Source organism: Aulonocara stuartgranti, assembly GCF_965226115.1.
Source record: "Aulonocara stuartgranti genome assembly, chromosome: 19".
Lineage (NCBI taxonomy): Eukaryota > Metazoa > Chordata > Actinopteri > Cichliformes > Cichlidae > Aulonocara > Aulonocara stuartgranti.
This window is the reverse complement of record NC_138955.1, coordinates 4,478,266-4,550,354: the sequence shown is the minus strand read 5'-3', so window position 1 is coordinate 4,550,354 and position 72,089 is coordinate 4,478,266. Positions and strand designations below refer to the sequence as shown.

General features: G+C 40.9%; 1 long non-coding RNA gene across 1 annotated transcript; it reads right to left on the bottom strand.

Moving 5' to 3' along the window:
• Positions 1-30,558: 30,558 nt before the first annotated feature.
• On the bottom strand, positions 30,559-59,403 carry LOC309694964. The gene is made up of 3 exons (XR_014273003.1): positions 58,996-59,403; positions 57,367-57,430; positions 30,559-31,039 (listed from the first exon to the last, which is right to left on the bottom strand). It is a non-coding gene; the product is annotated as an uncharacterized lncRNA (long non-coding RNA).
• Positions 59,404-72,089: the final 12,686 nt, after the last annotated feature.

Here is a 72,089-nt window from a genome sequence, read left to right as displayed (position 1 = left end):
AAGCATCCCCCGAGAAATTTCTCTGTGCATTCACAGATAATCTACCTTCGCAGAGAACAAGGCGACAGGGTTTTGCCGCTTTGTGTATTTGTCCATGTAAGAATTTATGTGAACGTGTTGCCTGGTTGTAGAAAGCTCAAGAAGATTAAACTAAAGTAAATACCTTTGTGCCTAAGTGCTAGCATAGTGATGGAAAAGTAAGTAGTGGTTTCCTGAAAATACCACTTTGATATAGATATCGTACAATTAAGTTTCCTAGCAGAAAAAAAAAAACATTAAATGTTAAATCAGCACCGGTCTGTTTATTTCCAAACAGCAATCATACAACTTATATTATGATGTGTGTAGGTTAATGAAACTCAGCTCATGTCCATAAAAGTTGTGGTGTTGATTTGTAAACTATTTCCATTCAGTTTATTTGCATAGTGTTAACGTGCAACAACAGTCGCCTCAAGGCACTTTACATTGGAAGATAAAGACTGTACAATATTAGTAAGAAATCCTACCAATCAGTTAACCTGGTGTAATTTAGCAGTTGGAGAGAGTGGGAAGGAAAAACTCCCTTTTAACAGGAAAAAGCCTCTGGCAGAAACAGGCTGCTGTGACCAGTTGTGGGTGAGGGGAGGGAAAAATCCATTTGAATGTCAGTTGGCCGTCGCTCCATTCCAACTTTACATATTGCTGGCTTCAAATTCAAAATTTTGGGTATATTTTCTCAAAAAAAGTCAAATTTGATTAGGGTTTAAACGATATGCAAATCACTGAATTTAGATACACATTACATGTACATTTTACCCATAATTCCACCTTTTTTTTTGAACTAGCTTTGTATATTTCTACTGGGGGTGCTTAAAATTTACAATCACTGATTATAGGTGATGGCTATGATTGGATGTCATAAACAAGGGCATTTTATGGCCCATATGCCTTTTTATACATTGAGATCTGATCATTTCCCTAGTACACAGTCTAGGGTGCACTATCTCACCACAGCACATTTGTAGGTCACAGGAGTGTACAACACAATAAAAACTACCAGTGGTTAACAGAAAAAAAAGAGAAATGAGTCATAGTGAAGGTGCATTTTAGTTGATGCAGAAGTGACATTTTGCTAATTGCAGTGCACCGTTGCTTACAGTTTGAAGCCCCAGCCGCAAAGCCCACTTTGGAGAAGGAGAGGAGGCTGTACTGTTGCAGAGCAATGCAAATAACAAACTTGAAACCCCACTCTGCAGTTGCTTTTAAAGTCAGTTTCAATGGCAGCCTGAGGGCCAGAAAAATGGACTATACTTAATTATATCTTACATCTGGCAATTTCAGAATGATAAATTTACCCAGCCATAGAAATGTGTGATTCCTTATTTCATCATATTTACCTTTTTACATAATTTTATTGTTTCTATAGCACCTACTGTCTACCTTTATAAGATAAAGAACTTCGGGGACACTACATTACCCCACTTATCTACCAGACAATGGCACACATGGTGGGCCTCTCTTTAAAAGGCAGTCGTTGAAATAAGAATAACATTCTCCCAAAAGCAAATCTGTCACTTTATATACGAAAAACCGAAGACGCGCATACATATCAACGACTCAGCGGGAGTTTGGTAAATATCTGCTTTGCAGTGAATTTGTAAAACTTTTGATTGTTTAAACGGTGCAGAAGATCCGCTCTCATCATGGGGATTAATTCGAGCCCAACTTCCAAACCTGCCAAGTCCTTACTCACTGATATCTTGTTAGACAGACTGAGAGAAGAAACTTGGAAACATATGATGCAACATGAGTGAAATGCAGTCAATGCAGTCAGAATATAAGCAGAGAAGTCCTTCCCTCTACAAGACTGAAAGCTGTCAGCACCGCAACAATTTACTCCCACCTCCACACGGAGCCTGAAAAGTAGAAAGGAAGCTTTTGAAATTAAAATCCTATTAGCAGCTAATAAAAGGCAAATATGTATAGGCAGGTATTCCTGCATCATCTGTATGCATGATGTTTAGTTATCTCAAATTTAGCAGCCACTTATAAAGCCTTTGTCAAACTGCAAGAGTGGCAGTACTCGATATAACCTCTGATCATATTTAAAAGTGGTCAAATGAGACTCAAGATATCACACCTTTGTGTTGTACAGATGCAGTTCAACAGAATGGCATCAGTCTGCCTCCCTTTTTTCTTTCTTCTTTTTGTCTTGAGCTGACAAAGCTGGCCCCTCATTTCCATTCTGCCCATTATGTAAATGAGGGCGGATCACATATTGGTTCTGATGAGTAAAGCAAGTGCAGAGGCCAGGTCTCCTTTAGGACCAAGTGGAAATTTGCACTTAAAAGCCATTTTGTGTGATAAAACAATGGCCCAGGTGCTGTGCCCTTGACCAAGGGCTTTATCGTCTCCTGTGAGGCAGAAAGTTGGTGTCACACCTGTTTCAGCTCCTTTCTGTGAGCGCCTGGCCCGGCTCATTCTGTCTGGCTGACAATTGAGTACAGATGATGCTGTCAAAATGAATTAAAGGTTTCACTGCTTTCTAACCCCTCCACTTCACTGACTCACAGCAAATTTGTTGCTTGTTCAAAATAAGTGTTATGTGTACATACTGGGCATTGCTGTGACAGGTGTGAAAAAATCACGGGCTGTCTTTTTCTGTGGACGACTGTTTCTGTGGATACCACATTCCCATTTGTTTTATATTCTCAGTTTATACTTCTGCAAAACAAAAGGCCAACAAAGCTGATCAACACTGTTAAATATTCTATATTTTCATAAACTGTTTATTGTTGTCAGGGGACCGTCACATTTGATAGATTAACAACAAAGGCCGTATGTTATTCGTCGCCTGGTAAGATTTTCGCTCCTTTGTCCTGTTGGTAGTCAACAAACAAAGCTAGATCATAGAGATTAGCATCCATCACCCAATTCATTTATACAACAAATCACCTCAAACCATATCAAACAACACTGACGTTTGGCATCCAACCAAAGACAAAATCAGCCCTCTGAGGAATTCCCCACATAATCTCGTAGGATTTGAGAGCAAACAACAGAGCTTGCGGTTTTGCCACTTATTTTGCATATACTTACTATGCTATAGTAAGCACAGATTACATTGGATTCATATTCCACATGCTTTGTGCTCATGCTAGATAACATCTAAAATTTAGGATTGCAGAGATAAAGTTTGTGTAGGAAGGCTGGAAATATATTTATGAAGCCACAAATGAGAAAAACCTGAGATGAACAATTATGGTCGGGGGGACTAAATGGTTACTCCTGTTGCCCTGTGGGCGAGCACTAGGTTTTAAATTGATGAGTTGAATTTTGTAGACTGAAAACCAGGTGGGAAACAGTAATGTGGATTTGCTACGAAGGCCCAGTGGTCACAAAATCAGTGACTGTAGTGAAGTGCTAGGCTATTAGCTAATGTTAGCAAACATGGTTAGCAAGCCTGGTTAGCATTGCCAATTCACGAACTGACACACATATTTGCTGAAAATACTAGAATTTCAATCAAGAACACTGGCCTTAGCTTGCATGTGACTGATAAATCAGTGTTGAGTAATTGTTAATGTCATATCATAATAATAAGGCAGTAGCTAAATGACTAGCTTAAATTCACAAACAGAGCATGATTTTGGAACACTTATCCTACTAATGGAACAGGTTTGAACTTCAAACCCAAACTTACATAACTTTAGCGTTATTTCTATGGCTAACACTGAATGCCGTTGTAAGCTAAAGAACACTGTGGACACGGCAGTACCCAAAAAATCTACCAGACAGTGGCACAAATTGCTGACCTTTCTGTAAAAAGGGTTCAAACACAAACATCTTGGATTGGCACGTAGCAGGACAGATTATTTGATAGATACTCCAAAAAAGCATCAATTTAGCATTGTAGAGATAAAGTTTTTAGTAACATACTTACTAAAATCTGGGGAGCTGCGGCCTAGCAGACAGCTGCAAGTCCAACAGCATAAGCCATGCAAGAATGTCACCCTTACCTACAGATGTTATTAAGGGGAATATTTTTAGTGTGATATTAAAATATATATCATTGTCTGCAGTTTGTTATATTTGAAATGCACAGATGGACTAGACAGACTACTTTCAGTCACCAATATGCTAAGCTGCGCTAACTACTCTTTTGGACTTTTTTTTTTATGATGCCTTAAAAATGGCTTCTAATGTTAAAAAAAAAGTCATATTATCAGAATATATTTTGGTTTGACTTAGTTTCTACTGACACTTTCATCAGGTCTAAGTATGTAAAGAGAAGTTAAATAATTTCAGTATATACAGTAAATACAGCTACAAGTTCCCCTTCGGGGTTTGTGCATAATTACGATTTTGTACAAGTTTCATAAGATAAGGAGAAACAATGTTGGTAAAAGAAATAGTTTCAAAATAATCTTTTCTCTAATTGCAAGGGCCAATTATTTTCTTATGATGAAAGTATCCCTTTATCAAGCGGGATCATACTAAGCAATTAACACTGGGTGCAGATAATGAATAAAGCATCTAGAGTTTAAAAAGGAAAAGCTGTTCTGCAGCGCTATGCACATTTGCATTACATTCACATAAATTCCACTTCATTCCAAATATCACATGCACTCCATTTTGCAATCTGCGCTGCACTTAGGGCCCGCTGCTTTCACAACACGTCCTGAAGAGAGAGGGAGTGAGGAACTGTCTGCAAAGGAGGCACTGAGCAAATCGGGAAAAGAAGTACGGAGTAGTTTAGAGCGGGTGTGTTTGAGTGAGAGAAAGTAAGAGTTGGGTGACCTTGTTACCAGTTGGGTTGAGTTGGACAGGCTGGTAGGAGGTTGCTGTCTACGGGGAGGGACAGACAGATGCTCGCTCTTCTCCCTGGGCAAAACATCTCGCCTGGTGCAGGCAGCACACAATCTGGCCCGGGCAGCTGTAACCCTAATGATCACTGGTGGCACTGCACCTGACCAACCGACCAGCTCAATACTCATTCAGCCCTCCCTTTCCTTTCCCTCCACTCCCCAGCCCTCCATCTCCTCTTTGACCTCCAATGCCTCCAAACTCTGAGTAGAAACTAGCTGTGCTCTCAAAGCATAGAGAAAGGAGGGAGGTGGGGCTCAAATACAAGGGTGGTTTAAAGCAGACAGGAGGATAGTTAAGAGAAGGGGATGATATGCAAGTGATGGGGAAGAAAGATGCTTATAAGAAGAGAAATAAGTGACTGAGACATGCTTAGTATGTAAGAATGTAAATAATAACACAGGAAACAGAATACAGAGTGATCCATAAAAAATAAACGAAGTTGAATGGATGCAGGGATGGTGGATATTTAGACAGGAGAGCAATGAGAAGCTCTCATGCTTCTCTACTGCAACGACTGATCAAGTCTGAGCTGCTTATCGGATCTCACGCACACTGCTCTCTGGTGAGGGCTTGAATTCACTGGGTTTTGATTAGATGCCCGAAAATGTGAACTGAATGTATATGTGTGTGTATATTGATGGAGGATTTAGATTAATATCAGTACATTCACCAATGTTCAATACATTTTTGTAAAAAATAGAAACACAACAGACTTTATCAAGAGTAAAATAGTATATGGAGGGCATATTTCCACCATTGCCCTAGTGTCTATAAAGTTTACCAACAATTAATAAAAAAATAAAAAGTAAAGCCAACTAATAACTTATTAGCAAACTAATGCCGTAGTATAGAAAACTTTGGATAATCAATTACATTTAAAAAGGAAATCAGGAAATTGCATCATAAAAGGCACCCAGATTACACTCTCTGGGTATCTTCTTCCTTACTGAGACTATTTATTTTTAAAAACAATATTTTGCTCATCTAAAGTGATCATAGTGATTTTCTTACCTAAATGAAAAAAGCACTTTGTAATTTCCCTTTCATTCACCCATTTTTCTTTAGCAATTTTTTTTCATATTTGAGAGGAATTAGGGTTTTACCAAACATGTTTTTGTTCCGTGTGTGAATTATGAGTTGTAAGACTCCTAATCCATATTAATCAAAGCTGAGCCATTGTTTTCTCTAGCACACGCGATGCACGCGCGCACACAGGCGCACAGAGACACGCAGACATTACATAAAAAGGTCATTCATAAAAACCTCCCGTGGTAAACATTTTAATCCCAATTAATCGCTAATTCAGCTCATCACTCCATCCGTTCACTTCCGTGAGACGGGCCGATCTGGATCCGCGCGGGTGACAGAAAGCTCATCTGCTTCTCGAGCATCAAACATGATGAAAAGAGAAAGAGATTTTTTTTTTCTGGTCAAGTGTTAACTTTCAAAAGGGGGTGCTAGTTAGCTTCATTTGGCTCCTCTGCCTGTTGTGCTCTGAAAGAGTTAGAGCCCTTGTTAGACTAAATTAAAGAGGATAATGTGCCACAATAGAGAAAGCAAACTATTCAGGAGTAAAAATCTAAAAACAATCACTTGAAGTAAAATAATCTTAATTTAATCTTCAATCAGCATAATAAATATTTCTTGAAATCTGCCTTTTTTTCGATGTTGTTGCTTAGTCCGTCTTAATGTTTTGCTCTTGACTGTTCTGTCCGGTGACACGGCACATTAAAGTATATGCGTGCATGTTTCTGTTAACAGAGATCGAAAAAGCAAGATCTAGATGTCAGAGAAGGAGAGAATAGAGAGCGAGCATCTGTGAGTGAGAGAGGAAATGGAGTGAGAGCTCGAAAGTGCAAGGAGAGGATTGTGGTAGTGTGTTTGGAGATCGGCCTGGGCCAAGAATGTGTCCGTGACTGCTGCTCTGTGTATCTGCCTTGCCTGGGTGACACCGGTGACACAGACATTTCCCAGCAGCCTCCTCGCAGTCCTGAGCCACCGCTGATCTTCCGGGAGCCAATCAGCACACACACACACACACACATGCACACACCATCAAACACTATCTCTATGTCTTTCCCCTCTCTAGGCCGGGCAACAGGCTCTGTGTTAGCCTAAGCAGACCAGGACTGTCAGAACCATATGACCCCGGCAGGGCTGCTCAAACTGTGCTGCTGCTCTTTAATTATACTACATCAGTCACAAGATTCCTCGTGATAACAGTGCGTTTCAGCTGCCTCACTAGGAACTATTATCTACACATGAGCTTGATTTGATGATTTTTGGGGTGTGTGCCGCTCTTGTGCAGTTGGACAGATGAATGGACAGAAAGACAGACAGGCTCTGAACCACTTTAAAACCCAACAGCCAGCATCTGGAGAGTTCACATCCTCCTCCAGCAGCCCAGCTGTCTATCTGCCATGTTTTCTTTATCAGCCCTCATCATCCGGCAGCCCTACACATGACCAAATTAGTCCCAGTATCAGCCGTTATCTGGCCGTGGATGGCCAGCCTGCCTGACCAGAATCACTCTTTTTCCAGCCTTCTGCTACACTTGCTGATCCAGACTGAGGAAATCCAGGCTACAAATCCTGGGTTTGAGCCTCAACAGACTCCACAGTGCTCCGGCACAAAGAAAAGGGCCTTGCTTCCTTTTAAGGTGGGCTGGCCTTGCTTTGGTTTATAAATATGTGAGATATAAATTATATATTTATATACCAAGCACAGGTCCGTCGGTTCCCTGAGGTAACATGAAAAGCACTGGGAAGGTGGAAGAAAAATAATAAATGAGATTGCTAGGCTATAGACCTGCAGATCTTTGCTTACTTTAGTTTCTGCTGGCAGCAGATGTATGTCGACCTTGTAACTTTGAATTTCTGCAATGGCTGTGCTCAGTGGACGCCCTGGCAGAGTGCTCTCTCCTGCATAAGCATAGCTGAGGGAAGATTAGAGTTTGCACTTGGCTGGTATAACCACATGAGTCACTCATGCCCTGCATGTGACGTCTTAAGTAAGTTTCAAGTAGCAAACTCAAAGTAGAAGATTAGCCAATGTCATATGTATTCATCTTAATTCATGTAGTATTTTTCTTCTTGGAACGTTGAGTATTGCAGTCCCATGACCTTAGGTGCACTGGAGATTAGTTTCCATTTCAAAACCACTTTCTGAAAAACTTCTCATGCTTAATTAGAGGAGCTGGTAGTCATTTCTGGGGGAAAAAGTACAGATAAAAGAGTCAATGAAAAATTCATATAAAGCATTCCTGCTGTTTCTTTTACATGATATTTGGGGTAGAAAAAAAATCTTAACTGTAGTTCAAAGAACATGTAAACACGAGTACACAGCATTTCATGCATAGTTCCAAACACATGCAAATGCATACGTACACACAAGATGCTACAGAGGCCCAATGGAGATAGGGAGAGTGTATGTCAGGGGGACAGGATGGATGCAAAGAGGTGCCAAAGACCACAGCACACTGTCTGTGCCAAGCAGAACTGAGCGCCCACTGCCATCCAAACATAAATAAAGTGCTTTTGGCTCCCTGCAGCCACCAGTGTGTGCCGTGCATCCGCCAAGCATGTTTTTTCTAACAAAGTTAAAAACAGGACAAATTTGATGCAATCACTTGCTGGAAATAAATATGTGGCATGTCTTGGACAGATAGGGTGTGAATCAGATGGTTGGTCAGTTATTAAGTTTCATAACATAACTTCAGGATAGATTTCCTCTTCAGACTTTTAGAGCATCGAAGGGAAAAAGACACAAATTGGGCACGCGGCACAAGTTTCTTCCCTGTTTACTTTCTTTGCAGCTATGCAAGATGCCAAGCGGAGTTGCACATATTGAACCATATGAAGTTACTGATCCTCTTCACTGCTGCTATCTACTCTTTTAATTATCTCAGTATTAGGTAAGAATGGCCTTTTTCATGCAAGATATAAAATGCAAATTGTTGTTAGATGATTTCATTTGTGCATCAGATAAGAATGTGTGGGTGCATGTGTGTGTGTGTGTGTGCGCATCCGTACTGATGTTCCTGTTCCAAATAGCCTCAGGCTCAATTCCCACTCTTCACCCTGGTAGCAGTGCTGACTGATTAAGGCCCTGATCTCCACTGCTTCTTGAACAACAGTCACACCAATGATACTGCCCTGGCCCGTGACTCTTGGGTGGTTAAAAAGGCATTTTGCCATAGCAACACAGCACTTCTTCTGCCAAGAATTTGACCTGCTGGTAACATGACCCGCCAAATTGTCTCTATCTATGTTTTCTCTCTCTCTCACTCTTTTCTTTTTTACTCCTGACGTCTCTCTGCCACATTGTCTCCTCACCTAACTTTGGTCTCACACAGTTCCCCGCATATAGACTAGGGTAAAAAGCCTATAAGCCCCAGCTTTACTACATACCCTGCTGGGTTACTATTGACTTTAATACCTTATGATCAAAGTTTTAAATCCGAGAGTGGGGGGAATAAGCTGGAGAAATCCATAGTGGCAAATCACCTCCACTAACACTCACATGCCAAATTGCAATAACTTTCAGTCCATATCCGTGAGCCTGTGCCATATATGGAGTGTACATTACGATTTGAAAAGTGCCAATTAGCATATGCTAAGAATGTCTGAATCAAACACTTCTTGGCTCATATTTTCAAACTGGGAAAGATGCAGACTCGTGTAAAGTCTGTGCAATCGTATTAAATCCTCTGTGTGATATATCCCAGCTTTAACCGGACCACCAAGGCCTATAGACTGGGTTTTAGGTGACACATACTGCTTTAGTGAAATGTATCTCCTCCATCACCGGCACTGGAAGGCGCTGATTGGCTGACTGGCTGGCTAGCTGGCTGGCTGGCTGACCAGCTAAGTGAAACCCTGGCCTGTGATCGCTCTGATGTGGGGATTTTCTTCCGGCACCAGTCACTCAGCTCCATTCCAGAGAAGTGACTCCAACAGGAAGTAACACATTAACAGAACAATCAGTTTCCTTGTTAGGGAGCTTTATGCCGCTAAAGCCTGCTATTAACACCACTGGGAGATCTGGTCAATTGATAAGATGCCAGATGAAAGAAACAGAAGGCTGTGCAGGTTACATGGCTGCATTTATTTGTGTCCTTTGGGTAGAATATGTTTAAAAAAGTGCTTTTGAATGTTCTGAAAGGAGATATTGTCAAAACAGCACCTTCATGCGACTGCACACTATGCCACACTTGTTCAAAATGTTTGCTTTTACAACGTAAGCCTTCTTTCTTATTGTTACTTAACAAAGATTTCTCAATGCGTTTATCATATCTGTATTAGCCCGGATTCAAAATTCAAGTCATAAAGCTGAACGGATAAAGTCATAATAAGAATCAATTCAATTAATTTAAGACAAAAATATATGGAGAAACCTGACCTCATATAACTACCTGCTGAATCTGTCTCTTGATGATGTTATGTGATCGGCATTACATTCAAACTATATAAATTCTATGCGGAAAGCTGTTATGGCTAAAATGAATGCATGCAATCGCTAATCAAACCACAAACTCAAAAAGAAACAATGAGATGCAAATCTTCCCAAGCTGCTAACTGAGAGCTATAGAAGGCTGATTCAGTGTTGGGCAGACTGGTAATGGCTCTTTTGAGATAACATTGTTCATATCAGATAACATTCATACAGATTTGCAGAACTCCCACAACTCTTTGAAATTCCAATCTAATGTGCTGTTGATTTGTTAAATATTTATTGTTGAGACAACTATTCAAAATATTCAGCCTGGTATCAGCTGTGAGGGTGCTGTATGTGTTGGGAATTTATGGGACTTTTTTACCGCAGGAGGACACAACACAAGATTAAAGTTAATAATTCTAATAATTATTGTTGCTATTGTTATCGCACAGTTTCTCTCCTGCCCTCTTCCCATCGCCTCTCTTTTCTCTCCAGACTCTCCGCCCTTTGGGAGGCAGGGGAAACACAGTCGTATGTGTGGCAGGTGGACTTCCTGTCTTTGTAATTAGAACCAAATTAGGTTAAACTGCAGTTCTTCCCTCAGCCCACACTCCATGGAGAGCCTCTGCCCCTGCACCTCCAGGCACACAGAATTAGCTGGGCCACATACTGGGAGCCTAATGGACAACCGTGTACACCATGGCTGCTGCTCATGAGCTAGATAACACCTCACACCTGCACATATCACACATCTCATGCTCTCTCATCATTAAACATCGCATTATATAGCTCCTGATTGTTTACACGGTAGGGCTGCTGCTGCTGCTGTTGTGCTTTTTGCAGGTGGGGTTGGGATGTGAATAAAGCTGGGGTCCTATTGGTGTGAGATGGAGTCTTTATTTTGGGTGTGAGCAGAGCTCTAATTGAAGACTGATGGATTTACATTAATTTCCTCCCCACACCTGCCTCCTTTATCTGCTCTCAGATAGCACGGGAGCGATGGGTCTGCTGGCCAGCCTGCCAGCCTTTCTATTATGAATAATGGGCAGAGCTGAGCGCATGCCTCTCTTCAACGTACACAACCACACAGAACACTATTATTCAGTGCAGTTGGTAGCACAGTAGCAAATGTACCTGAGAAACTGTGAAATCCAGCCTGTTTGAGCTGCCAATAATAAAAAAAAAAACAGCAAAACAGGGAAGAGGACAGGTGCAGCTCCTCTCCTGCTGTTGTCTGTGTACATTCCACACAGCTCTGACTGGTCAACAAAATGAGCAGCTTTTTCAAGCGACAACAAATCAAATAAAATCAAATCACTTTTTATTGTCACATCACATGTGCAGGCACACTGGCACAGCACATGCGAATGAAATTCTTGTGTGCGAGCCCCACAAGCAACAGAGATGTGCAAACACAACAACACAAACGAGCAAAATACAAGAATGGCCAACCTGAAACTAATAAATATATGTACAATATATAATAGTGTATGCATTTCTGGATGTGTATACTAAATATTTTCCTACGTGTGTGTGTGTGTGTGTGTGTGTGTGTGTGTGTGTATACACATTTTTACAAATTAAATAGTAAAAAAATAAAATAAAATAATAATAATAATAATAATAATAATAAAATATATAAAATATACAGAGTTGAATATGTGCAAAACAAGTGGCATTTATATACAGTGTGGAGTGCATAATGTTGAAGTTCCAGTAGTGAAGCTGAGGTGTCTATGACGTGTTCAGCAGTCTGATGGCCTGATGGAAAAAGCTGTCTCTCAGTCAACATGGAAGACAATAGCAACCACAATAAGTTTGTCCATGTTTGGCAGTAATCCATATTTTAAAAATGGAATAATAAACCACAACAGTCTTTTAGAGCTCTAGTTTCAGCAGAAGTTTTAACATTCACCTGAGGCGAATAATAAATAGCATCCCTTATCTGTTTTTTTAGTGTTGGAGGGGATATCTGACCTAACATGGAATCTGAAGGCTGGGAGGCCAGGGGCTAATGGCGAAGGGCTGTGAGCTGTCATATGTGACTGACAGAGCTAACTGCTCCACAGAGATGACAGAAAAGAAGCGAAGGAGGAGCTGGGAAGACAAAGCTTCATATGGGAAGTCAGAAAAGGGAGGGTGAGGGTGAGGGCGAAGCAGGAGGTTAAGGGGTGGAGGCGGTAGGAAAAAGAAATGATGGAAAAAAGAGGAGCATAATGTCTCCACCAATGGTTCAGGGCAGATCCAGCCAGCTGGAGAATAACTGCTGAGCTGGGGAAGTGAGAGGAGAACAGACTCACATGATTGACTTGTCATTGATCATAATCTTAACTGCATGCATCCAAATCCTCTGGGTGTAATTTGTCCACTTGACACGTGTGTGTGTGTGTCTGAGAGAGAGTGTGCCCATGTATGCACGTGTGCCTTTTGTGTACATGTATAGTATTCATGTATATTACAAAATGTTAAAGCAAACTTTAAGACAAATGGCAGAAGAGTTTGAGCTTAGCGGTAAAGCCATGTCTGCTTCCTTAAAGGCCTTACTTATGATGAACCTATGTGTAAACGGAGGATACTTTCATAACAATGGTATAAATGCAGCCAAATCAATTATTTCAATTGTTTGGTATATCAGATATTCTGGGAATGTCTGAGAAATTTTCACAGTTCTCCTGTGGATTCAGGCTGCTTTCTATAGCTTCTGTCTGTTTCATGTAATCCCAGAAGGACAATAATGTTGCCCCACATCTGTGGTTTGGCTCATCATTCCTCTTGTTGAAGAGGATCATTCTTTATGACTCTGGCTGTATATTTGAGGTCACTGTCATGTATCAGAATAAAAATGGGACAGATGAGATGCCTCTCTGATGGTATTAGATTACTGACATGAATGTAATCTAAAATTCCTAAGCAATACTGTCTAAACATTAAAAGGTTTTGAATGGTAGCTTAGCATATTTTGTGCTCCTCAACTAAACAACAAAGTACACCAACCATGTTTTTGACAATATCTTCATAAGTGCTGTAAACACATAGTGGACATAAAGGAGTGCTGAAAGACAAAAAATCATGAATCACATAGCCTGAAAGACTAGCAATTGCCTAGCAACCACTCCCCAACCACTTGTTGCTAGGGAAAAATGTGTATTTCCCCACCAGTTGGTGAATGGTTTGGGGAATTTGCTTGCTGTTGCTAGGTAAAATCAGCTGTAATTGGAAAGCAGTACCAAAAGGTACTCCACCAAAAACCCCAGAGGATCACTGACCAGTCTCTAGACCTGTGTGAATGTGGACCTAGAGGCTTCTGTTATCACACTTTGCACTCATTAGGTTAACATTAACATTTTTGTCAGTTTACTGCCTGCCTTGGAAAACTGTTCAAAAATTTGAAACTAATCTATCAACAGGATCAGAAAATATGACGACATGATTGTCATGAAGCGATTATTTCAACTCGACTACAAACATTGGATCTGTTTTGTAGCAAACTTGAAACCATAGCTGACTCACTGTTTCCCCACAGATAAGCACTGCTAAACAGATGCCACTGTATATGTGGAAACTCATTATTATTATTTTTTTTATTGGTGAAGGTGACAAGACCAGCTGTGATCAATTATAGGCAATTTCTCCTCCTAACCTGCCCATCAAAAAATCCTGAAAAGCTATTAAAGATGACTTTCCCAAATGTTTACTGACTATCACACATGTCCAGCAAAGGAACACATAGAGAAAGATATTCTTTGAAGTGAATCATGCTGGTTATGCGGTATCATATGAAGGTCACATCACTAGCTGTAGTCCATGACGATAGTGTCGGAGCCCATGCCTCGCCAACACCAAGCCCAGTGTTTGTGTGATTCACACGAGAGGCAGCTGAATATATTGTTCAGTTATTTAATTATTATTAGAAATCATTTAAAGGAAGGGCAAGTGGATTTTTCGCATGCCTGCATAATCAGATTTAAAATGGAAAAATTGACAGATATCTTGAAACAAAAATATCTGAAAACCAATTACTCTTTAGATACCAAGACCAAAAAATAAAAACAAAATAAAGGATCAGTGGGTGCATCAGTGGAAATTACAGGGAATTCTGGGCATTTCCACTGGATAATGGGTTTTATGAGTAAGGGAACCCACTGATTTAGTCTTGTTCCGAATTACTGTATGTTTATATTAACTGACCGAAAGTGACCAGAAAAATGATCTCACTCCCTCACTCAAACACACACACACACAGGGTATCCAGTCATTCCCATGTGTCTTCTTCTATTATGGAGGGATTGATGTGTTGTTAAACAGCAATCTGACAGTGAGAAACTGACCTTTCTTTTATGCTTTCCTTTAGCATTTGCACAAATGGTATTTTCATGTTCATGGCCCTAGTGAGCATTAACACAAAGGCCAACAACTGGAGGAAAATCGTCGATGCCAATGGAACCCTGTGTTACGAGAAGGAAAAAAATATGCACCGTGATCTATTGTACACACTTGGATTGCTGCCATTAAATCATCAATAAAAACAGAGGACACCATCTGTAGCTTTTCAAAAATATGTAGATAGCATTTAGTTTGTTAAAGAAGGTCTGTCTTCTGTGTGTATGTGTCTGTACATCTGGATGTGAAGTCATGTGTGCTGTGGTCATAGTGGGTGATGTTTCTGTGTTTTAGTAACCCTAGGGAGCTCGGCTGTAGGACAGCAGGAGGGTCTAAAAACCACTGGCCAGTCATGAGACCTTTGACACTCAACAACCGTAGATTCTGGACAACAGAAGGAAAAATAAGGAAAAGTTGTGCGTATAAATGATGGCACAGTGTTACGAATAGCTCTGAAAACTAAAATCATAGTAATTTTGCTTTTTTCATCCAGTCATTTTAATATTGTAACAATAAACACCTTTATTTTACTAGACTGGAAGAAGAAAGAGACACATAACCGGGCCAAATTCAATCAAGAATGATAAGTTGTAGTGTGGGTCAACTGACCTCACAGGCGCATAAACTGGCTGAGAGTGAGTTCAATGGAGAGTAGCGTTGTGTGAAGAAAGACATGCATGCACACATGTAGGTAAGTCACTGGGGGGTAGAGCGGTAAAAAGGGAGAATAGGAGAGAGAGAGAGTTCATATGCGTCAGCTGCCCGAGAGAAGCAGGAAACAGGACAAGGTTAATGTTCTATGACAGACAGAAGCCAGCAACTCTCTTTAATGTTGCTCCCATTAGGGCGCTCTCAGTGCTTGCATCCCACTCTAGCATCCTTTAGAAGACGCCTCTGCCAACAACTGGTGGGAGAGCAGCAGCGTGCCAGCTGCCAAACATGACATTTGCTGGCTAGGCCACTGAACCCCAGCGGGTGACATCTGCAGAGCAGCCTTTCATCCCCACACCGGGTACCTGTGTGGCCCCCGGCCCCTGAGAGCCAGGATGAATGCGCTCACTCTTTCTCCCAGCTGGGTTCCTCATAGCCACAGGGCCACAGCTTTGACACACATTCACACAGACAGAAATACAGCGCACGCGCGCACACACGCACTGTTGTGTAAGTACATGTTCATACACCCACACACAATCAAACACACACTCATAAACTTACACAAAAGCACGCCACCTCTACCTCACAAACACCTCCACACAACAAACAGCTTCCAGCGTCAACATCTGCAGCTCTGGGGGTTGCTTTTGTTTCCCCATGTCGTTTCATCATCAGGGGCTGGCAGTCAAGTTGTGCTGCTATTGTTGTTATTTCAACCGCAGACCCTGCTGCAACTGGCAACTAGGGATGCCATCTAATCCTCACTAGACGTTGATCAAATATGCAAACGCAAGCTGGGGCTGGAGTGGGTGAACAACAAAAAAAAAAAAATACAAACAAAGTGAAGAAGAGACACAAATGCAGAGGAAGAGCTGATAAAGAGGTTATGTAGGAAAATGGCACAAGTCTGATGATGGAGGGAGACACTAACCGGAGTAACACAGGCTCCCATTAAATAAATAAATAAGCTGGAAATATAAATCTGGCTTGTACAAATGTGAGATACAGACTACAGATGTACTTTACCTTGTGGCTCATCTTAATGATGTATAAATCTGCTGTTTTGCAACTCAACAAGGTTTGAGTTATGGACATATAAAGCTGATACATTTAACACGCTCGTGCAAAAACATCTGCAATCTGTTGGTCATTAAAATACAATGCTACTGTTGTTTTTCCCACATCCTAATCGTGCATCTAACAAAACAGTAATACCCTACTTTTCGTGTACCCATTCCTGCACGGTGCGATGATACAGCTGATGGTCAGGACTCGTAACTCACTAAAGTGTCTACTTCTTCATCACCAGTGCCAAAGTGTTTTTCCTTCTCCTCTCTATCTCTTTAATCAGCCTTGATCTTTGACCACTTGTTGTTATGAGTGGTTCTGTGTAGGGGTTCTGCTCCCGGCTGACATCCCATTAGCCCCACATTAGGAAATTCTAATCACTGTGCCACCGGGACACTGGGACTCACAGCTCCTATTTCACTTAACCTCCAGCAGGAGAGATCAGACTCAGCGTCTCAATGTTTGTCCCTAATTACCTCCCTACAGTGAGCTGCCACACACAATTTAATCCAATTTTCATCCCCTCTCATCTTTAACATCTCGCAAAGCAGTCACACACCCATGCAGTGGTTTATATCTACAATCCATATGCTTCCCACTGGTATTGTAATCACATGTTGGATCTGCTTAATTCTATCAATCCATGTCTTGACACCTGTCACTTTTGCTTTTGTTTTGGGTATTAGGTTGCTCGCATTTTAGTTTGCAAATGGACCACAGTTCTAAAAAAAAAAAAAAAGACTGCACTGCAGCAGCCAGCTCTGCAAATGTCAATAATACCTGATTTATATTTTGAGTGCAGCTTTCCTACTGATTCCTGACCCCAACTGCACTGTTCAAAGCTTGCTGTGAACTACTACAGTCAGGAACCACTGACTAATTCTTAATCAGAATATGTCTTTTAACTAAAATAAGTATGTTGGACATTTTTATCCTATCAAAATTAGTAAAATCCCGTCTAAATGTAGGGGATAAAAACAATTTACCCAATTCGTTACTCCTAAGATGAAATGCTATAATTCCTTACTAGCTGGATGTCTCAAAAATACTCTAAAAAGCCTTCAACTGAGCTAAATGCTATTCAATTAAATCAGTTTTATTTATATAGTGCCAAATCACATCAACATTCGCCTCAAAGTGCTTTACATTAAAGGTAAAGACCCTACAATAATGCAGTAGAAGTACAGGAAATAGACAGAAATGTTACCCAGATTAATTTTTCTTCTTTGACCCACGTAAAATCCAGAATACGATTAAAATAGTTTGCACACCCAAAAAAAGCATTTATAACCACACATTTAAGGCATTGCATAACCCCAAAAGCATGATTTGCTCTCAAAATCCACGTTCACTTGTTTGTGTTTGAGAGGCAGACGGCCTCGCTGCTTCTAAGAACGTGCTTTTTGATAAAGCTTATAGTTAACGTTGGGTATATACCCAACGTTAACTATAAGCTGAACCACCCTTGATTCTGCAGCTATAGCTTTGGGCTTCTGGGGTAATTCTCACAGTGTGCACTGCTCCTCTACTTCCTCTCTTTCAGTCCACACACATTTATATAAGCCAGCATTGCATCTTATTCATTTTGTGTCTTCTCTTTCCTGCAGTTTTTGCTTCATAATAATAATAATAATAATAATACATTTTATTTAAATAGCGCCTTTCAAAGCACCCAAGGACACTGTACAACAGATAAAAACTGGAAATGTACACAATGATAAAAATAGAAGATAAAAGTTAAAACATACAGAAATTTAAGAATAGGCAATTTTAAACAGATGAGTTTTGAGGGTGGACTTAAAAAGAGAGAATGAACTAATATTTCTGAGGTCCGGGGGTAGGGAATTCCAAAGTCGAGGGGCAGAGCAGCTAAAGGCCCTCCCTCCCATTGTGATCAGACGAGCAGAGGGAACAGAGAGAGAAAGAGAAGATGAAGATCTGAGGCAGCGGGATGGGAGCTTCATCTGTAATAAGTCAGAGAGGTACGGTGGAGAGAGAGAATGAATAGCCTTGAATGTATACAGAATTATTTTAAAATGGATGCGAAATTTGACCGGGAGCCAGTGAAGTTGCTTCAGGATTGGGGAGATGTGGTGGGTAGAAGAAGTCCTAGTAATAATACGGGCAGCAGAGTTCTGGACACGTTGGAGCTTGTTGATAGATTTTTGTGTAAGGCCAAATAATAATGAGTTGCAGTAGTCAATTCTAGAGATAACAAGATTATGGATGAGAATGGCAGTGGCGTGAGGTGTGAGGAAGGGGCGGAGGCGATTAATGTTACGGAGTTGGAAATATGCTGCACGTGTAATATTATTGATATGTAAGTTAAAGGATAATGTGCTATCGAGAATGACACCCAAGCTTTTCACAGAGGGAGAGATAGGGACCAGCGAGTTATTGATGGTGAGAGAGAAATTGTTAATTCTGGATAGCAGTCGTTTAGTGCCAACCAGAAGAAGTTCCGATTTATTGCTGTTGAGTTTAAGAAAGTTGGAGGAGAACCAAGAATTAAGTTCAGCTAGACAGAGGATGAGGGAGGGTGGAGGAAGAGTAGAGTCAGGTTTGGTAGAGAGATAGAGCTGGGTGTCATCGGCGTAGCAGTGGAACTGAATATTATATTTACAAAAAATATGTCCGAGTGGAAGAAGGTAGATGATGAAAAGAAGGGGCCCGAGGACAGATCCCTGGGGCACCCCAGTGGATAAAGGAGAAAGCTGAGAAGTGAAGGATTTTAATTGAATGAACTGAGTGCGGTCAGCTAGGTATGATTTAAACCAGGCTAGTGGAGTGTGAGAGAGACCAATAGAATCTGCTAAGGAGAATGGGATGAGAGATGGTGTCAAAAGCTGCACTCAGATCAAGAAGGATAAGGATGGAGAGGAGACCAGAATCAGCTGCTATAAGAAGGTCGTTTGTTATTTTTATAAGAGCAGTTTCAGTGCTATGTAGAGGACGAAAGCCAGACTGGAACTGTTCGTAAAGGTTATTATCAGTTAGGTGAAGATGGACTTGTGAAGCAACTATTTTTTCAAGGATTTTTGAGAGAAATGGTAGATTGGAGATAGGACGAAAATTATTAAAGTTGTTGGGATCTAGACCAGTTTTTTTCAGAATTGGGGTAATAGCAGGAACTTTGAAGGAAGCAGGAACAGTTCCATTCTTTTCATTCATTCCATTTCATCCATTCTGTCCTCTTTTTTTTTTTTTACCATATATCCTTTGTGCAGGCACTTGTGGTTCAAGACTTTGTCTATTATATTGCCCACTTCTTGTTTTTATTCTGTGCTCCTCTCTTCAGTCTTTACTCTCCTCTAACCCCAACTGGCTGAGGCAGATGGCTGCCCTCACTGAGGCTGGTTCTGCCAGAGGTTTGTCTCATGGTAAAGGGGAGTTTTTCCTCCCCACTGTCAGCAAGTGATTGCTTAAAGGGAATTGTTGTGTTTCTGTATATATTATAAGTTCTTAACCTTAATGAGTAAAATGCCCCTGAGACGACTTGCATTGTGATTTGAATTGGATTGAATAAAATTAATTCTTCAGTTTTGGGCATCCACAAATCGAAAGAATAAACATATAGTCTGGTTCCTGGCTCACACATACAAGCCTTCTCATAATGGCTGACATACTCAGACTGCAATGTTTCTAATGCATCTTCGAATGAGAACCCATTCTTACTTTTCAATCTTACTACTTCATACAGATAAGATGCAACAAAATAAACCAGCACTTGGCAAGTGGAACACCTGGACACTCAACATCCCACCCACACAGCTAAAGGTGACTCTGCACTTTTTCATGAATTTCTCATTTGATATCAAATAAGCTGCACGGGTACAATGGAGCATGCTTATAAAATTAGTTTGCATCAAGACCATTCTTGCACAGTTTCTCAAAAAAACAACAACAATAACAACAAAAAACCCAGATGCAACTAAAGGTTTTTAAGTACAATTTGACTTTTGCATCTCTTTGTTATATTTCTTGGACCCTGTGTCATTTCCTTAGAATCACCCTCTAAATCTGTTCACTGTTCACCTCTCTGGCATTGTGACATAAAACAGAGGTTCTCTGATTAAAAAACACTCCAATGAGCAGCGCAGAAGGATTAATAATTAGCCAATCGTTCTGTTCTGCTTTTAAAACCCTTGACGAACCAATATATTGGCATGGCTAGAGATCAGTGTTGGCTTAATATGACATTGGAGTGTTTTTTTCAAAAAGGTCTCAAAGACTTTAGAGTCAGACCTGTTGCAGATCGTCAACTTTTCTTTATTATCAGGTGTGTTTCCAGAATCACTAAAAACTGCTGTAATCAAACCTATACTGAAAAAGGACAATCTTGACAAGACACAAATGAACAACTACAGGCCGATCTCAAATCTCCCGTTTTTAAGTAAGATCACTGAAAAAGCAGTTTCTCAACAGCTCAGTTACTTCTTAAAACAGAATAATTGCTACGATGCCTTCCAGTCAGGTTTTAGACAGAACCACAGCACTGAAACCGCTCTGACCAAAGTGTTTAATGACATATGTCTGAATACAGACAGTGGAAAAATGTCAGTCCTAGTTTTACTGGATCTCAGTGCAGCATTTGATACAGTTGACCACAACATATTACTCAAACGACTGGAGAACTGGACAGGTCTTTCAGGAACTGTACTAAACTGGTTCAAAACATACGTAGAAAACAGGAAATACTTTGTATCAATAGGTAACTTCACATCTGAGCAGACAAGTATCACATGTGGAGTTCCCCAAGGTTCCATCTTGGGACCCCTTCTGTTTAACATCTACATGCTCCCACTGGCACAGATTATAAACAACAACAAAATAAACTATCACAGCTATGCAGATGACACACAAATATATATCACAATGTCACCAGGAGACCGAGGCCCTGTACAGGCTCTTGGTAAATGCATTGAGGAAATCAATGACTGGTTGTGCCACAATTTTCTCCAGCTAAACAAAAACAAAACTGAGGTAATAGTCTTTGGCGCCAAAGAAAAACGATTACAGGTCACCAGAGAACTTCAATCTATACATCTAAAAACCACAAACCAGGCGAGAAATTTGGGTGTAGTGATGGATGCAGACCTAAACTTAGAAAAACACCTTAAGACAATAACAAAGTCAGCTTACTATCACCTCAAGAATATTTCAAGGATAAAAGATCTGATGTCTCAACAGGACCTGGAAAAACTAGTCCATGCATTCATCTTTAGTAGGCTTGATTACTGTAACAGCATCTTTACAGGTCTACCTAAAAAATCAGTCAGACAACTACAGCTCATTCAGAACTCTGCTGCTCGAGTCCTCACTAAGACCAAAAAAGTGGACCACATCAGTCCAGCTCTGAGGTCCTTACACTGGCTGCCTGTCCGTCAGAGGATAGACTTTAAAGTTCTGATGCTGGCCTATAAAGCTCTGAATGGTTTAGGACTAAAATACATCAATGACCTCCTGACCCAGTATGAACCATCCAGATCCCTCAGGTCATCTGGATCCGGTCTTTTATCAGTTCCCAGAGTCAGAACCAGACACGGAGAAGCTGCATTCAGCTTTTATGCTCCTTATATCTGGAACAAACTCCCAGAAAGCCTCAGATCAGCTGAAACACTCAGTTTATTTAAATCCAGGTTGAAGACTCACCTGTTCTCAGCTGCATTTGAATAAAGCACCAAATCCACACTTTAAGCTTAAATTTCAAAACTTACATTTAACTACTGATTTTATCTACTGTTCTGATTTTATCTGTTTTGATTTTATATACTGTTGTTTGTTTGTTTGTTTGTTAATTAGTTAGTTAGTTTATTTGCTTGTTTTAATCAATTTTAAATCATGCTTTTTATTTGTTCTTGTTTCTAATGTCTCTGTAAAGCACTTTGAATCACCTTGTTGTTGAATTGTGCTATACAAATAAACTTGCCTTGCCTTAATATAAGTGGGAACGTTGGTCTCTCCTGATTTATTAGGAAAAATTGAATCCCCTTCAGTAATTGATTAGAGTGGATGCAACATGAAAACTGAGGAGTTGACATATTCAGTAAGTCTGATATCAAGCTAGGTAATATGTAATCAAAGCTAAGTCTCACATGCAGGAGAAAACAGGGACCAGTGATCAGCTTGAAATCAAATGACTTTATTTATTTAAGGGTAAACCTCTCCAGATTGAGGCAGTTGATTTTGTAAAATAAAGACAAGGGTCTACATGAGGGAGGCGCTCTGAAAACATTAGTCAAACATCCCCAATGTGACTAGGAATCAAGCATTTGTTTATCTGCATAATTATGGATAAATTATGCAGATAAACAACGTGGAACGATTCTCTTGCTATTGGCTAAACCTGCCACTTTAAGGAACCTGCATATGGTGTAGTTCCCTTGTTGTGGGAAGTTTGCAAAGAGAGTGCGTGTAAGCAGCGATCGCCAGTTGAAAGTCCATCTCTCAGCTACTGTAATCATACAGTGTCTGTTATACATAGGAGATAAATAACTGAATTGTGTTCCCTGCTCTGTAAGAATGCAGCATTACATCGGTCTCCCTGGTTTCCTCCCCACTCACCGCTGCAAAGTTGTTCCAAACAGTAGGTTACCAATTAATGAGCCAGGTGACAGGAAAGTAACACCAGCATTTTTACGTTTCGAAGAATCATTAAAAAGTTAAATTTTACCTCTGTGTGAAAGAACTAACAGCCAAGGCAAACTATTCATAGTGATCAATGAATTTCATTTGATGTTCTTTCCAGTGAGTCAAAATGAGCCTAAAATAGCTTAACTTGAAAAGATAAACATGTGTGTTATGTGGCTCATTATTCAGCTAAATCCATATGTTTAAAAAAAGGGAGCGCATATTCAAAGTGTCTCCCTGAAATGCTGAAATCTGATTTGACTGACAAAATTCTGAATGAGTGGAATCCCTAGACGATGTAAATTTTCCAATTTTTTCCACATGCAGATGTCGTCTGCTAAACTAGATTGTGAGTTTTTCTCTGTGTGTTTGTTTGCGTCCCCGCCAGCCTGATTAAGAGCAGACATGCTTGAGTGCATATGTTTCTATATTTGCATGTTTACGTCTTGGTGTGTGTGTGTGTGTGTGTGTGTGTGTGTGTGTGTGTGTGTGTGTGTGTGTGTGTGTGTGTGTGTGTGTGTGTGTGTGTGCATGTGTGTGTGTGTGCATGAACGGTTTAAAACCTGTGATGGCATCCCTATGTGTTATCCTGTGTAACACAGTCTTGGTCCTCATTATCATTTCTCCCTGGGCCTGTTCTGGTGTTCAGAGCCCCACCAGAGGGGCCTTTGGCTCGGTGGGAGAGGTGTTGGAGGCGGCCTGGCCCCGCTGTGCTCCTTCCTTCCCCCTCCACAGGGTGCCAGGCACAGCGTGTACCACTGGCAAGCCAAGCCTGACAATGAGGCTGCCTGCACAGCCAACGCCATGTTTGAACAGGGCAGGGGGTTGCCACGTCATGCTGAACACACACTTGCAGGAAGGCCTGCTTGAACACACAAATACACAAATACGGTCACACACATCTCCACAAGGCAGACTCCTGGTGGGTTCAACACATGTTTGGAAGATGCTACAGTGGTGAAGGCGAGTGTGTGGAGTGAGTTTGTGCAGGAGATAAACATCACAGACACTTTAAAAACTGTAGGTTCTATTGAGATTAAATGGAAGAATTTTGCTGACTTGTTTGGCTTTATGGCAGATTTAGAATAAAATATGAGGCAAACAAAATCCACATTACATGCAATAAAGGGTTAAATTTATATTTTTTTGAAAGTTTGAAATAAAAAGTGACTGCAGTTCAGTGTTTTACTAACTTCACTCTGTCATCCTTGATGCAGTAATTCAGTCTCCTCCTCCCCCTGACTTCATAGTTTCAGCATATTGCGTGTTCCACATTAAGTTTTGATTCAGTCATATGTTCAGCTCTCAGGTGTGCTTCTGAACCATGAAATATTAAATGTGTGAATTCAAGGAGATGTCACATTCTGTGTTTCATTCATTATGTACACCTACACTACTTTGTTGACTCTTTGAATTCTAATAGGTATGGATAGGAAGTAATGCAATCGTTATGTTGGCATTACAACTTGTGCTCAGCATCTGCTTAGTTTGTAAACTTTTTCGCAGTTATTTTTTCAGTTGTTGTCTAGACGAAAACGAAAATCTGGTGAATGTTAAAATGTTAAAAGAGCATTAGGAAGGCATCCTAAAAATGTAGCTGTGTGAATATTGGCTTGAAATGTGTTAACATGTGAGCGAGTGTGTATCTATGTGTGAATGTGTTTACACGACCTCCTCCTTCTCTGCTCTTCTCTCTCTAAGTGTCACATCTCTTCTCGAAGCCGTCCGTGGGAGTCAATCCCACTCAGTCCCAAATAAAGTAGGGCCACTGGTAGATATTAAACAGTGATACATGCACAGGCAAGGGCGTAACTGTTCTGAAACCAAGACTAAATCCACGATGCAAATGTCTGTGGTCTCCAGTGTCGCACACCCACCAATATAAGCATATCCAGACACATACAGATCACTGTAGACGTACATGTATGAAGAAAAACTCATGTGCAGTTAAAAATATTGCCAGACCAGTATACAGCACTGGCAGATCTGTGCCAAGCTCTTGAGCTACCCCTGGAGACTCATTTCTTTGTATTTGGAAGAAAAATGGGAAGTAAGTGCAGCAATTTACTGCAACGTGCAATTTAACATAGTGTATAATGAAAAAAACAGTGTTTCTAAAATTCTAACAAGCTTAAAAGTCAATATTTGGTATGACCTGAAGATTAATTCTTCATCACAGCCTGAACTCACTTAGGCCTTTCTTAAGTAATCTTAAGATGTAGTTCTGCTGCTTTCTTTGAAGGACCTTCAAAGCTTTTCTTTGGATGTTGACTGCCCTGAGTTGGGGGAGGCCTATCCATCACTGATCCTTTCCCATTGTTCCATTGTTTTCTATGCAGCTATGCTTTTCCTGCATTTGTAGTGTTTTTTGGCAGCGAAAAAATAAGCCATTGTCAATCAGAATCAATTCAGATGGTACTTAACGATCGATCATAATCTGGTATTACTTTACTTAAAGAAAGTAAAAAACTTTGAAAGACCTTTAGGTATTTCTCAAAACTACTTTAAAAATCACAAGAAAGTCTGATTCATTGGATGCAAAATATAATGAAATGAGCGGTGGCTCGAGACTTTTGCACAGTACGATGACTGAGTTATTTAATTTAGCTCCACTTAAAATAACGTGTCCACCCAGCACACTTCAAAACAAGCAAGTTTTTCTATTTCTGTCTCAAAATCATGGCTCGATTTTTACTGTAAAAGTTGGTCAATAAAACTGAATTATATCTCTTCATTCGGGCAGAAAAGGCTATTGAGGAACAACAAAGACAACTGAAACAACTCCAAAATTACACATGACTATACAAGATGCACTGACATATAGTCATGACTCTTAGTGCACCTCTGTTCAAAAACAATAACACCCCTCTGAGTCTCCCACCAATCTCAAACTCTCCGTCACTCTCCCAGGCAGTCAGGGGCGACGGGGAGTTCAGAAGGGAAAGGGATTGGGTTACCATGACACAAATCTCCTCGTCTCCTTCTCCTGGAGGTGGGCAGCAGGGCGATGAGGCTCTTAGCGTCAGTGTCTTTGGGAATGCCGGCATGTTCTCTGGAGGAGATAGGGGAGATAGGCTTGGCGCCTCCAGAGGAGTCTTTCACCCTCTCTCTCCCTCCTTCTCTCCCTTTCTCTTTCTCACTCTCGCCATCTCTGCTTATCTCAAAAAAAACACAATAGGGTTTTGTACACTGGAGCAAAGCAGGGAGGCTTCAGATGGCAGCCGAGTATGATATTCAGGAGGACAGAAGGCTAGAGAATCACTCTCTGTTCCACACAATGATACAATACAATGCAACACACAACACAATCTCTAATGAAAGCAGCAGAGATTCCTGTTCACCTGGCATTTACTACATACAAACCGCCTTTGCTGTGCATGTTCACAAGCAAGATGACTTTTAAATATTTTTTAAAAAGAAAGGAATGATTCTTTTGGTGTGCATGTTTACCTAAACTGTTATAAAATCAATGTAGTGACGTGTCAGTTCATAAAAATAGCTGTTGTTACTAGCTGAACGGTAAAAAGGAGGGTAGGATTGGCCACACGAGGACCACACCAGGTACCAGCTAAGTAATGAGAAATTAGATCTGGCTCGGTAAAAACGTGCAAACTAATCACCTTTCATGCAGTCGGTCTGTTTGCTGCTGTTTGAAGGAGGACAGGAGATCGAAATGGTGATGACACGCAAAGCACATTGGCTATCATGAACTGCTGTCCACATCTGTGTCTGTGATGTGACCGAAGTCCATCGCATTTCTGCAAAGAACACGCTTCAGCTCGTTCCATTTACGACTGCGTGGCGCAATGTGGCACAACCTCAGTCTGGTAATAAATATTTTCAGCTCGCTTTCTATGGGACAATGAAAGGCTGTTGTGTCATGGGTGTCTCAAGCTTCACGCGTCACAAAGGTCAAGCTTTATCAATCTCCAGAATACTGCCGGCCAATTATATGGAGCTCACCGTAAATCTTATCATCTGTAAGTTTCACAACCTTGATGAGTCCAGAGGCCAAAGGCTGTGCCTTTTCTTGTATTTACTTAGGGCAGGTAAATTGGAGAGCCAGCAGCTGTAATGGAAAATAGCCTTGGAGACACTTGAGTGCCCGAGACGAAGAGAATAGCAATTATTCTGGAAAATCAATTTTCAACCCAATCTTTCTCCCTTATCGACCACAGAGAAGGTGACAGGAAAATTTATACCTCGGACTGTATTATGGGCTCTTTGCTACTGCAGAAGCGCTTCTTATTTTTCTTGACATTTAACTGCAGCTGAGTATACCCACCTCTGCTGACTTACTCCTTTTGTTAATGTATATTTTTTAACTTTCTAGAAGCCCATTCATTATTACTGTTTTAATGTGCTAATAGAAATCATATTGGTTTCATGGTTTAAGAATAGACGTGAGTTAGATCCATAATTTGTTTTAGTTTTGCCTGTATATCCCACCACACAGGATTTTAAATCAATCAAGGCGCGATTAAAGTATAGACTTTCAGTTGTAACTGCAAGAAGGTTTTTGCAAACATACTGTATTAACTGAATTACAGCTTTTTTTTGTATGTGGATCAGTACATTTTCAGAGGCTTAAAATTAAGGAGACAGTTGACTTAGGAGCAGTTTAATGGGTGTGCCAAGTTTGTATTCTGTAGCTTTTAACTGCAATTTTAAATATGAGGCAAAAGAAATGTGAGCAAGGTCATTATCAGGTTAAAATATTAATAAAATATATCTAACTTTAAGAATTGCGAAACCAACGGCCTATCACGTTCTTAAAGAGAAGGAATGTGCTGGTCTGCTCAACAAGATCAAAAGGCCTGAAAACCAGCAGAAGACAATTAAAGTTTATGATGACAGAATTATTTCCATGGTTGAAAAAAAGCAAATTCACAATGTCAAGAAAATTTGCAAGGAAATCACGCTCTACAATCCTTTGTGAACAAAAAAATAGGAGGTGTACAACAAGGTGAAAACCACTGGTTACGTTCAAGAACAGGAAAATGAGATTAGACTTTTCCAAAAAAACACCTGAAAAATCTTTCAAAGGCTCTGGAGAGATAAAACCAAGATGAAGTTATGAAGAAACACATGGGGAAGAATCACATCACATCATGGGTCAAACATGGTGAAGGCTTATGACATGGGCATGTACTATATCATTGCCAGTGGAACCAGGTGACCAGTGCTTATTTATCTTTAACAGGGTTGATTTGACTGCTGATAGAAGCAGCAGCAGGAATTGTAAGTGTATGGATTTTTACTCTCTGCTCAGATTGAGCAAAATGCTGTGAAACTGCATTGTGAAACAGATAATGACCCTAAGCATACTGCAAGAAAACCCAAGAGTTTCAGAAGGCAAGGTCAGTCACCTGATTGCAGTTCAATAGGGCATGCTTTTCAGTTACTGAATACAGAAAGACCAACAAATAAGCAGCAACTGCATCCTGCCAGAGCTGCTCAAGAGAGGAAACACAGCATTTGGTGATGTTCATGGGTCCTAAACATCAGGCAGTCCCTGAGCGCAAAGGATTTACAAGAATTAAGAACAACCCTTATATTTAAAATTATGTTAGTTTGTTTAATTACATTTGAGCCTCTGGAAACAAGGGTGCATGTATAAAAATGGCTGTAAATCCTTAACAGTTAATCTGCAATGTTTGTTAAACCCCTTGAATGAAATCTGAAAGTCTGCATATTAATCAGTGATTTAAAATGTAACATGATGGTGTTGGTGTCTTTATCCAACAAATTATGGACCTAACTGTATTTGACAAGTAAATCTCCAAAGAAAATGATACCTAAGCTGTAGGTGCTGCTGTTGCCTATGTTTTCCATGTGTGTCTGTTGGTCCAAGCAGGCTCACACACATGTACCTTGTGCCATACCTCTTTATAATTATTCCCACAGTCTTATCTGTGTTTATTTTGCTACTGTGAAAAGCTTACCGCACCAGCATTCTTTGCATGTCACTCCCCGACCAAGATTTATCACTGTGTTTATCCCATTAATATGTCAAGGCTCTATGTAAACTGGCTTCAGAGTATTGCAGAATTCATTTTCTCTGGCTGTCTATCACAATGGCTTGTTTTATACATCTTTTACTCTTAAGTCTGCATCCATCTGTCTTGCCTGTTGTTCAGTTTTGGCTGACACAAGGGAGAGTTTCTGCTCAGTCCTCATTTTAATTTCTTTCTATACACTTTGTGTGTACATTAGCAAGTGACATGCAGGGAAAATGTAGGTATTAATATATCACGTGTGTGTGTGTGTGTGTGTGTGTGTGTGTGTGTGTGTGTGTGTGTGTGTGTGTGTGTGTGTGTGTGTGTGTTTTCACATCACAAAGATGTAAATCACAAGTGGCAGTCCTCTGATACGGACTAATAAAACTCACTGATCTGGAAGCGCTAAAGGCTTTTTCAGCATACACCCTGCAATGCAGCCCAGTAGCAGTTTCTCTCTTTTGCACACACACTCACACACAAACACACACACACACACACACACACATAGACTTCCCCCTGAAGACTACTGTGGGGCCATTTTCAAGATTACCCATAACTCCTCAGGAGGGAATTCATAATATGTGTTGTTTGTTAACGACGCACACATAAAAGCACACACGTATGAACACGAGCACAACCACACAATCAGCATGCGGAGAAAAAAAAAAACAAAAACGCATAGATACACATGTTGCCCTCCCCTCCTTTACCTTAATATCCTGACACAGCAAAGGAAAGGGGGGATTGGAGGATTTACAGTGCTGATTCTGAGAAGTAGCATTTGCTTTTGGTTACCAGGGACCTCTGATGGTTCAGGAGGCGGTGCATCGTACCCCCAATAACTCCACCTTGGGTACTTCTCTGTCACCTCCTCCCTCCTTCGCCCTCAAACTGGAGAATCAAAGTGCTTGTGTGTGTGTGTGTGTGTGTGTGTGTGTGTGTGTGTGTGTGTGTGTGTGTGTGTGTGTGTGTGTGAGTACTGACTGTTGAAACAGATGCCGGTGTGTGTGTGTGCCACCTATGTCAACATGGCCGGTCTCCGGACCTGATGCTGCTTGGAGATAGGACCCTGCCCACAGAGCCATTGAGTCTAGACTCCAGATGTGTTCCTCCACACACACACACACACACACACACACACACACACACACACACACACACACACACACACAAGTACCAGTGCCGGTCCAAAGTAATAATTCTACCAGATGACAGTCGTTTACTCGCACACAGAGCTCAGTATGGATAATAATTTCAATCTTGTCACTCTTAAAAAAGATTAAATAATCACATATTTTCTCATTTATGACAACAGAGGCCATCTTCAGTGTACAGTAAGTGGACTGTCTAATTACAATTGAATGTAGTTAGACAGTCCAATACCAGTGACGACCATAAACCACACAATCTATTCCCAGCATGGATTTTACACATAACCTGTAACCAATGCAGGCAATGCGATTGCAAAGACAAACTTTATGTAACTGTTTATAAGTTTTGCTTAACATTTAAGTAGATATCAAATGTGCTGTTCCACAGTATTGCACATTTAAATTACCCACTGCTTCTTCTGAAATAAACAGAAACATATGCTGGCTGCATATGCTCCACACTGCTTTATTTAGACTGTTCTATAGCGACACGACAACAAGAGTGTTTTTGTGAAAAAGACACATGGGTAAATTGCAACTGTTATACAAAACAAGACTTGGGAAGAGGAAAAGTAAAGAGTAAAAGTGTTCAGAGCACAGATGCACCCGCTCTCTTGCTATCTCCTGTGCTTGTGGGTATACTGCCGATCCAGCTATTCTTGTTGGTTTGTTAATTGTTTGTCACCCACCAGGTGCCATCTGTCTGTAGTCCCACAGTCCCCGAGCCATGTGGGCCGGCCTGCCTGGCGCCTGCCAACGTCACTGACCTGCAGCAACCGTCCACACCTCCGTCACACACCTCCTGATCCGTCTGGGATAAATAGCTTCTCCCTCAACTTCTGTGCCGCCATCACGGCTTCCCAATCTGTCCTGTGTTAGAAGTAGAAGAGGGAGGGGGGTGACAGGAAGAGACAGGGAGGGAGGGAGGGAAAGAGAGACACAAATAAGAGGAAGGAATGGGTAAATGGATAGAGAAATGCATAGTGTGAGAATGAACAAGACACAGAGATAGATGTGCGCAAAGATAAAATGGCCTGTTTGTGCTTCCTGATCTGTGTCATTTTGCAGAAAACACAGTTCAAACATCACAGGCTGCTACAATAACTCTGCAACAACTGTCGCATTTGTGTCTACAAGCCTTGCATACTGTGGGTGCCAGATCAACAATCAAATTCTGATTTCATTATAGCATTATTTTGCACAGCACTGACTGCACCTCTCTACTTTAGGAGACACACCAACAGGCAAGGGAGGTCACCTTCACCTGGGCCTGATGTTGGGGCAGCTGCTTGTTGAAAAATGAGATCAGCTGCTTGCTCACCGGGATATATACTGCAGTCTGGAAGTACCCAGGGTCTAGTGTACCAGGTAGCATACGGTGGGCCCCGTACAATAAAGACAGGGTGAACAGCCCCCTCTCTCCCAGCCTGTCTGCCTGCCTACCTGCCATCCTGGGGCATGTTGGGTCACCTTGACAACTGGGCCCAGTGAGGGGAGCTGCACCCCACTTCAGGGCAAAGAAGAAGGCAGTATGGGTAATGAGGCGTTGCCATGCAAGTGGAACAGCTTTTGAATAACCCCATCCGCACACAGATACACATACACACTATTCTATTTGTGTTTACAGGAGGAACAACAGCTTGTAGAAGAAACCTCTGCGGAGTTGTTGGTCCAGGAAGAAAGAGATTCATGGGCATCATGGTGGAGGTCAGCTAGTCAGGAGAGAGTTCATGCACAGATAACTTCAATAAAGCATCTAAACGTGATATATGACGTATATGTGATGCATGAAAAAGGATTAGCGGGAGTGCTTTGGTATTATGTAGAAACACCGGCAGGATGTGAACCTATTGTTGTGTCAAAACTCCCTCATCATAATGAAATACTTGTAAAGGTTATAGTGTTTCTCTTCTTTCCAAACTGAAATTTATGTTTTGTGGACTCACTAGATTCAGCTCAGAAAACTGTAAATCCAGGCCAACGTAATGTTTATTTTAAAGGAGGAGGAAACACTGGATTTTCCTACCCAAGCAAACCTAGTTATAATGATTGTCAGAGGTGAGGTTTAATCATTCTACATCTTGGTCTCATAAATTTGGGGAAGGTACAGTATTCCCTCATGTTGACTCAACGTTAAACATTCACTAATAGCCTCAAAAACTGTGCAGTGTCCCATGAAGCCAATGGAATCCTGTGAACGGCAGAACAAGACCCAGTGGGACTTTCTGATCACCTCTACACACAGAGACTCACAGTCAGTGTAAGGTACATTTATAATCACCACCACAGATGTACTAACTGTTACTGAATGCAGCGGGCATGCTCTAACGGTATAGCTAGTACATATCTAGTTTCTTTGGCAGGAGAGCCAATGAGACAAAGACAAACTAGTTCATGAAACAGCATGAAGTAACATATTGCTGACCACCAGCTGCATTTGTTTGAATGGAATAAGCCTGCAATCCATGTATTAAAGCAACATAATACAAAGTAGTTGGAGTGTATATGCTTCAATCTAAAGTATGAACACTGCATATGGGTCATCAAATGTGTTTTTATTTATTTAATTGTTCTTCATGCTCACATGCTTATAGTCCTTGAGTGGTGAATATATTAACACGAAGCGACTTGTGAACTTTAGTTTCTTATCTCCTTGCAAAAAAGAAAAAAGATTCCACTTCATTATTCAGCCATTCCTTCTGTTTGCAATTGGAAACAACCCTTTCCCAGTATAAATTGCTAAAACTCTTGGAAACCACATAGAAATTCCACAAATGCATGCACTATATCGTATTAAGCTGTAAAGCCATATTGCAGAAAAATGGACCGCAGAAGGAGTTCATTTCTTTTACAGGTTTGTAAAGATGATGTATGATAGCAGGATGAGTGTTCTTTTTCCTCTTAATACATTATATACACACACACACACATATACATATATTTATTTATTTTACTCCTGTCTGTCCACTCTGAATGCTAGTTAATCTCCTGCAAACTTTGCTACAGATGCTGGCAGATCGGTTTGAAATGATTATGGGAGCCAGACCCGCTGTCCAGCTTTCCAGTAACACTCCTACATGGAGATGGAACCAGAACTTGGGCTGAGGCTGAGACTGGAGCTGGTCTGCCAGGGGATGGATGCCAACAGGCCCAAGAAATTAATACCAGCACTGGGGCCTCACTAAGGTTCAACATTTAGCTCTCGCTGGAGCAGAAAAGACGACATGACCGGCAATGATGTCACCAGAAAAGGTGGCTTGACTGAATGCTAGCTATGGTTCACCTGGAACTAACAGGGGGAATTAGTTCCCATCAATGAGAAACACCCCAAAACAGAAACATGACTTATTTGAATATACGCCTCAATATAAGGAAAAAATTAGATTTACATATAAAACCATGTAATTTCTAAATCGTCCCATCGACGAACCATCTATGAAGTCCATCTCTTGGACTTCATTCAAACTAAGAAAACTCTCAGTCTAAGCATTACTTTTCTGTTCAGCAGCAGCATTTCTATGATCCAAAAGAAAGGGAGTGGAAGTGTAGCAACAATGACGAGTGAAACTGAACCACAGCTCCCAAACCAAACCACAGCTTCCTGACTTTTGCTGCACCCATCACATTAGACTTCAGTTGCCAAAAAAAAATCTGATTTACTTTGACACAACATATTAATCACCCCCCGAAGGGGAATTACAATATTATTAACCGCTGGAAAAAAAACCTGATGAGAAAATGAGTTGATAAGATACAGATGCACGTTATTAGGACCATCGTGGATTTGACGCTCTTGGCTTCTGTCTTTTGGTTTGAAGACACAACGGTTTTGACTATACTGTAAAAACAATAAAATCAAATCATAGTCACTTTCTGTCACTGCACATTCGCAGAGAGTTAAGCGTTGCCATCATTTCTGTGCTTTTTAATGAGCTCTGGGGACATTACAGGCAGTTTATAAGCTGCAATCGTGATCCTCTGTGTCTAATCACAGCAACGATGGTTTAAACATCAGGAAATCATTTACATTGCTCTGGCTCAAGGGGAGTTTCAAAGTATCCAAGTAAAATTATGATAACAGAAGACTACTTACACACTCGAGTGTGCAGACGGACTGTTTTACAGACCAGACTAGCTTGCGTCTGTAAGATATAACTCAAAATGTGGTGTCTAAATACTTTACAGGGAACTGAATAGATTAATGGATTAAGAAAAGACAACCATTTAATTGCATTTTAAAGCTTCTGCAGTAAAACAGGGTATGTAGCCATTTTAATCTAATGACTTCATCATTCAAAACAAAAGCCTTGTAATTAATCTGTAACTCTATAATTGACTTGTAATAAATTTATAAAACTTTTCATCCCTGTTAAAAAAGAAAAAAAAAACAACTTCAAATGGGAACAAACAATCAATCATCTCAATGTCTGTTGCAATACTGATGAACCGCAACGGATTCCTGTCAAAGAAATGAAGGCCAACATGTTTCAATAAGGACGCTTGTTTCTTCTTCCCATAAATATGTTATCCTTGGTTATGCCAGTGCTGGAAAGCGTCCAACTCAAGCCATGAGACAACATATTTTGTGTGGGCTAGCTAATAATGTTTGCCCCCACTGCTTCTATCTGTCCCTGCCCTAAGAAAAAGAAAAAAAACCACTCTAAGAGTAGGAGGATTTCATGTACGTTAACGGGAAACTTTCATTTTGTAATGGGAGAATGGAGTCATGGTGTAGAGTAAAAATAAAAACTGCAAAAAGAGAGAGCTTAAGCCAGCCTAGTTCACAGTGGGATAAAGAATTTCGCTCACTGACCCTTTTAATGGAAACCGACACTGAACATCCAGCTGGGGGAACAAATACACAAAACGGCAGAGCTGCTATTTTTCTTTTTCCACTCCATTTTGCTTTTTTTAACCACCTAACACTCCCCGATGGCGCACTGTCCTAAAACTGACCAGCCTTGAAATATGACGAGTTTAATATGTCCTACATCACCGCTGAGCACGATTGAGTTACAAGAGTAACAACTGGTCTTTCCCAGACTGCAGCAGAGCACCAGAGCCCACGGAGGAGCAGTGTGAACATAACCCCTTGTCAAAAGGGTTCAAAGCCAGGAGGAGACAGAAGTCTGAAGGAATGGAAAAAGTGGAATAAAGGGGGAAAAAAGCTCCTTAAAGGAAGTAGACTTTCAGGTGGGTAGGGATTCAGCATAGCTGCTCTGATGACAGGTAAGGATAAGAAGAGTAGTCGCTCGTCACAATTTTGCAGCGCTGGCGGGTGGGTGGGCCACGAGGGGAGGTAAAAATAGAGGAAGGCAGGCGGGGGGGTGTGCAGGAGGCGGGGCAGCCTTACCGGCGCTGTCACCAGCCCCTGCGTGTTTGGATAAGACCCATGGAACATGTGGGGGAATCAGCATGAGGCATCACACCTGGAGGAAAAGACAACTAAATCCAACCCCCAGTGCAGCAGGCCCTGGCTCCACCAAGTCTAGCCAGCATCTGGAATGGATATCTGGAGATGCAGTCGAATTCACAGCCTCTTCCACGTGCGCTTCTCACTCTACCACTGTTTTTCTTTTTTTTTAATGTACAGTGTAGGTTGTGGAGACTCACAGAGGAATTGTGTTTATAAATAAATGCTTTTTCTCGAACTTGGTGTTATCCCATCTGCTTGGCAGTAACGGTATTGTGTTGTCAGTAAACTATAATACACTTTTTTTTCTTATAATTGCTAGCTTCCCTTCACCCCCAATATGCTTCCACTTGACTCCTCTTGGCTTTAGCAATTGTACAGATGCCAGCAGTTTTTGGTTACAGTAGCCTCATTCTTCTTTTGCCATCTTTTAGCACGTTTCAAAGGAACAATGTGATCCACTCACAGTCAATAACAGAACTTTGTATATACCCAAGCATATCTTTTGATGTTTCCGGGGTAACGACGTGCTTTCCTGGACTACAAGTTTAAACTGTTAGTGCCTGACAATAGATGAGAAGCCACCACCGCTGCCCACGACCTGCACGACGCACCACAGTGGCTGTGTTTTATGGATGTTTGTGTGTATGTGTTTGCATATGCTGTTTGTCACGGGCCCATGTTGTGACTGGAAGAATCCCGGGCACAATGTTTGTTTACACGGAACCGCTCACTCACCCAAATAATCAGCCGCTGTGGACCTTTCTAATCCCTACACAATGTCAATGGAGCCAGGTTGAGCTGGCGACAGGCGAGATAAGATACTCAAACACAGCCTCTTGATCTACGAGCCGCGGCCTCTCCTTCCCACACCCTCTGTCCCCCCTTTGTTTCCTCTATTGCAATTCCCAACGTGACACGGATTTGAAGCTCACGGGATGCATTCAGAAAGCGGGCCCGCTTGGCTTCACTGTGTCGCCTCCCTCTACCTAGCTGGTCAGCTGAATTTTTCTTTTGGGATTTTTCTTTTTGTTTTCATCCTTTTTGCACGTTCTCGCAGCGCAACGTACAAGTCAAAGCAAGCTGCCGTGGTCTGAAGAAACACCCACTCGCTTGCAAAGGAATGCATATCTGAATTAGTGTATTGTTATGGTTTTGGCTACGTCGGTACTCACTTTGCAACTCCCGGTGTGCGAGTGTGATTCTGCATGCGTGCTCGTGTATACACTGATAGAAGTATGTGGCGAAACATTCATTAACATTCCATTCATGACCTCGGTATTATGTCCACAGTGACAGAGAGCATATATTTGCCTTTCACACCTCTTGCATCGGATGAGGGGAAATGATAGAGCGTTATGTGTGTCAGTGTGTGTGTGTGTGTGTGAATGAGATAGAGGGACAGAACGAGGGAGAGAGCAGCAGGGGGACGGATAAAACACAGCTCGCTGATACAACATAATCTATCTGGAACCATGTCTCAATATCACAATATTTCACACATTTACGTATCACAAATGTGGCAGTGGCAGCCTTCTCCTCAGATCAGTGGAGTTATTTCTGCCTTGTGTGCTGGATGCTGCAGGGCCGAGATACAGTTTGCAACGGCACAGATGGGAGAGGCTATAGCATTGGTACCACAGTATCACATGCAAAAATGTTTGGTATGTTTTAACACAGATAAAGCTGACATATTCCGAGGCGTTTCGCAGACAATACCCATGAAGGAACAATCTCCCATCTGGCAGTGCAGTCTCTCTAAAATCCTCTCTGTCATGCTCAATGAGAACTGGAGAGACAAAACATTCTCTGTCTGTATATCAGTCCTTATCAAGGCTGTACCTTGGGCCTTGTTGGATATCAGCAAAACATCACCCCGCAGGGTTAGGGCCTTTTAAAAAAGGAAAACCCTGCACTTTATGTAGTAGCTCCAAATTTATAAACATCTCTTCACGGTTTGACGCTATACAGAAGCAGTTTATGTATTCGTCCCGAGGGTATAAGTATGGGATTGGATAGCAGCATAGTGGACAAACTTCTTAGCTCTGGAACCACATGTACAATTTCCCAGTTAGGATCAAATCGATCAGCTTTACACTGTGTCCTCTTCCCTTCCCACGCCTCAGTAAAGAAGGATTACTTTCTGAGGCTGGGTTACCCGCCACCCTTAGGAGAGGAATGCCAATGAAGTCACTGCTGTACTGCTTCTCTCCACATGATGGTGCAGAGGACAACTCTCCCCCCCTGACGGCATGAAAGCTCACATTCATCTTTAGGTCGTTACATATGTAGATCCGTGCACACAGACGCACGTGCTGAAACACGGACGATGTATTGAGAGGGATTATTTTGAACTACATCAACAAACAATCCGCCCGCCATCTGAAATACTTATTTTCATGTATATAAATTGAATTCATTACGTTTGCGCTGTTTGCACTGAAGAGATGCGAATTTGTGTAATGGCTTAAGTTGAGTGGGCATTTTTAATTAGTTTTTTTTTTTTTCATTTAAAGCTGCGTCCTCTTTCATCTCCTGCTGTATGAGGTTACTGTCTTTTAGTCAGGGAACAAAGAGCCGTACCACTCAATATGACCCACAATCTGTGTCTTTGCATGCGTGCGTCTGTGTCCTTCCTGTCTCAGTGTTGTCACACCTGTACCCTCTGTCATGATGTTATCAGACCCTAAACACCTGCTCCACAGTCTAAGGTCACCAGCTACATAAAGTAAAAACTGCCTCCCTGGCACAGTGAGACGGGCATCTGAAAATACATTATTTTGTGTTTAAATAAAAAGAGGCGTGCTTCTGTTCTATAGTTATTTATATGCAGCTCGTGTCACCCAGCACATCAGTCACAGGTGTCATATAATCCAGAGGATGACCTTAATAGTGGGAGACGGGGATGAAGAGAAGCAGAGTAAGGACACATGCAGGGACACATTCTTGTGATGTACACAGACTTTATGCTCTACAGTACCTGCTTTGCTTTTAGGAAAGCGCTATACAATATAAATTTCTCACTATGTGTTTAGATATTAAGTTCCCATCTTTAGCAACGTAACTAGTAAAGCAAAGTAAAAAGGTACTTTGATCTCACAGTTTTTAAGTAGATATATGATTATTTTGAGCTCCACGGTTTTAAAATATTATTAGTATTGGATGCTATTCTCTTCACAATTAAAAAAAACAAACAACTTTAATTCTATTAAGCATTGACACAGCACAATTGCTTATAATCTTTTTACACATAGAAAAACAGCTTGCAAAAGTTAGTGGAAATGTGAGGATCTGCTTAGCTACATTTAGCATTAGCGTTAGCAGGAATTGTAGCTTCTCTTTTAAAGCAGCAAATTGAGAAAGATTTTAATTTCTGAAGTGCAGAGTCACTGCAGTTACACAAATACAAAAGAGAGTCGGATACCTGGTATTGTTGCATGCTTACATTGGGTGTTGTTATTATCATTTTCTTCACATTACTACGCATTGCTCCATTTTATTCTCATTAATTTGAAGGTCAGAAAAAATAAAATACATGAAAAACAATTTACTTTTTACCTTCTCCTGAAAACTGTTTGGTAAATTCTGAGGTATTTTTATGTATTTCCAAGGTAGTCTGGATATGGTGTGTAAATATCAACCTCACAAGTTAAACAAGTGTGAATTGTTTAAAGCAGTTTCACCAGCACTGCTAATAAGTGCATGACTTAGAAATTTTGCGTTTTGCTTCTATATGGCACCACAGTGGACTTTATCAAACAATCATGATGTCACTGAAGGGCACACTTTCGTTTTTTTTATATAATGCGCCCCATTTTCAGAGGCTGAAAAGTAACTTGGCAATTGAATCCCTTTCATGGCAAGATGAGGTCCATTCTTTTGCTATTTTAATATGATTCGCATCCCCCAATGAAAAAGACCTAACTATTTTTCAAGAATGGACATGTCTAAGTGCCAGAGCCACGTATCAGCCTGATGACTTGTAAAAGGGAGCTACTTCAACTACGTCCAAAAGTTCCTTGCAAAATACTCAGGAAAACTGTTCCAGGTAAATCTGGAAACAATCTGGCTTCAAAGGAGGAGATGCAAACAGATAGTGATGTGTGACCAAAATGTAAAAAAAATGACTCCATTGATTGTCGCTGGAGCACTTGCTAGCTGCGCTCACTAGCTGCACTTGCTAGCTGCACTCCATATTACAGAAAGCGCAAAGGGTGAATGGAAATGAATGATTCAGTCACACAGTGAAAAGGCAAAACTTAAAAGAGCAGGTTAAAAAGCTCAACCCAAGATAGAACAGGTAGAAATGTTGTGCTGGTTTCTCACCTTTCTCACTCACTATGTGTTAATAGACCTCTCTGCATTGAATTATGCTTGTTATCAATCTCTGGCTCTCTTCCACAGCATGTCTTTTGTCCCGTGTTTCTTCGCTCACTTCAAATGGTCGCGGCAGATGGCCCCGCCCCTTCCTGAGCCTGGTTCTGCTGCAGGTTTCTTCCTGTTAAAAGGCAGTTTTTCCTTCCCACAGTCGCCAAAGTGCTTGCTCATAGGGGTCATATGATTGTTAGCTTTTTCCTCTGTATCTGTTATTGTAGGGTCAACCTTACAATATAAAGCGCCTTGAGACGACTTTGTTGTGAATTGGCGCTATATAAATAAAATTGAATTGAATGTTACATGGTTATGTCATTTTAGTTATTGTTAAACTAAGCAATTATTTGACACTTTTTAAATTCCCAGGAAAAACACTACCTCAGCTACTTTTGACCTTACATTTCACTTGCACTGTATCACTGGATATACCAAAAGTTAATTCTGTCGCTACGTCCAAATGAACAGAATCAACTTTTGGGGATTTCCTTACCTGGATAATTGAGCATGCATCAAGACATCACTGGATATACTGCTATGTTACTACTATTACATTATAATCCTGCTGTTAGCACCTTTTTTCAGTAGTTTAACACTTACAATTAGGTAGTGTGTCTTCAATGACAATAACTACTTGGAAAAGAATGGAAGGTGCTCTTTATTTACTTGTGCTTACAACTGCTGCTGCCTGCAAGCATCAATAGCACAATGTTCAGTAGTTGCTTAAATTCTCATTGTACATTTTGTTGAAATATTGTGGACTATACTGAAACTAAAGGTCTTAGCAAGTTCCTAGAAAATACTGAGATACATATTGTATATTACCATTCAGCTTTTACACAAATACTTAAACTTAAAAGAAATTAACAGTACATTAGAACATGTAAAACCGGATTTAGGCAGCAACATTCATTATGAGGTACTTTGTGTTTAATTTTTCAAAGAAAACCAGGTTTGCTGTCCTCATAATTGGAATTTTCTATTTTGAAGAGCGGTCCTGTCCAACTAAAGACAGGCTTATATCCAGTTTATCTGAGTCACTTTCTGCATTTTTTATATTCCAAGCCGCCTACTTTTGATCAGAACTGTCCTTCATTATGTTCTAGTTTGTTTCATTTCAGACATGGCGAGTGATAGCAAGACTCCACAGTGTAAAGCTGTGCACACTCTTCAAGTCACTATTATAGACTTAAGTTCACATTGAAACTCTGACTGAATGTGAAAAATGAAAGCTTACTTTGGAATAAAAACTTTAATTTCATGTAACACAAACAAACAATAGAGCAGTGTCACTGACTGTTTTTCAACAAGCATTTTGCCATAAGCTGTATTTACTTTTCATTAAATTAATTGGTTATTAATAAACTAGGCAGGACACAGAATAATATCCCCCAGGTTGTAAAGCAAACTGTATTAAAAAAAATAGTGTGAAACAGGTTCTTAACAAGGCTGCAGGACATCACCGCAATGGCTGGATTACTGTGTGTAGATAGTGCGGGGAAAAAATTGCATTACACTGCTGTGCCTGTTGGTGCTTTTGCTCAGAAATACTTCCATTTCCAATCCTTAATGACAAACAAGAAAGCTTTTCTGATTGAAAACAATTCCAGCACTTCAAGCCATAACAAAAATCATGACAAGAGCATTTTCACCAAAAGGAAGACATTTCACGCACTGGGAGCCTTTTGTGATATTTTCTCTCCCTCCCTCTTACCCTTCTTCTCTCTCTCTGTCTCTTTCCTTTGTGTGCGTAAATCATCTCTTCCCTGCGGCCTGTCTGTGATCATGTTGATGGGAAACAAAGAAATCATCTTGAATGGCACATTAATTTCCTCCCTTCTCCCCCTGCCCTCTGCCTAATGAAATCCCCTCTGCCACGGGGCCTGAGGAGCCACACTGGCAAGCCGTCACCAGCCAGTAAATATGTTTACCTTGGAGCACTACGCTAATGGACTGTTTACTAGGGGGAGGAAGCAAGGGGTGTTACAGCGACCATGCACGCTGGGTGTGGGGTTGTGTGTTCCTCAGACCAAATGACAGCTCTTTTGCTTCCCCCATCTCCTAAAACTAACAAACCTAATCTAGAGTGTCACCAACAAGGTGTTCAGATGGAAAGCCAAAATGCATCATCTTTAGCTAGCGTAACCACACTTTTTAACATCTAGTGCTTTGTGAGTCTCCGTGTGTGATAGCTGCTCTGTTCCTTGATTCTGGATTAAGAATATAGAGAAAATGCATCACAGACATGTCTCTTGATCTTTCTGCAAATTAGAATTATTGTATACATGAAATTGCTGCTTAGAGGATTCTCCAAAACAATTGTCTTGAGGAAGCTCAATGACATAACCGAGAGACACTACCAGCTGTGATCTTGTGCCTGTAATCTCTGTTGAACTGATGCTGAATTGCATGAATGTCACTAGCCAACCTTGTTCTTGCAACTTTCACAGAACGTAACCCTGTGTGCTGATTCAGGCTCGAAGTACACATGTCCTGATGGTATCAGAGTACCTTGAGGATACTACTGTTGTGATTTGGCGCTACAGAAATAAATCTGAATTGAACTCAATCAGATTATCAGAATGGGCATGTGTGTTTTTAAGAGGCTCCGATAATAAAATTCCAATATACTAGAGTGAAACCTGTTGTAAACTGACCTTCAGACAATGTCCCAAACTGACCTGAGTTTATATGTTTAATTGTCTTGTATGTGGTCACTCTTTGGCTTTGGTGGCAAATAGACTGCAACTTAAGGAAACACCAGCATATAGAAAAATGCTGCAAAAGCACACAAAACACAATTAAAGTTCAATAAAACACAAAAGAAGTTGGAAAAAAAAACTCCAATATACAACACAAGTGTTTCTGGGGACACAATAATATGACGGACTAGCTGCAGAAATGACAGAAACCAAGACATGTGAAGGATTGTACTGAGACACGCTTAAAGGATGGAGATTATCCATCAGTGTTGTGAGGGATAGAAAGATGCAGGTAATGGGAGTTTTAATTGCACGATTCAAAAAATACTCTAGATACATGTTTGCTATTAGCTCTTTACTGTTAGCTTGTCATTTCCGCAGCTGGCCCGTCATATTATTGTCTCCCCAGAAACACTTCTGCTTTTTTATGTGGTTTTTTATTTTATTTCCAATGTGCTTTGTGTGCTTTTGCAGTGTCTTTCTATTTTCTGGTGTTTTCTTAAATTGCAATACATTTGACCTTTAAGGGCCACCGTATTGGCTTTATGGACTCATGCATGAGAAGTTAATAAGTTAATGAAGAGTTGGCCCAAGAAAGATGTGATTCCTCAGTAACTTTTTTTTACTGCAAACCACAGCCACAGTACAAAGTATTTTTTTTCCACTCAGAATCAGTTGAAATAAACCAGCAGAATTAATGAGAAATTCATTTACATACATATAAATTAAAGGTGTGTCTTTTAAATTCATGAAATGATTTAGAACATATAAGACATGCTCTATGTCATTTCAAAAGTGTTGTCATGTGTTGTGTTGGTCACAAACTGTCATCCAAGCATCCACACACCCTGCAGCAAACATGGAGGGCTCTTTAACCATCAGCAGACAACTCCTGATAGACTGAGTTATGTGAAACTTGCCTTGTCTCATGTGACAAAGCCACAGAGATCCTAAAGAGACAGTGAGGTGTTAGGCTCATCATTACAGTCCTGTCCATATATAGTTGGCAATCTGGCCGTGTAATTCTGAATCCTCTGACATTGTGATGGGAATAGTGGATTCCTTATTGGCAGTAAAAGACTCCCTAAATTATAACAGAATGCATTTTTAGGATTTTTGCTTTTCTACGTCCAATACGGATTTATTTAAACCTCAAATTTGTATTTAAGGTAGTGCCGTGACTACAGCAGTGAACCCTCAGAAATACAATCTACTCAGATATATTGACAGTATTCATCCTTACACAACCTACACTCAGAGTGCACAGTACACTTAATCTGCTGGATAAATTGGCCCCCAAGCTCAGAGACAGTTTACAGGTGCAGTTGGAACTTAATATTACCTCATGAGCCCGTTTACATAAATGTGCAGCGGCGTCATGTCATTTTATACATGTCAGTTAATGCGAATGCAGACTTTTTTCGTGTTTTTCTTTTTACGTAAATTAATGTTCTGAGGGCAACTGCAGCAGTTGTCTGCAAAGACGCCACCCGTCTCATCTACGGGTGTCTGGCGACTGGCAGCACTATCAGCCACTGTGTGCCTACATGTCCCCGTATCCACACATACACACACCAACGCTATCGCACAGAGAGGGCCCTGCAGCTGGTGACAGGCTGCTCCTCTCAGTCTGCTGCCAGCCTGTTCAACACACAGCTCTCTATCCAACTCTTATCTCTATTGATTTCCTCCCCTGCCTCCAAACTTAGATATGGACTCTTTAAAAAACAGGCCAACTGCAGAGTTTGGGGCCTAAGAACGCAGGACATCTTACTCCTTGGGTGGTCAGACCAAAGCGTTGACGCCATCGCTTTTAGCTATTCTAATGTTGTTTTGTAGTTTGCTCCAAAGCACTGGTGATATCTGCACCATCGGCAGGAGAGGAATAAAGGCTGGATACTGCCCATGACTTCTATACTAAAAGTATGAATCAAAGGAGCTGCTAAATATGCAGTCAGGGAGTTTCCAGTGATGTATGTGTTGGATTTATGTTATGTCCATATATTGACACGGTCATGAATTTCCATGTCAAATGTCGCAGCAGGATATCGCTGAAGGCTGTGATTCCTATCCTGCTTAGATAGGAGATTCAGTGTCCCCATTCACCTCTGAAACATGGTCTTACTCCTGCACCGTCCTCCAAGGTCTCCGTTTCCTCCTCATCCTTGTCTTTCTTTCATTCATTCCCTCCTCTTTCCCACTCCACTTTTTCTCCTGCCCCTCCCCCCAATACGCTCCACTCTACCACCAGCCCCCTCCCCAATCGTTCCATCCCCACAGATACACCCTTTATGCCGGCAGACTTCATCGATTGATTTCCCCTCACTGTGACACATTTGGTGCAGCCGCATGTGGCCTATTAATTATATCCACAGCAGACTCTCGTCACGCTCCCCTTTTCCCAACAATACAACATCCCCCTGCTCACACGCAGCGCGAGCAACCAGAGATCTACTAGACAGCATCCCTGACCCTGCAGATCATTGTTTAACCACTGGATTTAAGCAGGAATCAGACAGAGATGGGAGAGGACTTAAATCTGCAGCATTTGAGTGAAGGCAAACAGACAGTGGCAGTTGAGGCGAAGTTGGGCCCATGTTGCGTGTAATCTGGCTAACATCTGTTAGCCATCGTATGTGTATGTGTGTGTACGTGTGTGTGTGGCTCCATTTAAAGTCCAGGATGGACTAAGAGCCCGAGGAGGCTCCCTGCATCCCCGCTTGCGGGCTTTTAACAGCATCGCTCCAAATGTTTCCCACTGCACAGACAGACAGAAGGACAGTGAAAAAATAAGAGGGAAGAGAGAAGATGACACAGACTCAACTAAACACAGAAACACTTAGCGTATCAGACAGCTTTTTTCCACCATTGTGCTTGTTTGTGCTTTTGCCCACTTGTGTGTGCTTCCGTGTGTGCATCTGGCAAACAATACAGTAAGCCTTCGCTGCAGGCCTCTTACAGCCTCAAAGTCCCGGGTTTTTATATTTAGCTCGTAATCACTATAATTTCCAAATTAGATACAGGCTGGCCAAGTACACATTCCTTCTGTACAATAGCCCTAAATGGTTGTTCTATCATCTCTGGAGAAAATCTCAGAAGAGAGACATTTTAAATATTAGAGTGATATTCAAAGACAATCCACAGTAATGAAAACAAGTGGAGCGCACTAAACAGCTGCTGTTGAGGATATTGTGCACGGGGAGGGGAGGGAGACGGAGATTAAGAGCAGATTACAGAGCCTTTCCCTCAAGCATCTCCATAGTCCAGATTGACAATGTGGTTGGATTGGGAGATCAACCTGGAGATTTTCATATGAAAAGATGTTTTCCATCAGAGATTAACGGCTGTTATTATTTATTAACTTTTTTTCCCCCGCTCTGTTCTCAAAGTCTCGTTAGCCTGCTGTAAGAAGAATACAGAGCATGTTAAGTAAGAGGAAGGGGAGGGGACAGAGGATGGAGGAGGACGTCGTATTTGAGTGGCATTTCTTGGCATCGCTGCAAAATACTTAGGATCGTGCTTTACATCTTACCATAAACAAAGGCTGGGGCTCGTGTATTATTTATTGGCAATAATACTGAAGGGTGCCTACTTGGGACAAATATGTGAATCATGATCATCTGGAGTTTACATTTGCTCATACTGTATCTGCTGGTTTGTTTGTGCTCACTCACTCATTAAGATGCTTATTTGTTTGCTGCCCATGCAATTACACACAGGAGGATACGAATGCAAACATGTCATTGCAGTTTTTGGTTGTTTCTGCTTGATTTTCTCCTAAAGCAAATAATCTGTGTCTGCATGTTGTAATCTGTTAGAATTATATTGTTAGTTTCTCATAAAAATAGGGGGGGAAACAATTTATTGAGATACGTATACAGTCTATTTTCTTATTTCACATATTTAGAAATATGCCAAACAGACCAATGGTTGTTAATAGTATTAACATGATATAATCTAAATTTACCACCATAGCATTTAGAGCATCAGATAAATATATTTTTAAGGGTCTTTGTGTTTTACATTGCTCTATAATTACAGAAAACCAAACAGCAGCACACAGTAGCATTAACAGGGGCACTCCTCATTGTCATGAAGAGACAATACCGAAATAAGAAAATGAAAAATAAGGTCTCAGATCCCCCCCCCCGGCTATTGATTTTACCCGATGTTGGTATAAATGTGTGTGTTCCATATAAATGTGTTGCATCTGTGCATACATGTGTGAAAGTGCACATGCCTGTGTGTGTATGGAGGCTTGTACATTAGTGGTGTGTCTTCACAAATGATCCCATGCCAAAGAGGAAAAATCCCACAGGGTAAATCAATAGATAGTGCCGGATAATGGAGGCCTGCTCAGACAGCTGTGTTCTGCCTTTCTGTGTAACTGACTGGCTGGCTAACAGGCTGGCTGAGGGACTTCAGTTAGCCCACGTAGCATCCCACACCTGCCAAGGCATAGCTTGCTATGTACTGGTCAATGGACTACACCCACTCAGAGCTCGGTTAACGAAATAATCACAATTGCAGACATACAACGGGGCATGCACATTTGCATGAGCAGAAAGGACAGACGCAATAACAAACACTAAAATGTTAAGAAATGCAAAAATTATTTTAAAACAAATCTATATACATTTAGATATAATTACATTTCACATGCACTCCCCCTCTCTTACTGGACTTTGTAATCAATGATAATAAAATTAAACCCCTTATCTCATTTTCTTAAGTGCCCCCCCACCCCCCGCCCAACTTAGCTGAACAGCCAATAAGCAACTACCCCAGCCCTGATGAAAATGAACAGATTACAGTCGTGCATCAAAACACAAACACACTTTGTAGAGCCATTAAAAGTATTATTTACAAAAGATCATCTGACTGAAGCTTCCAATTAAATATCCGCTGAGAGCGTCAAGGCATAAATGATGACATACCGCTGGTGCGGTGGAAGATTTTCATGTAAGATTAAAGCTTAAAAAATTTCTTGTGTTTCAGATGAATTTTTACGTCCACAACTTTGCTTTCTTTTCCATTACCGAACAGAGTCGCTCGCTCGACTTTTCTGGAGGTTTCAAAAAAGTTTCTGATAAGAATCTGATAGAAATGCAGAAAAAATATTTGTTAATTAAAGAGCAATACAGAAAAGACAGGGTTTATACAATGCATGTACACACACGCACGCACACGTACAGTGTAAGCGCACACAAAGGGTAACGGAGCTTCTGCAGGCTTGATGTGCTGTGGCTAATGAGAAAGGACAGTGGCGCACAGTTACCATGTCTCTTCCTCTCCAGAAAAATCAGTTCATCGTTTCACATCATTATTTAAATCAACCCCCTAATTCCTAAAATATTTGCATATTTAAATCTGGCTGGCTTTTGTCTTGCCTTGGGCTGACGCAAATCGAAGTGATACAGAGGGAAATGATGAACGGATTGCTACTATGAACGCACTCTGGAAATCGTTCGGATCAAATACAGTGCAGCCACAGAGACAATGTACCTCTAAGATGGCTCTGTAGGAATGTTTGTCATTCTATTGTTACAAGTGCATCAGTCTTCCATGTCGTACTCGGCTTATATCTTGCTCAGTCGCTGGTCGACACAGCACGTGTCACATATGTGTCATGTGAATAATTGTATGCCAAATATGCAGTTAAATTAAAGCACTAAAGCAAATACAAGATAAGTCCACAATATGACAAATCATAACACTGAACCAGAGTTTCAACCCCCCTCCCCCTTTTAATTGCCATATCATCCACTTTAACAATCAATTATGCCATAAAATGTCACAGAACCACATATTTTAATGTATAATTAGTTAGTGCATACATAAAATATAAAATTTTATGCACATTTTTAAAAAAAGCAAATGTTGTCAGATGTCCTATTTACCTGACATGTGCTTTATTTGCTATTTATGGTGCAAGTTTTTATTTGTTTGTTTGTTTTAATTTTACACTTGGCTGTGTATCACTTGAAAAATATCAGTACTATTATAATTTTCAGTTTCAGTATGAATAAAATTAACTAATAACAGCTGATTTTTATGGGTAAACAGTCGTGCACACGCTCAGAGAGCTTGCATGCTAACTTGCCCGTGTTAGCTCTGTGAGTGAATTCTCAAATTTCACCAAAGCAAACTGTGGAAGGACCACCACAAAAGAAATTGTAGCAACTAACTTCATGGCACACTTTAATCACCTTTGCATAGCTTAAGATGAATGTTTTAAAGAAGCTAAGAAGACAGATAAAGCTAAAGCTAGCAGCTAGCGTCCTAGATAAGCACCTAGGACAAAAAGAAAACACTGGAAATCTCAATCGACCAAGAATATTCAGTGCATCTCTACTGTACATACCACGATGGGAAAATCAGGATTTACAATAGGACCTGTTTGATAAAAGATGAATGATGAGTCTGACCAAGAATTCAGAGCCTGCTTTTTAGTAAGTTACACACTTTCAACCACCACAAGAACTAAAAGTAACAAGAGCATCCAGAATTTTAAACATTAAATAATACAGTTTAAGTGTTATTCAGTATAATAAATGACTAAACTTTCAAGAGTAAATTTACCCAGGTTCCATAATGGCCACTTTCAGTGGTATAATTTAACTGTAGAGTAGCATAAAACATGCCATGTGGTACTTTAAAATTGACAGTACTTATTGCTAAAGTTACATTTCACCTTGCAATTATTTTATATCCAAAAAACAATTAAGGTTTGCCTCATGTCCATATTTTCAATGTTTCAGAAACAGAAGTTCACTTTTAAAACTTTCTTTGCTAAACTTGTTGCAAAATACATGAGAGGAAAAGGGACATGGGACACCACGTCTGAGCAAAGCCAAAGGTGCAGATCTACACCTGATCCTCTGAATGGAGTCGATATTCAACGCGGTCTCACTGTCCAAGCAGGTCAACAAAGCACCAGGAACATATGGGTCATATCATACCTGCCGAGGCAAGGCACACCGCACGCTGCATTGTACGGAGTTGCTCGAGTGTGCGTATATGTGTGTGCGTGTGGACAGTAAGCGTCTTGTTATCATCGCTTAAATGGAACATTGCTGAACCGTGTCACTGGAGCAATCAATAGACATACTGTAGACATCTGGTTAGTGAAGGTATGTAAAGTATGCATGTGTGTGTATGTGTGTGCATGGGTGTGAGGATGAAGGGTATTGTCCGGAGTCCTCTGAGTCATGTAATATTGCACGGCTTTGGTAATTGAAGAGGAGAGTTCCTGTAATGTTTTATTCATTGGAACATCAAAGATACGTCTAGGGTGTCAAAACTTCAACAACAAAAAAATCAACTATATTCAACGTCAGGTCCACAGAGTGTACTGCAACATGGTTACATTCATCTCAGTTTTAATTTTAAATACTTTTTTCCTCATACGAAACAGCAAAAATCGAATTTTCAAAGAAGTAAGTTGTTACTTTCCGCCCAGCCCATCCCAGCACTAAACCTCTACACGATGATTCACATATAACAAAAAATACAACAAGAAAAGCAGAAAGAGAGTGAGACTGCCTGAAAGACAGACAGATACACACGCACAAATACAGAAGCAGCAGAGAGATGAGTGCTAGTGTGAATAGGAGGGAGAGAGAGTATGCTGAATCCCACTCAGACCACCTGCTCATCAGTTCCTCTGGCACAACAGATACTGTCATTGTCCACACAAACACAAACACGCGCACACACATATTAAGCTCAAATATAAAAATCTCCCGGTGCGCTCACAGAAAGCCTTTCCCAGTCCCTCCCACATCAGATGCTGGGCACACAGACTTGATTTAAAACTGTTAGGTGCCATTCAATATGGGCTTGGTTTGGAGCCAAGCCTCGGACATTTCTCAAAGGTTCTGCTCAGTTACCTGCTCGGTTATTTGTTCCAGCACACTTCAGAAAAGTAGCTGATGGTGTCTTCGTGTAAGCGGTGTCAATTCCCTCACACGGGCCCACTTATTTAATTTTTTTTCCCTACGTTTTGGTTGCTGTTGAAGAATAATTATTTGTATAATTTATACCTAATAGAAAAAGATTACTGATCAGGAAGAAAAAACAAAAGTGTGCTCGGAAAAAGGGTTTGCCAATTAGGAAAAATGTCACAGCTGCAATACTAAGCTGTAAATATTTCATGCAAACTAAAAAATAATCCAATTTAAAATGTTGTGGTCTCAAGCTAACATTTAGACGCAATCAAGGTACGACGTTTCGAACCAGTATGGGGTGTTTTGTGGGCTGTGTCTCGACAGTTCCCCCAGCTCGCTGCCGCCTCCCCCTTCTGTTGTTGTCTATTGAGGGGGGATTCCATTGTAGAGACAGGTGCAGCTATGCATCAGCCCTACCCCCTAGTGAAGAAGAAAATCCACAATGTACACACAGTAGCACAAATACTTATTTCTACACAATATAATACACACAAGCACCCTGCACACCCCTCCACCACCATCCTCACCCCATTGGCTGTTGGTCATTGTTTGGTCAGAGTATTTGTGTGGGGATACTCAGGTACCCAAGGTAATGGCACCTGGGGTTATTCAGGCCTAAATGGCAGCTCTGGCTACGCTGCAGCCCACAAAGTGCCTGTGTGAGCGCCGCAGAGACTAATGTGCCTGTGCACACAATGTCTCGCTCAACTACAAAGGACAGGTGTGTGCATGTCACTAAATTGTCGCCCCGTTGTCTAGGCCTCTCCGAGTGGCAGGCCCTGTCCATTAGCCGCAATTTAACAGGATGATCAGAGTGCTTGAAAAGGGCCACATCAAACAGGTCTGGAGAATCCCAGGTGCCCGACGCAAACGCGGGCATCAGCAATAACCAAGCCCACTTACAGGCCTAATGTATTCTGTGAGGGAAATGAAGATGTTCCTCCTCCATCCAAGGCTCTTTTGTTCTGTGGCGGACAGACAGCAGGGATTGTTTCGAAGTTCACATGATGTCTGGGTGATGAGAGCGGTGAGGGCAATTATCTTTCTGAGATGCATATTAATATTTCACTAATGGAAGCCTAATGGTCCTGTTATGGTAAAGTAATAATATACTGCAGAGAGTGTAGAATACAAAAGCTGATGTCAAGTACAAAGGCGAAGCAAAAGCTCTGATCGTGCACCCAGAATTTCACCTTATGAAGCAAGGTTACAAGGACGCCAACTCACTTATCACTGTTGTGTTTATGCTGTCAGCTTTATGGTCAGAGCAAGTACCAACTCACAGTTTTCTGTCAGTGTAAAATATCTGTGCATTAGTATAAGTAAACATAGCAAGCACTCACATCGGTTTTATCTACTGCATCAGCTTTAAGGGAAAGAACCTGGAGAAGTTCAATCCATCAGTCATGTCGGTCGTCTATGATATAATTTCTCTCGAATCTAGGGCAAGGTCCAAGCAGGACAGCGGAATTGGGACCAAAAGGACAGCACGTCCCAAGTTACCTTGTTGATTTATGACCAGAAATCTGCCCCTGTGGTGACCTTTATAGGTGTTGTCCAGACAGGGATGCAATGCTCGGGCTCGAGATGACAAAGCTTCTCTCCGAAGGTCATACCCTGCCCTGCAGCCACGTTCTCTGAAACTCATCACAAGCCCCAGACACACTTCTCCAACTGCATTAACTTCTTCTGGGAAAAGTGTCTAGCCTCAGGCTTCAGGATTGTGACACTAAAGCAATCATAACCACCTGCTCGTTGACGTGCCCCAACTGTGCTGAAGCGCACCGTGCTCCATTCTCAGGTTTGCTACTCTCAGGCACACGCACGTTAGCTCATTTAACCGGTCGTTTCAGTAATCACGCGCTTTTTAAGCAGTTTGTTGTAATTTAAATGAGAAATAGGGACGCATCATGAAGTCATCTCTATCAGCAGTAGAAGTTACCAATTCAGTTTTACAGTTAAAGCAACTTACAGTTCGAACAAACACACACCAAGCACCAAATCTGAAAAAAAATAAAGAATAATTTTGAATTATGTTTGAGGCAGGGACATACACATTTGAAAACAGTATGTGACGGATGAGAGAGAAATGCACAGAGCGATGAAGAAAGAGCAAGAGCGAAAGAGACCGGGTCCTTTTACAGTGACAGGTGTGCAACACTGGCTGGCCCTTTTGAAAAGCATCTATTTCCTTAGCAACTGGACGTCAGCTCAATTCAGCCAGGCGATTTTAGCAGATGGCTTGGTAAATACCTTGCCATGTGTTCCTGAGGAGAAACTACAATGCATCATGAAAGCAAAAAAGAAAAGAAAGCACATACTTCCCCAACACACCAAATTCACAGAAATCACACTTCTTTACCCCATCGAAAAATCATGTTTGTGTTCAAAAAGGCAAATAATGTTTTCATACACGTGTATTTAGGTTTTACACTTACAATTCTTTTATTGCTGCCTTTGCAAAGTTAATAGCAAATGTAATATAATCTTTTATGACAGCTAAAGGTCTGATTCCATTGTGCAAACCCTTTTGCATGTACAATCAAAGATACAGGAACGGGCCTTGAACAACTGGAGACAATAATGATCTTTCTTTCTGACACACTGTCGACATGTTTGTGGAAACATTGCAGATGGATGTTTCAGTGGGAACATTTAAGGCTTAGAGACAAAGAAAAAAGTATTTTTTACTCTTTGTTCTTCTTAATTATTCTTTCTTGTTATCTCTTTGCTATACTGACAGCCCTTGACCCTCCAGTTAATCTCCCTCTACATTCAATCTGATTCCAATGCTTTCGCTTTTGCATTTTCATCCTCGCCCCATTGTAGTATTTCTTTGTCCATCCATCAGCTCCATCCATCTTCTTAACCACCTATCCCAGCTGTCACTGGGCAAGGGTACACCCTAAACAGGACATCAGTCTATCACAGATTTTCTTTGTTGCATTCTCTGGTCCACTTTCCCTGTCTTAACCATATTTGTCTCTCTTCTAATTCGTCTCTTCCTTCTCTCTGTCATGTGTTGCAGCTGCGCAGGGCAGCTGGGACCAGCTGTACAGTTCAGTTCAGCTACAGACCCTGTCATTAACATCAAGCCCCCTGAGTGGTCCAGTGCTGGGGCCTTGTGGTCATTGTGCATGTCTGGTTGTCTGTGTGCATTCGTGTGAGTGAGAGGAGCACATCCTCTGAAAATGGGGATCTATGTGTAAAAAATGGCTATAATTTCTAAACAGTTAATGCAGTACTGTGTGTGTAAACCCTATGAATTAAAACTGAAAGTCGGCACTTCATTGACACCTTGTTTGAATGATTTAGAAGTACAGTGTGGTACAAAGACAAAATTACAAAAAAATAATGTGATAACTGACAACTGACCACTCATGGCCTATACTACATTTCTGCAACTGCAGGGTGGTTGGGTTAGTGGTTGCTGTGGTCCTTACTGTCATCTGGCTTCTGTGGTCAGTTGCACAGCTCAGTTTTTTAGTAATGTTTTTATACTGTTCATAAATCAACAAGTACAATGTTGGCTTTTATTCCATTTTTTGAGAATAAAATCGCTTCAGTGAACACAACCGTGACACTGCAGTGGCTCCCGCTCACGTTGCCTTCTGCAGTCACTTCACCCGGAACATGCACATATGCACTGTGCAAATACGCTACGTGGATATGAAGCCAGTGACATCTTTCACACAGCTATTACATCCTAATCACGAGTCCTAAGCTTACAGTAATGCAGGCAAAACCAGCCATAAAAAAGTCAAATAAACTAACTGTGGCAACCTATAAAGGTTTCAGTTGCAGACGAAGTCCCACTGTCAAAGAAACCACAGATTACTGCCATCCTTTAACTCAGTCTAACAGCTATAAACATTAAAATGCTGTATTGAATCTTCCAAGTAATAACTCACAATTAAAGCACTGGCACTACTAGAGGATCGTTATGAGGTGGTTTGACCATTTAAGGTTAAATGTGGGCGTGTAAAGGGCAGTGGGAACACTGTCTGCAGGTGCGAGTACACATGGCTTCAAAAATCGGATTTTTTGGCGCTTTCACCATTTTAACAGTGTGTTATAAAAATGTGTCCACCCAAATCGTCTAGGGAGCGGAAAAAGGACTGCATGAGTCCCACACTGTGCTCCAAAACAGTCGAGTTTTTCTGACCACAGAACAAGAGACTTACTGGTGAGGCAGCTCGGAGACATCAGAGACATCTGCAATCTCCTTCCTCAGGCATGCTCACACTTTTATGTTTGTTTTGAGTTTTCGATGTGCAGCAAGATTTGTATACTATAATTGCTGTCTTGGATAAATGTAAACAATTTTTATGGTAGGTTTATATGGCTCTGTTAGAAAAGTCTATATCTGACAGTAATAAACTAGAAATGATGCTGAATAAACTCAGTGAAACTAAAGTCTTTTCCTCAGCTAACCTTAAATAACTGAGTTTACTACCTTTACAAATGCGTTGTTTTCTTTGATGATTGTGCAGCCTTCATAAGCACTGTTTGTCATTTTAGTTTGATTTCTGCACACTAACTGAGGTTCAATCCACACTAAAAACCAACAAAAACACCCTAAAAATGTCTTTATAAAATGTAAGCGAGAAATGGTCACTTATATGGAGCCTTAATATCTTTGCAGTATACATACAACCAGTACAGAACCTGTCTATAAAGAGATGGAGTTGGCTGTATGTGTGCCTGCCACTGCTACTGTACAGCATGTTAATGCACATGAACAGAGCTTTGTGTCTCCTTCCCTGCCCACTGCCTGTTCACCATTCAGCTCCCCATATGCCGCTCCCCTGCGCTCCTCTCATCCAGCCACTGGGAGCTTGATTAAGCCTGACTTGTCACCAAATTACACACACAAAGTTTACATGCATTCCCCGGCTCTCCAGCTGTTGCAGATTTGTTACAAAGAATAAATCTTGAAGCAGTTGACTGAGCAGGTCTGGGGTGTCTGCCGCCTCATTGATAGGGAGAGATGGGACAAGGGTGGGGGTTTTGGGGGGACTGAGAGAGAGAAAGATGAGAAAAACAGGCAGAAATTACATGAGATCCAGGTTGATTTAGAAAGTGACCTTTATTTGCATCTGTTTTAATTATATAAAGCTCTTTGAGCAGAAATCTTAATGGACTGTTTATTTGCTTTCTTTGTGGAATCAGATGCAACACTACAACGTGCAAAACTCCCTCACACAAAGGGAGAGGTTGTGGTGGCACATACACAGGACGAAACTAGCAGCGATGTGGGAAACAGTGTAACAGTCTAAGAAATGTCAGTGAACTTTTGTGACTTGTAGCAAAGTCGAGAATACAACAGCTACTGCTGTAGCTGTTAAAGCAATTTTTTCATAACCTTGTTGAATCTGTGCTATGAAGAATGAAGGCAGTTCTGAAGGCAAAAGGGTTCCACCATGATACTTACAAGGTGTACCTATCAAAGTGGCTAGTGAGTGTAAATACTGTCCCAAAAAGGGAACAATTAAATCAAATGTCACGTCTTGACGAATGAAATATTCAGTTTGAAAATCTTTACTGACTTTCATTATGTTGGTTAAGAATAATGTAAACTAACAGCAACATCACTGCGCTGTACATACACTAAAAATAAGCTGTAGCTGGTAAAATAAAAATCCTAAATCAAGCATATTTGCATTAATAATACCAGCTTCTTACCTTTTAAGAACAAATCTTCTTTAAGAAGGAGTTAGATTTGAATACTTAAAATCAGATTAGCACCAGCTACGGCTGATGAAAGTTAATGGAGACTTCTGTGAAGTCAGTGCACTTGAAATCTTGATGTTTCCTCTCAATAAGCAGCTTTTTTCACTTTCAGAAAATGACACGATTCTTTTTTCATCTGTTTCTCCTCTACCTTTCATGATTATGATTTCTCTCTTAGATCATTTAAATGGCTGTGGCAGTAATTGCTGTGTGGGCATCATTACCCAAGAAAGCATGAATAAGACACAGTAATGAGCAAAAACCCTGGAGCTCACTAGACCGTTGATCAATACCATTAAACAATGTGCACTTTGAGCTGAGCTGCGTTCGAGAGCTCAGACACTCAAATGGATATTCCTCATAGCACTAATGGCTTTGAACTAGGCCTCCATTACCATGTATAAAACGCAGCTTATTAACATAATCAAATCTCTCTCTGTGTTTTTTTGCGTCAGAGATAATATAAAAAGACAGGAGGTTGCTAATGTAATTAAGCGTATGCTATAATTACTATCCCCTGATCACATGACCTCTTCTCCTAACAAAGCTGAATAAATAGTCCCATTACCCTGACTACTGCGTTGTGATTTGGTTTACATGTTGTCTTATGTTCGTAAGCAAAAACAACGTTTACCAATCATGCTGCACGATCACAGCAACTCAAAGCAGAACTTCTGTGTTAAAATGTAGGAATTTCAACAGTTCAGACAGGAAGGGCAAGCCTGCATCTTACAACAAGAAAGATCAGTGGATTTAATTAAAACATTTTAATTTGCATCTTATGGCATTGCAGCCATCTCAACTTGCAGCCCTTTTCTCCCTCCATAGGCCCAAGAAATAAATAAGAAGCTAAAGGAGAAATTATTACTATTTCACTAATAATTACTAGGATGCTAAGGGCTATTGTATTGATTGCTCTGCCCTTTGCGATCAAGGTTATATGAAAATGTAATCAAAAAAGCTTTGATAATTCCTGCTGAGCCATGAAATTAGAAAATGTAATAGAAAAGCTTAGCTGCAAAGTCTTACCTCCACTAAACCAGACGAAAATAAGTCCCACTGTGCAAAGTAGCCATCAGTGTACTCTGATTTCCTGTGAAATTACAGTATACTGATTACTGTTGCAGCATTTTTGATGCAAATTTACTTCAGTCTTTAAATAACAGCAGTTACATGGGGACACCAACTCAGCATCTGACAGTTGTGTGTGTGTCTGTGTGGGTGTATATATATATATATATATATATATATATATATATATATATATATATATATATATATATATATATATATATTTATTAGGGGTGCAACGATACACAAAATTCACGGTTCGGTTTGGTTCGATACTTTGGTGTCACGGTTCGATATTTTTTCGATACAAAAAAAATGTTCATGCCTTTTTAATTTGTCATTTATTAAAATTATAAATATATATTTTAACTCAAAAGTACAGTTTTTAAATTTAACCCTAACCCTTGTGCGTGTTTTTTATTTTGACAGCGAATGCGCACCTGCGGACCACTTATGTGCACCCCTGGTTATTTAGCTCGTCATATTGCAGCCACAGAAATTCTTTTGTCCATGAAACCATAAAGCTGCACTTTCTTTTTGCCTTATAGTCTGATTTGTCATAACTTCTCCGTTTTGTGGTAAGCTTTTCTTTGGCTGTCACTTCTTCACCCTGACCTGTCTTATTTGGCTCAGCAGAACTAAAATATATCTCTGTCTGTGAAGGTTCTCAGTCATCCAGGTCATCGTAGTCAAATATAAATCCTGCTGCTTTTACACACGTACTCACATAAGCTCAGCGATTCTCTGCGCGATCAACCTCTCACATGTTTAAGCTGCGGGAGATTTCACTTGTCATGTTTGCATAGTAAGCTAACAATTAATAAGACGATGTCAGAGGAATTGGTGCGCAAATTATCTTCACTCACAGATCAGTGCTGTCGCTCTCTATACACAGTTCGCGCGATTGCAAAGTGAAAGCAAAAAAACAAGCGCAAATTCAAACACGATTTCAATATGTCACATATTGACAGTGGCTCACCGATGCCAATGACATAATTACCCAGCTACATTTCTGAAAGAATGCAAAAGCATTGACATATATTTTTCCTACAATAGCCCGACAGGCAGGGCAGAGATAGATTTTGGTAGCCCGACTGAAAAAATCTCTAGCCCCGGGACGTCGGGCTAGCGATATTGCGAGCCCTGTATCTGATTGAGGAATCACTCATCTTTGGAAAAGAGAGTTTATTACAGAGAAATGTCTCTTTCCAAAATAAAAGCTATACTATCCGCTTCTTCTGGGCTATATTCTCAGCAGCATATTAAACAGCTGTCTAAATGACTTGGCTAAAGTTAGTAGCATGCTTGTTGTTTTTGTCTTGGCACTAGGATGATGTCGGCGTAAATGTGCAGTCATATTCGTTGTGTTCCCACTAGTGCTTTCAGGTTAATCTCGTTGAAATGACCTTAACGCCACAACACGGCAAATCTCCGTTAACGAGCTACCGCCGATCGCCCCGTGGATGGGGCTAGACAGCCAACACGTTAACGAGCTAACTGCGCTAACACACTAGTTCCCACCCATGTAATTGAGCATTGCATGGCACATCCAACATACTGTTTTACTTTAGTCCATGACTCGCTTACCTTCAGGGTCATACGTCACATGAAAACCAAAATAATTCCAAACGCCAGATCTGAATGAGGGTGGGGGAGGGCCATCTTGCAAGGAGAGCTTAACTTCTGTCTCGCTAGCTTGCCCTGCGCTCTTCCTTCTGACGATGCTGTCTGTGTTGAGCGCTCAGTGAATCTGCGTTCGACTACTCCGCCTAGGCTGCACTGTCGACCCTAGGCGGAGTAGTCGAACGCAGATTCACTGAGCGCTCAACACAGACAGCATCGTCAGAAGGAAAGTTGATAAAATAAATTACAAATTTTGTATTGTTCGATACATATGCGTACCGAACCGAAAGCACTGTATCGAACGGTTCAATATCGATACGAATATCGTTGCACCCCTAATATATATATGTGTGTGTGTGTGTGTGTGTGTGTGTGTGTGTGTGTGTGTGTGTGTGTCTATATCTGGTGCATGTTGTGTCATCATTAACATGCATCTATTGTGTTCACTAAGTTTAATATGATGTAAATGTGATGCTGAAGGCTAATGGAATGATTGATGAGGTTGTGAAACTGATCAGTGGAATTGTGTCAGCTAACAGTCACCAAAAGCACAATGAATGACTGGATGATAATGATGCATCCACATAGCTGCAGATGGCTCTACTGTACGGTAGAATTAAACAATGGCTTCATAAATAACCATTTAACCCCTGGAAGCATTTGCTGTCATTCACATTTTGAAGTCATTTCCACAACTCAAATGTGAATTCACTCATTAATTCACTCAGGCAAAGTATATCAATTGTGTCAACTCATTAAAAGCACATTCTTTAATAAAGGCTTGTCCTAGAAATGAGATGCTGTTGCCAATATATTGAGATTTATAGAGCAACTACTAGCGCTCGGTGTGCTTCTGGAATTCAAAAAAAGCACTGTTGCAGTACAACTGTGTGGAGCCAGCAGTATGCAATGTATAAAACATAAATGGCACGAAAATAATTTCTAGCCACAAAAGGAAAAACAAAAATTCATCCACATGTTTTGATGCAAAACATTTGCTCCTTTGCAACACTAATGAATTCAGACACTAAATACACGGCAGTCCCAGCCCCGTGCATGTCGATACCCTCCAGACATCCTCCCTCATATCCCAGAAACCTCGCTGTGTTTAGGAATCAGGATCAACCATGACTCTGCGTAGCGCCTGGGAAGATATCACCACACGTCCAAAAATTTCCATCAATGGCGGCTCAACTCCTCCGCAGCAACTCTCTGATAGGTTAATCCCTGTATCACACTTCAGCACCAGTTCACTAAGCGGCTTAAAAGGACACATTAGAACGATGACAATGACCCGCTAATGGTGTTACATTTCTCTGAAGCATTATGAGCTATCTTTGTCACGTTTATCTTATAATGAGATCTGTCAATTTGGGGGGAGAAGATCCCAGCAGCAGCCAAGGACGTTGATATTTCACATAATAAATAATGACCTAGAAAAGGGAGAAAACAAACCTTGATCCCTCTCCCCTGATCTGTTTTCTTTGCAGGCGACAGAGCGGGCAGCCCCATGGGGGCCTTGGAGCTCAGACCATTTAGATTACTGGCTGCTGTGCAGACCCAAGTCCTCAGGGCCACCACAACACCCCCAACCACACCATGTGTGATTGATGACTGCTGCTTCCCATGAGCATTTTCCTACATTTCCTCAAGCAATGTCCCCTGAAGAAAAAGTGCCGTAATTCATCAAGCTATTACTATACTAAATTTGAATAGTCATTTTGCACCTATAATTTAATTATAATATGCATTTTCATTTTCCTGCTTCATCCTAGTAATAGGGACTAGCACAATATAACACGCATAGATGTTATTTTAGCTCAAGACATCTGTATTACTCTTGAGTCTTTAGCACGTTGAAGAGACTGTTGTGATTTGGCGAAATATAAATTGAATACAAGTTAATTGAATTGAATTATTATCATGAAAAAGGGGATTTCAGTAAAGACTCATCTTGTGAACTTTTTCTGTGTAGCTAAACTGTGGAACCTCCTTCTACTAACTTTTGCTAAGTGAAGCATTCAAAATTGCATTTCAGTGATAAACATCAGCTGATTCATAGTGTGCTGTGCAGCAATTTCCACATCCAGGCAGAGTATTTTTAGGTGTTTCTGCTAAATGAATTTTTCCTCTAACCCTTTTTTCCCCCCATTTAAACTATTCAAAGTAATTTGATCAAAATAAGAACTTTCCAAATTGTTCTGCCCACAACTAAATCCTGAGCAAAGTGGATGAACCTGTTCAGTTTTGTTTTTAAAAAAAACAAACAGTTTTAATAATTTCTGCTGAATTCTGTCCAGCCATTACAAACTATAACACAGTTAGTCTGAAATAAAAGGCATTACGTTTAGGTGGTCTTGATTTCAGTTGGTTTACTTACTATTTAATAGAACAAAGACTGAGACGTTGCCCTTTTGACACTTAATGCTCAGATTACTAAGGATTGTAAGTAACAGGACACTCATCCAATACATTCTTCTTAGGCGGCTGTATTTCACAGCACAAAATAGGTCGTGCTCCTGGAAGATCTCAGTGGATTCATCTCAGGGTGCAGTCAATGAGCGTCAATGCAAAAAAAGACACAATAAACATGGTGGTGTTTATGGTGGTGTGAAGTCCAGACTAAAGGAAGTAACACACAAGAACACAGAAGAGATGAAGATGATGATGAGATCATGATATCACTATGGTTAAGCTGAGGGGCAAAGCCTGAAAGCATAATTGAAAGCAAATAACCTTTAAGATTTTTCTTTCAAACTTGTCATTATTATTATTAGTAGTAAAACTGAAAGTTTTGTTGAGATTGAGATCTTATTTTCAAGAGAGACATGTAAAAAATGGGATAGACAGCAAAAAAAATTATATATTGTAAGCTGCTTGGAAATTAATAACTACTTGCTTTTAAAATGTTCCTGTGAACGTATGAAATTTCATAGTTTATTTCATTTAAAATATTTAAATCCAGTTTTCCCAAGTTCAGTGTGAGATGTTAAAAGTGTTCTGTGTTCTCTGACCTGACATTGAAAGTACTGGTTTTGAATTCAATTAAGGTACAGAGTTAAGCAGGCAATTTATGCCAATTTATGCAGTACAGCCTTAAAAATAAACACTGTACAATGCTGTTCTCTTTGATTCTATAGAGAGGACCACCCCATCTTTTCATTTACTAAGATGCAATACACAGAATCAAAGGGCTTCAAGGTTGGATGTCTATAAACAATATTATCATAATCAACCACTGACAAAATTGTAAATTGTGCAAGGATCTTATGACTTGTGAATGAGAAACAAGACAATAACAGTCACCTAATGGGGTTTTATATTGTAAGGTGGAGACCGTACAATATCAGAAAAAAAAATAGGCAATATCCTATGAGCAAACACTTGGCAACAGTGGGAAGGAAAAACTCCATTTTAACAGGAAGACCCTCCAGCTGAAACATGTGACACTGATCTTGTTTAAGTTCAACTTAATTACATAATGTGCCAGAACGTAAGCAGCTTAGTGCAAACCTTAAACACCAAAGTTTCACAGTCTATTGATGCTAGCCATGGCAGGAAGCTCACAGTTCATCACACAGTATGCTGGCAAACTGCTTCAAGTTGACAATAAAAGAAACAACATGCGCTGGTGTAAAAAAAAAAAAAAAGCATAGTTACTTTGGGAGCAGAGACTGATGTTCGAAATGAACGAGCAAAAACAAGTTAATTATGCAACATCTTTTAGTTTTTTGTTTTTTTACATGTCCTTTGTATATTAATTATTCGATCTTGGTGAAGTCGTTTACTTGGGTTGCAGCACAGTTGCAATTAGATTTGCCCGAGGAACAATTTGGATGATTGAAGAAGTCATTTAATGGGATGAGGGGACTTTGTTGTCTTGTTTTCTTTTAAACACAGCTAACACAAGGTTAGGATGACCTACATCATCATTGGTTTATAACATTATGTATGCCATATCAATATGATCTGTGAATATCTATTTGAAAAGTTTAAAGAACACATTCTCTGTGTACACAGAAGTAAACATATAGCCACACACACACATATACGATAAATAAACACACTCATCCAGACAGTAGTACCGCTGTCTAGGACACTAATCCAAAAAGCGCTAAGCTCTATTACTTTTAATTATCCCTGACAGCCTCTTGCTTTAATCTACACAAAGCACGTGCAAACGAGCTGTTACACTCTGCCTCCAAGAAAAGGGGGACAGGAGAGGACGGCAGGCTGCCTGCCTGCCTGCTGAGAAGGCCCTCTCTGTGCATGACATGGACATGGGCTTTGGTGACCCGGCTGGCGCTCGCCTACGTCTCCCCGCCGGCTGAAGGCTCTGGGGCCGCCATGTGGCATCTGCTGCCATGGGGCTGTGGATGAGACTGGGGCTGCGACTGGCCCTCTGTTCACTACGCCTGTCTATTGAGCTGCAGCACATTTCTGGGACCTGGCGCTGTGTTACAAACCAAACCGATTCTACATAGGAAGTGGCAAGGTCACCCCTCGCTCAGCCTGGAAGACCTCCACCTGCCACATTCTGCTAGGCTGTCATGCTACATAGAAATGGGTGGGGGTTAGAGTGGGGGCACTTTGTTCAAAATTCAAAAGGTAATCCCTTGTGCACTCTCCTTCCATACACAATATTATTCCCTGCATTACAACATCTAAAAACAAAAGTACAAATTATATGATGGGCTTTAACTGATGATTTAACCTAAAGGTACAAAAACATGCAAACTATCTATAATCTGAACCTGTACGGTGAAGTTGGTGATTGAGCTCATTTGTGTTAGCTATTCTCTGGCGAGGGAAGAGGGCGTGTTTAGCCCTGAAGGTTACTTCTTGTAAATCCTTGCATAGTTTATTCAAATAGTGCCCTAACCATGGTCTCCAGGACCTTCCCCTTACAGCAAGCAAAGCATGACCTTTACATTTGACGCTTGACAGTTCTTCAAATTCGCCCAACCAGAACAGATTAATGCATATTTATGTGTTTGTTAGTGAGCAGTGGATGCTCTCCATCTCTTCGAGAACAAAAGACAAAAGAGCCCTTAGCAGACACACACATGTGCACAGCGTGCATGCGTGCTCACTCACAATAGTGCACACTGATAACACAGACAATATCTGCATTATTATGGATGTTTTTTGACCAGGTGGAGGAAAACAATCCTAAGATTTTGCGCTGTTTAAAATAAAGGGCATTCCTATGGTATTAATATATAAAGCGCCACTTAAAATCACAGTGACATAATGTACATTCGCAAAAATGTACTAAATCATTCCAGTTTTTAATGCTACTTCCCTGCTTTCATTTTGTCATAGTTGGCAAGTAACTGCTTTTTTTTTTTTTTAACATAGTTGGTCTGTTTTACACATTGGCACCTGGTCGGGGGAAGACGCAGCCAAGATAATCTATTTAGACTGGCCAGGTTGAAGGCTGTCATATATTATGAGTATATGGCCCCTCCTCAGATGGTAGTCTGACAGTTTCAGCCAACCAGAGTCGAGGTCCAGCGGCCTTTACGTCTGTCGCCGTGTATGGATGACTGTGACTCTCCAGTCTGGTCCGAGGATTCAGATTTCACAGCTTGAGGAAGGACCTGGCAGACATTTCAGTAACACAACATCAGCTTTCTGTTTTTTGCTCATTACCACTCCTTGAAAAGCGCAGGAGTCTAAAAAAAAAAAAAAAACGCTTTAAAGAAAATTTTATTTGAAAATATTTTTGCTATCATGCGTTACAATAAGTCATATTTAACATGAGCTAGGCAATCAAAGCTAGCTGAAAATAAACAGATGTGAGACTCAAGTTCAAGCTTATTTTTTTCCTTTAACTACAACAAAAAATAGAGAATTCTTTTTTAACCTGAACTCTTCTATTTGTGCAACAGCAAATCGTTTCTTGCCTTGCTCATGTTTACGTGGTCTCTTCATGCTGTGTGTATGTTTGTGTTTCACTTTGCGTGTGGGAGAGAAAGCTAGAGAGAGGCAGGACGCATGTCAGTGTGTTTACTGGTTTATGCTCGTCATTGAATAGACTCAAGGTTAGCTGGGTAAGGTCCAAGGAAACAAGGTGCAGTAGTCTAAACACAGGCAGCTTTTCCCTTCCATCTTATCAAGGTCTGAGATGAGAGATGAGAGGGAGAACAGATTAAGACAGTTAACCTCACCCTTCCAGATAAAAAACACCAGGAAGCCAGTGAAGAGCTAATATGCAGCAGCACTATAGCTCTTATGCATAATGACACAGTGTTTTCCAGCAAAGCAGTTATTAACGATCTAAACCCTAGAAAATTTTCACTTCTGTGTTAGAACAGATTAAATTACAAACTGGTTTAGAAACTGTGAAAGAATAAACACCATTAGCAAATGGCTTCGAGTGGAAGATGAAAGCACAGATTACATTCAGTTTCGTACAGAAAAAAAAGAAACGAAAAAGCTATTCCTGTAGAAAAATGCTGCACTATTACCGAGCCATCCACTACCCCAGTTATTTGGACGTAGTAACCTCCACGCCTCAGTGCTGCAGAGTTCTCTGGCGCAGCGAAAATCTAAAAAGCCACATGTGTGGGAGCTCAGAAATAGTGCTCCATTAAAAGGTCCTGACTCACCTTGTTTTAAGCACAAGGTCTAATTGCCAGCCTCTTTTCCAGAGGGCCAGAACAGCAGCTGGCATCAGGCAGTATCTACAGGGATAGCCGCTAACGACAGTGCATCCAGCAAAGAAATAAGGCCCGCAGACCCTGGCTGACTCACGAGCATTCGCTCTATTCTGAGATAGGCAAACACCACAGGAGACAAATACGCTGAGAATACTCTCCCTTACTTCTCACCATACGTTTGACTTATAAATGGTGTTTATTATTCGAGCTCTAGTTCACTCAGTCTTAAGTGTCTCATATTAAAGGAGTCATTATTCAGTATGTGGTACCCAGTTGTTTAATAATTTAAATTAGTAACATTCAAGGCCAGCTCATTTCACCAGAGACTAATTTTTGCAAGATATTAAAAGCAGTGACGAAGGTGAACAGAGGTGCGCTGATTCCTCTTCCAGTGATACATCGTTGCTATTAAAGGTTAACAGCTGCAGTGAAGCTTATTTTAGGCAGACCAAACAAGGATGATTTAGGTGCGGAGTACATTATGTACTAACTCGGCCCCCCTTCTTTTTCTTTTTTCTTTTTTTGCCTGTCGTGTTTTGCTTCACATTCTGTTTCTCACTCCCTGTGTTGCAGGTGTGTGAAGGTTAGATGCAGTCAGACATAGATGAACAATGAAAAGGTGGCTCCATGATGGATTATTCAAAATAGAATAAGCTCAAAGAGACGCGGACGAAGAAACACACACTCGTATATAGGAGCGTTTGTGCTCAGTGCATGCGTGGGAGAAGCATTTGTATACACTCCCGAGCCTTCGGGACTTTAACCAACAATTCATAGTGGACACCTCCTTAGGGCACAGCTGACCACATACACGTCAGGAGCAGGAGGCAATCCTACGCAGTGCAAACACAGCACACTGTTGCCTTTCTTTCACTGCTGGCCTCACATTGCAAAAACACCCAACACGGAGGTGTGACTGACTCCCACACTGGCTTGCTCACCTTCATGCACCTTCATTCAATTATTCTCCTTCCCAAAACTGCAAAGCCTCACGGAGGTTCTCAAGGTGGATGTCAGACCCAGCAAAAGTGACCCAGCTTAAAGATATTTAACTCGGGCTACTTAATCAAATTTTTGCCAAACTGCAGGTGGTTAGAGAACATTTATTGAGGTGGGAAAACAGCATTAATTTTAAACCTGCTTATGTGGTTTTACAGTAGAAATGCTGAGGCTCTGTCCAGCTGGCCTTGTAAAAGTCATGAGCTTCAGCAAGGGCTAGGACAACGCCATTTGTCATAACGTCAGCAAATTCAATAATTAATGGGCCGTATCCTATCACAGCTCTCCAGTTTGCCACCCCCCAGGTCTCAGATCTCTGTCCCCCAATGTTCAGGAGCATATTGTAGGCTCTCTCCATGGTTCACTGTGAACATTTAATTTCTCATCATTATGAGATGTCCAGTTGCATCCAGACAGTTATTTGCTCACAATGACAAACATTTAAAAAAATTGCTGCTCCCATTCACATGGGCTCCAAGTGAGACCCATCCCACCAGGGAACCAGCATCTAAAATGTAGTTATTGACCAATATGAGTAGTTTGACACAGATGACAAAATTCCTCATTTGTTCCGATTCAAATAATGAAGTAAATATACTAAAATATGGAAAATGTTCATTCTTGTACAAATTGTAAAAACTTGTACTTATTTATTTCTATGCATTAAAGAGTATCCATGCCTCTGCAGGTCTATGTTCATGTGCACAAATGTGCATAACAGTCTCAGCATTTGGTCTTGTAAGCACAAGGCCAAGGAAAAGAGATAGTGTATTATTAGGGGCCAGACAGGTGCCAGCCCAAACACAGCTGGCACCTGGGGATGGAGAGGTGGGCTGGACACTGCCACAACGCTTTTGATTAATGTAAGAGCGAGCATGGGCGACTGCAAGACTGGTTACACTGTGCCCTGCTCTGCTCCTGCCAAAGAGGTGCGTGTAGGTGAGGGAGGTCCATCGCTGGCAGCAATGTCTCAAAGCTTAGCGTTTTAAAAGAGTTACAGTGTTATTGACAATGTTATAATGTCCATGTACATGTTGTACATGTTTAGTCTCACAGAGGCCAATTTAAACAATTATGAGAGCAAAGCAGGGGAAAGTAGAGTAAGTTATACTAATGTATGATCATCTAGAGCTGGTCAAATGTAACAAGTGTTAGCACACATGCTCATTACAGGCAAACATATAAAGTAAGAAGACCCAAGTGTTGTAGATTTGGATTTTACAAGTTGTCCACTTCCACATACAACAGAAGTAGTGTTGGATGTAACACGGTCCAAAGTACAGACATGCTGGTACTTGCGTTATGAAGGCTCTTGGCATGCTGGGCACAAAAAATAAATAAATAAACATCAAACAAACAAATTGTTTTTCTTTCTGCGCACTTGCGTTACAATCAGCTGATTTCAGTTCCTGTGCTGGGAGGTGGAAACTGGTAGAGGGGCCGACTGCTTTTGAGGAGCAGAGATATGGAGATTACTTTCCTTTTTGTTGCACAAAAGGTAAAGATTGCAATGGTGAAATGCAAACTGCATCTAGGACAGAAACAACCATGTTATACTGCTAACACAACTTCAGCCCTCAGCAAGCATCTGCACAGACAGCATGCAAACACAAAGCTATCCAAGAACCCAGAGTGATGTTATAAAGCTGAGTGAATGCCAGCCCAAGCCCTGGCCCTGATCTTTAGCAGGTAACAAAGGCAGTGATGAGCAGGCTTGGAGCACTGTAGCCTCCATTTCTGACTTTACATGTTTCTACAGTAGCATCACTGTAGCGATCATTGTGAATATCCTTTAGGGTGGTTTTCTACTTTGCTTTGTGTTCAGATATTATAAACTTAAAGAAAAATGATGTGTGTCATTAGGATAGGGATCTATGTTTGCCTAAAATCAGTATTGTTAACTGATAATTATATGGCAATGCATTTCAGGTCACTTTACAGAGTAACGGGAAAATAATATAGTATGTAGCATAACAAATTGCTGTGAATAAATAATGTGCTGTATTAATTTAAAGAGTAATGTAGTACTTTTTTGTTGTTGTTGGTGGTGGTGGTAACAAATAGGTAGTGTGGTAGCTAAGTAGTAATCAAGCTAATCATTTTCAGTAGTTAAACAGGATTTCGGGTTGTTGTCCATGAGTTGATTAATTTCTAAACTACTTCATTTCCCTTCTGAATTTGCATTTGATTATTGGATAAATTTTCGGTGCAGTTTTCAGTGGACTGTCGTTATGTCTTTAGGAGACGGGGAGCGATATCAATCCATTACACAAGCACTAAAGAAGTACAGCTACTTGTGAAAATCATAATTCTACATTCTCCCCTCTTCATCCATGTCCTCTACTAAATCCTACAACCACACAGTTCAAACAACAACCACTTCTAGCACGAGCATGTGTTGAGGCAGCATGCCCTCCCTCGATTTCTTTGTTGATGTTGACATTTAGCCTGATAACAGAGGGGGTTCAGCAGTACATCACATCAAAGACATCACAAAATGCCGCTGTAGCGGAAGGTCAGGGATGTGTTGAATCACCTGACAGGGACGCTGTTTTATTCACCCTGTCATTGCATTTCATTATAGTATTGCATAGCATCAGTGTGCTTTACCACAGCCTCCATTAACACTACACTGGATGCCGTCTCCGAGGCAACATTCCCCTCTTTGCATCTTCCCCACCTCTCCACCCTTTTCCTCTTTTTCTATCCCTCTTCATCAGGCCACACCTCCCTCACCCTCCACCCATCACCCTCTCCCCCAGGTGGCTGTGGGGCCGGCCTGTCTGAAATGTGATAGGCATAATCCCATTTAGCCTAATTGCATCTGCGGGAGAGCAGCCCTATGTGTCCCATCGCGTGCCCACCGAACCCCTCAGAACACATTATGCACACATATCACATAGAAACCTCCTCAAAGCCGAATCAAATGTGCACGCACGCATGCACATGCTGAGCTCGTGCATAACACATGTACTGCACTGCACATTTCTTTGTTTGTCCTTATCGATAAATTCTCAAAAAGTGAGACACTGATCCTGGTGGGGGTCTGTGCCCAGTCTGCCTTAGCATAGATGAGAGAGAAGTCAGACAACCATGATAAAAAGAAGAGTGCTTTAGTAAATGGCCTAATGGAAAGACTAAGGGTTTAATCTGCGCATGTGTGCAGATGTGTGTACGCTTGTGTGCAGCGGCCCTTGGGGGTTGTGGTCCACCGTGTGAAGGGATGATGCTGCTGCAGGGAGATCTGGGGAGTGGTCCACTGCAACGGAAGCTTTAATGAGACTCTGTTCTCCCAGGCTACTGTTCACATACTAACACACCAGAGTGAAGAGGGGCAAAGGCATTGGGGCCAGTGGCATAGCAGCACATTAACGGTCTATTTTTTTGTCACTCAGAAATAGTTCGTAAAGCTGTGTCACCACAGAAAGTGTTGAGCCAACCAGGGAGAAACGCTACAAATAAGGCGATTTCTGAAGCTACAGTATCTGACCATTCAACAAGTCAAGAAGTTATATGAAGCCTGGACAAGGATTTAATCTGTGATATAGTCCATGCTGACATTTGTAGTGATTTAAAGATTTTTCATGATAATAAAGCTACTTTACTGTAGTACATCAGTCTGTTTTTTTGTTGTTTCCTCTTTGGGGTTTTTTGGGTTTTATTATGCGCCTTTTCCGAGGGAGGCTGTGACATACTGAGCAGTAACAAGGCACAGATCAATCTGCAACACAAAGGAAATCGATGCTCCGGAACCAAGTCACTCCGATGGGCTTAGTGCAGATCATTAGATTTGATTCGAGGAATAAAGGACCATTAAAATAAATGAAAATGAAAACAGATTCTGTGGAGGAATTTATTTGCATCCTAGGAATATAATAATCGTGTTGAAGATGCCGATCATCATAAACATTGTTTCTGGAGATGGACGGTAATAAAAATAATGACTCCTTCGCTGTTTTGGTACTTTCTCTTAAATGCCAAGCATCACTGCAACCATGCATGTGGGGGAAAAAATACATATGAGTCATAATCTGTGAAATGAAACTATTATCTTGAAAATAATAAATAGATCCACTCTGCATAATGCGATATCACACTTACAGAGTGCCATTCGGTACATCATTTTGAAATAAGATCCATATGGTCACACTGCTTTGGAGATAGGGATGGGAGAATGCTCAATCACCTGTTATTCTAAAGTATGGCTAAAACTGCAGCGCTGGTTTTTTAAATGAGACAGCTTGAAGTGTACCTGTACTGTTTAAGAATAGCCACTACATTACAGAATCTCCAGCTGTTCCTTTATCCCCTACTCAATCCAGTCATTAAAACTTTCACATCTTTTCAAACATTTGTTGAGAAAGCTGCTAAATCACGCTCTGATGTCTAAGCAGTAAACACAAATCACAAGAAAAAAAAATGAGCGAAGGGATGCAAATATTAAGAAGGAAAGTCAGAGAAGGGCGGGGGATAGAGAGCTTGAAAATAACCATCTAAGCTTGCATATTGCAGCAGTGTTCACTTCTTAAAGTTGAAGGGTTTCTTTCTGTCTATGTGTGGATTTGTGTAACTTTATGTACTATACATGTAATTCTACATGCATGCATGCCCTCGAGGTCCTCGAGTCAAGGTGTGTGTGGGTGCAAATTCGATTACACTCGAGTTAAAGCAATTTCCTGTGGAATTCAATTCTTGTCCTCCGTTGCAGGTGAGATCCCCGCGGACGTCTGTGTCTTCTCAAAGAAATAAAGCACCTATAAACAGCAGCCTTAAAAGGAGGGAGTAGAGCCAAAATGCAATTAATATGCAAATTCAGGGGGAGACTTAATGGGGGAGCCTTAACAAACATTCGTGTGTTGGGAGATAAGGCTGTTTTCAGGTTGTTTTCCTCTAACCTCTGCCTGTCCAAAGTCAAAGCCTTGGGGAGCTGAAACTCTCGAAAAGGCGTGGATGTTGCCGGTAATGGATTATTGCACTGGGAGACATAGGGCAGGCTAGGGCTGTGTTTCAGAGTACGCGCTGTTTGTCATGTAGCGCAGTCGTGGAAAATGGCAGTCAGTTAAGTGAAACAATTCACTTCCTTCCTTATTATATTATCCTGTCTCTTTCTTCCAGGAGTGAGCAATTTGCTGTGAATGCCATCAGAGTTTAGAGGGCAGAGGGAGGAGATGTAGAATAACTACCCTAAGGTGAGAGACGGAGGGCAGCAGAGAGAGGAGAAAGGACGCATTCAGACTGTGAATTCATTTCCCTTTCTCGGAGCCAGCAGCACTTCAAGAGGTTTATGGAAGACACGAAGAAGGAATAGGTGAGACCGCTGATGTGGAATGGTGTTTCTGATGATAGAGGCAGAGGAGAACGACACGTATGAATCGCAGTGATGGAGGAATAGTG